At 29.4% G+C, this 72,089-nt stretch overlaps 6 protein-coding genes across 6 annotated transcripts; 2 read left to right on the forward strand and 4 right to left on the reverse strand.

Annotated features, from left to right (window-relative positions):
* Positions 1–23,132: 23,132 nt before the first annotated feature.
* LOC134827354 (phosphatidylethanolamine-binding protein 4-like) lies at positions 23,133–23,978 on the reverse strand. The gene is made up of 4 exons (XM_063839954.1): positions 23,756–23,978; positions 23,604–23,696; positions 23,491–23,542; positions 23,133–23,429 (listed from the first exon to the last, which is right to left on the reverse strand). The coding sequence occupies exons 1-4, from the start codon at positions 23,972–23,974 to the stop codon at positions 23,227–23,229; spliced, it is 567 nt and encodes a 188-aa protein (XP_063696024.1). The 5' UTR covers positions 23,975–23,978; the 3' UTR covers positions 23,133–23,226.
* Positions 23,979–25,257: 1,279 nt separating this feature from the next.
* Positions 25,258–26,262, reverse strand: LOC134827122 (enhancer of split M1 protein). Its single transcript, XM_063839673.1, has 3 exons — positions 26,113–26,262; positions 25,523–25,699; positions 25,258–25,460 (listed from the first exon to the last, which is right to left on the reverse strand). Exons 1-3 carry the CDS (start codon positions 26,138–26,140, stop codon positions 25,405–25,407), a joined length of 261 nt encoding a protein of 86 aa, XP_063695743.1. The 5' UTR covers positions 26,141–26,262; the 3' UTR covers positions 25,258–25,404.
* A 532-nt stretch (positions 26,263–26,794) lies between these two features.
* Positions 26,795–32,239, forward strand: LOC134837936 (calponin homology domain-containing protein DDB_G0272472). Its single transcript, XM_063853333.1, has 3 exons — positions 26,795–26,913; positions 26,987–29,538; positions 31,713–32,239. The coding sequence occupies exons 2-3, from the start codon at positions 27,023–27,025 to the stop codon at positions 32,053–32,055; spliced, it is 2,859 nt and encodes a 952-aa protein (XP_063709403.1). The 5' UTR covers positions 26,795–26,913; positions 26,987–27,022; the 3' UTR covers positions 32,056–32,239.
* LOC134838383 (large ribosomal subunit protein mL44) lies at positions 32,128–33,354 on the reverse strand. Its single transcript, XM_063853902.1, has 2 exons — positions 33,213–33,354; positions 32,128–33,152 (listed from the first exon to the last, which is right to left on the reverse strand). The coding sequence occupies exons 1-2, from the start codon at positions 33,280–33,282 to the stop codon at positions 32,233–32,235; spliced, it is 990 nt and encodes a 329-aa protein (XP_063709972.1). The 5' UTR covers positions 33,283–33,354; the 3' UTR covers positions 32,128–32,232.
* Positions 33,355–34,045: 691 nt separating this feature from the next.
* On the forward strand, positions 34,046–43,432 carry LOC134827441 (sortilin-related receptor-like). Its single transcript, XM_063840070.1, has 9 exons — positions 34,046–34,359; positions 35,698–35,967; positions 36,028–36,189; positions 36,253–36,376; positions 36,433–39,217; positions 39,276–39,402; positions 40,254–42,278; positions 42,338–42,769; positions 42,832–43,432. The coding sequence occupies exons 1-9, from the start codon at positions 34,102–34,104 to the stop codon at positions 43,141–43,143; spliced, it is 6,495 nt and encodes a 2,164-aa protein (XP_063696140.1). The 5' UTR covers positions 34,046–34,101; the 3' UTR covers positions 43,144–43,432.
* Positions 43,433–48,872: 5,440 nt separating this feature from the next.
* Positions 48,873–54,991, reverse strand: LOC134837937 (hormone receptor 4). Its single transcript, XM_063853334.1, has 5 exons — positions 54,915–54,991; positions 49,687–52,448; positions 49,410–49,602; positions 49,031–49,146; positions 48,873–48,967 (listed from the first exon to the last, which is right to left on the reverse strand). The coding sequence occupies exons 1-5, from the start codon at positions 54,925–54,927 to the stop codon at positions 48,884–48,886; spliced, it is 3,168 nt and encodes a 1,055-aa protein (XP_063709404.1). The 5' UTR covers positions 54,928–54,991; the 3' UTR covers positions 48,873–48,883.
* Positions 54,992–72,089: the final 17,098 nt, after the last annotated feature.

The following is a 72,089-nucleotide window of genomic DNA, read 5'->3' on the forward strand; positions in this document are numbered from 1 at the left end:
AATCTCCCAATAAATCTCTCGTTCATGCACGAACAAAAATATAGAACGTCGGCTTCATTTTAATGATAACAAATGGATTAAAAATTAGCTCCATGCTTATCACCCGATAATATTAAAATATTTTGCGGAAAAAATCTCCAATTTATTGTTAATTGTCGACACCGCCTCAAGAAACTACTGCTTTAACTACAGCGGCACATGCGATAAATCAATATTGTCTCATAAATATTTGCCTTTTCTCTTTATTTATTTATAATGATACTTTGTAGAGGTAAAAAAAGAAGTCGTCGTGTGACCGAAACTAATGAAATGATAAAAAAATAAAACGCGGTGCTTTTGCTTTAGTCTTTGGGAGGCCCGGCGCAGATAAAATCTATAATTTATCCAGATTTATTTTTTAAAATTATTAAAATATTAGAAGAAAAATGTTTATTTATTATGAAATAATTAATATTTATTAATTAATTTCACGAGACGCCGTTTTTTTAGTGATTTTCTAAATGTGAAGCCATTTGTCACGGTTTTTATCGTTTATCTTTCTCGCATGATTAAGAGCTCTTCTAAAATGTATTTTTTTCTCGTTGCAGCAAAAACAGACAGAATCTTGAACTTTGACACACCTTTTTTTACAATGTTTCGAACGTTCTTGCAGTAATTAAGACGATCGATCCGATTTTTTTCCGTCTCCTTTTGTATTTATTTAGTGCATTATTATATATTGTGTGCCTGCGTTCTGTATCATTATTGTCTCCTTTGTGAGTTTATTTATTTGCTTGTGTGTTACAGATAAAAGATTAAATCATTGAACACCGTGTCGTTTTTGTTTACCTTCCCAAAATGCATGTGAGTCACCATCATTGGAGAGACGACAACGAGAGCGAGAAATGATTGCTTGCGTGTGGCCTGATACTGAAACGAAAAAAAAAGTTTTAAACAATTAAATCGAATAACACCATTCAATAAACTCACTCTCTTTGGGAAAAAAAAGTTGAAGAAAAAAAATAAGACGCGGATATATTTCTTGTCGTAAGTCGGTTTTTAGTGTTTTGACTCGTGTGTTTATGAGAAAATTGAAATTTTGAGAAAATTAGAGCATTTTAACTTTTTCATTAAAAACTTTTAAAAAAATTAAATTAAAAAAAAAATTAAATTAAAAATTAAATTGAATTATAAATTAAATTATAAATCAAATTAAAATTAAATTATAAATCAAATTAAAATTAAATTAAGATTTTCAAGAATAAGAAAGTTTTCAGAAATATTAAAATTAAACATTTTCAGTTAAAAATATTAAAATCCATTTTCAACAAACTCTTATTCAAATTTTTCAACTCTTTCCTTTTTTCGTACGAATAAAAGAAAACAAATCTGAAATGCGAGAGTTTCTATAACAAAAGCTAAGATCTCATCCAATAATAATATTTAAGATGACTTTTTATGTGCCTTTATTCGTTTTATTGTTAACTCTATTGTTCGTGTTCAATCTCTTCTCCTGTCCTCGTACCTCGTCGTACACGTAATGTGACTTTTTGGTGTTATTCCAAATGTCGAAAATGTCATAAATTACATTATATTTCTTCGTCGCATACGACGCGTATCTACAACAAAAAGGTTTAATATTATCACTCTTTATTTTTATTTATTAACATTTTATTCGGAGATATTTGTCCCAATAAAATTTCGAGTCTGTCACTTGTCTAGCGTAACCTTTTGTCACCATTTAAAATGGAATAAAATGCATGAACTTACCACACCTCGTGTTTGATAGAGAAATTTTGAAAAGTTTTTTGACCACATATAAAGGCTTGTTTAGGCGATAAATTAATTATACCTCCCACAGACAGATCATCAAGAGCGAAGAGATTGGAGCGAATCGCGAATGAAATGTCAATGTTATCGGAAATATCGTCGAGAATTTTATGTTTGTACAACATGTTTAACAAAATTATGACTCGTGTCAGATTAACAGGCAGACAAAGGAATCATGCGATAATACATAGATTATTATTTTATAATCTAGATTTATGTAGCATTATCTCCCAAGATTTTCAACTCTTTTTTTTGTTATCACATTGCTTGCCAAAGCTCATGGAATTCTTGATTTTATTATTTTTATTGTTAGGCGGATACAATTCGTAAAAATATTTTATTTTTCTTCAAAAAAAAATTATTTTTTAAATTTTTAACGAAAATTTGTATAAAAGATAATTAATTTAGTAATTTTTAATTTTAAGTATGATTTTTTCAATTGTAAATTAAAATATGTTTAAACGTCAATTCAAAAAATTACCGTTGAAAATTTGAAAATCGCCTCCTTGTTAATAAACTGAAACTTTTTTCTTTATTTTTTCAGCCTATTATTACTATTATCATGATCAAGGCAGCTACAACAACGACAACAAGAAGAAGAGACACACCATTTGATGTCATATTATGTTCATTTATTCACGATCACAGAGATTGTCAAACCCTTTTCCTTATTTTTCGTTGTTGTTCTTGTCTCAACTCTCGCTGCTGTGTCTGAAAACGACGACAATAAGAATAATAATAACAACAACAGCAACAAGGCATATTTCAATTGCATTTTAATACAATATAATATGCCACACCTTTGATATGTGTATCCGTTTGTAGAGATAGCGCAAAAAACATTTTATTATTACATTGAAAAATGACAATTGACTCTAAGATTTTTTGTATTGTTGCACTTTATAACTTTTGCAATTGCTGCGAGAGATTTTTAAACGACAAGAATCATCTTTAATATTTTTTGTGCGTAAAATCTTGCATTGTTTGTTGTAATAAGTGCATTAATGGATATAAGGAAGGAAAAAAATGACTCGAAATGAAATCCTTAAGTAATTATTAACTTTAATGATGGGTAAATTAACTTTTTGAAATGTTTCAAAATTAAAATTGAAGCTAAAGGAATCAAAATATAGTGAAAAATTTCTACTTTTTATATATATTATAGTTTAATGTTATTTTAATGAATATATATTATATACTAATATAATTATATATTATATTATATTAATATATATAAATATATGATATATAAAATTTATATTTTAAGAAAAATTTTTTTATAAAAATAATTTTTTTTTTATAATTTTAAAATTTTTTTTAGAACTTTTATACAAGTTTTTAATATTTTTTGCAGAAAAAAGTCATTTTACATTATTACCTGATAGGCATCTCGAAATCGAATCTTACGAGGAAATGTTAATAATAATACGAGAAAGAGCAAGAAGGAAACCAAAAAGCAACAACAATGGGTGATAAGTTTTAAAATTTATGTACTTGTACAAAATACATGAAGAACACAACTTTTGTTCAACAAATCTATGTGCAAGCTGTGCATAAATTAAAGTTATTCACATTGCCGGAGACATAATAAATTTTACTTCAACATTTTTCAAAGCTTTTTGGGATCAAATTCGCCGTTCTGTCGTTCGCGTTAATAAAATAATCAATCAATATCTGGCGGAGCGTGTGAAATTAAATAAAAAAACGTCTATCAGTTCTATATAGTCACGTCTCGATCCCTCTGTGATATTCTCATGCAAATTGTTTACTTGTAAGTTACGTTACAAACAGGCGTCAAATTAACTCAATCGGACCATATTTGGTGATATAAGCTTGTTTTAATATTTTTATTATGAAAACGAAACTAATCACACGCCGGTTGCTCGATCGTCGTTGTCGGTGTCTGTCTCTAACTACAAAAAAATCTGTATAATGTAATTTGTTTCTGATATATAGTTTTAAAATTTTTATAGAAAAAAAAAATATTACATTATGAATATTAAAAAAATTCAATTTCCCAGTTTTTATACATTTTTAACGTTTTTATGCACTCGCTGTTAATATTAAATTCATAGCTTGCGGTAAAATTATTATGCATATCATTAACTTATAAATAATATGGCATTAAAGTGCAATATCCACGTTTATTATTATTATTACTTACGAAAAATTTGCTCTTTTGTGAGTGTGTGTAAGATGTTTATTTGGAAGGAGAAGGAGAATGAAAAGTATTTTATGCGCGATATTTAACAAAACGGCCTTTTTTCGTTGCTGTTTGATATAAAACCGCATCATTTATGCATTTATGAATGATTGTTGGATTATTGCACGCGAAAGATGTTCGCAAGTTTATAATTATTTTAAAAATTCGTTTTTATACTATTTGATGTCTTTAATTGTTTAATAAAAAAATATAAAAACTAACTTAACTTTGTCTTTAGTTTAAAAATTTTATATAAAAGTTTATAATGTATATAATATATAGAAAATTTTATTTTAATTTATTTATATATTTTTTATTATATACTATTAAAATTTTATTATATATGAAAACTATTATTAATTAAAAAATATTTTTTAAAAAATTAAATTATAATTTAAATTATTATTTTTTTAAATAAATTATTTTAAATTATTTTTTTTTTTCAATATTTTTTAAAAACAATTCAATAAAAAAAGGACTTTAGTTGTTGCTTTCTTGATACTTTTGAATTTAATTTTTGTTGGTTTGCCGGAATATTATTATTAATAACAATAATGCGAAAATGATAATGATGCCGTGATGTTGTAACAATTGCAACATGCACGTACAAACGCTAATTCAAGAAATGCGTGTTTTTTCAATTCAATTGATTAAGATTGTGTGATTTACTGGAATTTATCCTGAAGAGCCATTTGTACAGTTAAAATGTGCAAACTCATTTGCTGCCGCATTTGTATATTGCTGAGATTTATTTTTTCATAACAATAATGAAAAATATAATAAAAACAAGATAAGGATGAGGTGTCTAAAATAGGCGTGAGACGCACATATAAGAGAGAAAATTAATCTTCATGATGATGATGACCCCTTCAGCAGTTACTGTGTTGTTGTTCTTCCTTTATTTATCATGAAATAAATAACTAAAAAACGCATAAAACATAATTTTAACAGCAACAAAAATTTTTTGTAATAAATAATCACCATAAAATCATAGAAATTATCGTTATAATAAAGATACCAGCAGTCAACCTCGTGATTAATTAACATTGAGCGGGAGAGAGAAAAAAAGAGTTCGTTATTATTGTTGACCTGAATGAACAAAAAAAGACGATGTCTATATTCAGAAGTGTATCAATGATAAAAAAAATGAAAAAAAAATTGAGAAGAAGATGAACGAGTCAATAAATTGCTCCAAAATTTATTGATTATTTTTTTATTGCTTTATGTGTTGTTTTGCCTCTCTTTCGCTCGTGAGTTAATGTTAAAGTTAAAAAAGAGCGCAGTGTCACTCATAATCGTATAAAAAACTGAATTTATGGCCTTTTCAAAATTAATTATGTTCTAAAATTCAATAAATATGTAAACCTTTTTTAGATGATTTTATTATTATATATGTTATTATGATTGTTCCATGTCGTCGTCACTGTCAATATTTTGAGAAATTATTGCTTTTTTCGGAGCATATTAACGAATTGAGCGTTTTCGGTGCGATATAAAAAGAGCCAAAGAAAGGAATTGATGATGCAATAAAAATATTTGTTTTTCTGTTTATTATTATTTTATTATTTGTATGGTAGAAGACAAACAAAGTAAAAGGCAAGCAACCAAAAAATTTGAATAAGAGTATATAAAGATGAAATTTTAATTCTTGAAAACAAGAAAATTTATAAAAATTATCCAAAAATATAAAGAATTTTAAAATATAATATATTATAATAATTAACATTTAGTCAAAAAACATTAAATAATATTAATATCAAAATTTTAAAAAAATTAAGCTTAAAATTGAACAAAATTTCACTTCTTATGAACAAAAAAAGCGATAATGTTATTAAAAATATGCATATATGTGATTTGTTGGTGCTCTTCTTTAAATGTTTTCTTTTTTTTCGAATACAAAACTAACAACAACAACAACAAAAAAACTACAAACAAGGTATATCAAATGTAACGATTTATTTGAAAGAAATATAAAAAGATCACAGCATGCATCAAACCATAAAACACACAACATGTTTGATCAGCAATGCACACAAGTTTCTTCATGAGCCATCGACGAAACGAAACAAACGAAAAAAATTCAAGTCCTTCGGGGGAAAATAAATCGAAAGAAATACGAAGGCGCCAAAAATTAAATAACGTTTAACCTTTTGTTCTATTAACACATCGTCTCTTGTCTCATGCACACACACAGCACTCTATGCTATATTTATTGCATCGACACCAATCAATCCCACACACGTTTCGCGAAAAAGGTGCAAAAAATTGCACTTCACTTCGCTCTCTTTCGCTCCGTGTTTTCCTTTTAATCATGTTTCGAATAGAAAGAAGCAAAAGATCAATTTCGTGATTTTGTGAAATAAAAAACATCTTCTTATCGCCTTTATCGGTCTTAATTTTTTTTTATTACACTTTTTTTTCGTTTGCACGATTGTTTGTCTCGCTGATGGCATTGTATGACAGCTACTGGAATTTTATGCTCAAGAAGGAAAAGAGATCGAAGATAAGCGTGTGATTTAATGAGTTTGATGATCTAAATAGTAATTTTATAACGAATTCTGAGGAAAAAACTTGAAAAAAAATATTTACATAATTTTCTTTGATCATCGACGAATTCAATTTCGATCATTTCTTTGATGATGATAAGCCAATGGTCATGACTTAATAATATCGGGCGACGACAAAAAATGGTAATTATCGATTCAAAATTAATAATATTCCGTGTGCAGGTTCAAAAACGAGAGAAACAGATAAGTAGAGTAGTATAAGTTGACGTCGCGTGCTCCTCATCTGCATAAATTTAGAAGACAATTTAAAAATTTTATTATCATAATGCAAAGTAAGCATACTTTGCTCTCGAGATTGTTTTTTCTTCGGTTTCAAGATTTTTTTTATTAGTACAAGCCATAAAATATACATTAGAGTAACTATTCAAATTTGTCTCAGTCATCAACGAAGCAGCAACATTCGCTACTTATATCCAGCGACAAATAATGAAAAAAAACGGAACGAAGCGAAACGAAAGATGCTGGACAAAATGCATGAAATTCCATTCAAATACCACAAACGCTTTAAAAATATTTAACAAACACATTGACGACAAGTTAATTGTCTTGTTTCTCTCTTCGGCAGTTTTGGCAGCAAGATGAGGTTTTTGAAACGATGAACGTAAAGGATTGAATGACAAATTTTGGATGGGTAAGTTTCATTTTGAAAAAAAAAATTTTTTTTTGTTTGAATATAAAAATTTTACTGAAAAAAAAAAATAAAAAAATTATTATAAAAATTGTATAAAATTATAAAATTAAAAGAATAAATAACAAATTTTTGTATTATTTTTAAAAAATATAAAATTTTATAAATTTTTTTAAAAACTTGTTTAAAAAGCAAAAAACTATTTTAAATTGATTTAAAAAAAAATAATAATAAAATAAAAAATTTAAATAATAATATTAAAATATAAGTTACGTAATAATTAATATTTAATAATTAAATTTAAAAATTTTTCATTAATTTTAAAAAATAATATAAAATTTTGTTTTTTAATTTTTTAAAAATATTTATAATAAAAACATATTTAAACATTTGAAATTTAAGATATTTTAAATATTTATTTTTTAAAATTTATTTTATGATTTTTTTATAAAAAAATATTTCATTCTCTAATTTATCATTTTTAATCGTTTAATAACTTAAAACTCCTAAAAAATTGAAACTGAAAAAAAAAATTTCCTTTGACATAGTTTTGTTTTAAAAACTAAATCAAGAGAAAAACTATGTCAAAAACTGTGTCAAAGCAATTTTTGTCAAATCTTGCTCCAAATGGAAAAAAATTATCAGAGGGGCTCTAATTTATCATGATAAAACTTAAATTTTTGAAACATTTTAGAATAACACATCTCATCATATAAACAAGAACGTGCTCATTAGCTTTGCTTTGCTGATTTTTTTACACCAAATATATTTTAATCTATACCAAAACACGTCTCTATATGTCTCGTGCGAAGTAGAAGTAACAGCATAGCGGAGAAACGGAATTCATAAATCCGATCAAAATTGAAATTGATTTTTTATTGTGATAATCCAGTAAATTATTAAGCGCTTTAATATTATTTAGTCAAGTCAACAGCTTAAAAATATCCAGTTACTGATACGTTCATTTGAAATTTTTGTTAATTATGAGTTTATATCTATATTTTGTGTCAATTGATTTCCCGGCGTGCATTCGACTTTTCTCGATGACGCACGAATTTTTATCTTATCACTCGTTCATACATGGAGTTGCATAAGAAGAAACGCGCATTGCCCGATCTAATTGACTTCTGACGTAATGCGGTCTATTTCAGTGCAACGATAAACGCAACCATTAACAGGAACAGCTGAGCATTAAAAATAGACACACATACCTGTATGGCACCGAAAAATCGATAACTTTTCAAGTTCATGGCGGATGACTTTCCCCTTCGCCAAACTACAAAATTTTTTTTTTCGTACCCCTCGTTTCATTCATAAAACTGATGCCGGCTGTTTGCGTGAATGAATGAAAAATCAATAGCAATGACGTAAGATACAACTTTTCATTCATAAATTGCGAGTGCAACGAAAGCGCACGTAACTGCATGAAGAAACCGAAAATCAGGTCACAATTTACGTTCTTTTATAAAAAACTTTATATTGCTCCAATGTATGGAAAGCAACGACTTGCATGATAAATTGTTGTCGAAGCACGTGAATGCAATTTTAATGCGAAAAATGACATATTTAGAGGATTTTGGTTTCATTCACACTCCTACATGTCGATGCATAAGCTTCTCGATGGCAAGAAGAGGTAACATCCCTTGAAGTAGGTAAGTGTTATTAAACAACTTGACGCAAATAAAACAATATATTTGTTATTTATCTTCGAAGTCTATTGCCTTATATAACGACGAACGTAAAGCGGTGTCGATTTCAATGCATTGGCGATACGATGCCGAAGAAGGATAAAAATAGCTGAGCAATATGGGTAATTATTCCACGTACAAACAACACGAGTCAAAACATGATTAAAAGATTATTCAATCATTCTGTTCCAATTATGACGCACATTGGGAAAGTAACACACTCTGTGGAATAATTCTTCTTCTTTTTTTTCAAAACAGAACAAATTCAATGAATTTTTTTTTTTTCGACTTTACCCTGAGGTAAAGAAAGAAATGGAAAGCATGACCTTTAAATTGAAGAAAATGGGCACGAGACACGCAGAGTTTTGGCATTATATGACGACAGACAGGATTTTTATTGTATAACAAAAATAAAATTGTGCATTCAAGGAAGGAAAATGACAGGTAAGAAAATATTTTTTTTATAAAAAATAAGAAAAATAAAGAAAAAAATTGTTTCATAGAATTTTTTTATGAAAAAATATTGTTTTAGTAACTTTTTAAAATATTTCGTGTTAAAAAATCAATTTTCTATAGTTTCTGATAAAAACAAACAAACATAACTCCAATTAACCCATTATTTGTTGAAAATTTGCGATTTACAGTAGTGACAGGAAGTCATGAAAACCAATATAAATAATAATAATTGTGTCATGTCATGTCATTGATAGATCGTTTTGTAAATCAGCAATTTTCTATTCATACCTTGACTCACTTATCATCCAATTTGTTCATAAATTTGTCATTTTCATGCAGATTTTAAATTTATGTCTTTCTAGATTTTTTTTTTCGTTTCACATAACAAAACAGCAAACAAAAACAACAACGAAAAAAATTCTTGTTATTATTATTGTCTTTCCTCTCCTTTTTTTTCGAATTCCCATGCAAAATAATTCATGATGAATTTATTTATTATTTACATACAAGTACTTTCATCATTTATTTAACTTGCAGACTTGTTGCTCACTCGCTCGCTTGTTTGGAAGCAACTACAGGGTCGTGACCTGTCATTATTATTATTATTGCTGCTGCTACTGAAAGGTATACAATATTTCTTATTTTTTTTCCTTCTCTTGTTTTTTCACGCAGAAAGTTATGTTGCACACAGAGGAAAATTTGCATGAATGAAATTGAATTAAATGGACGTGCTCAACTTTTATATGTTTATTACTGCTTACTTGTTGTTGTCCATTTGTTTATGTGTGTCATGATTATTATTACAATGTGATGTAGTCGAGTGAAAGGAATGCATGTTAGTTAGCACATTGTAAAAATAAAAATAAAAACGAGCAGTTTTTTTTTTTTGAAGGAATCGGCAAAGATTAAAAGCGAACGAGTTACGTTAATGATGATTCATAAAACGAACGAAGGAAGTTATTTTTATGAATGAAACGAAATTACTCGCGTACTCGTAAATGTTTTACTTAAACATATTTACATGATTTATGATTGCTCTCTGCTTGTCTGATGCCTTCAATCAACAAGCCTTCAAACAAAAATTGAATTCATTCATGAAAAAAAATTATAAATTACTATTATTACGACGACGCTGGCACACTTATACAGCTTAAAAGTCGTAAGAACACGAAAAAAGCTTATAAGATAATGTTAAATTAACTTTCGTACACATCTGTCTACACGAAAGACGCAAAAAATAATAATAATAAAATAAAAGACAAATAAAATTACGAAATATATTTATTTATGTATAATTTGATTTGACAGCAATTTCCGGTCCGTACGTTCATTCAAAAAAGTTATGACACACAAAAAGTTTTTATGCAGCTACAACGTATTTTGTTTGCATAAACGTTCAATTTATATTGTTTATTCATGATATTATTACCATCTCGTGCGCACTGCGGAGATTTATTCAACATATTACAAGCAACATGATGTTGCGATCATGTAGGAAATGGGCTTGTAATAGCAATTTACGATAGAATCATAAAAAAATAGCTGAGCTATTTCGAGTTTCAAAGAAAGTTAAATGCTGATGGAAAGAAAAATATGAATGAATGAAATTGTCTCTCTAATGCGATGTATAATGGGTTTTTATAATGTGTTGCAAAAATGATTATAATCTTTATCTTTATATTTATTATCACTTTTTGTGTCTTTCTCTTCTCGTGATTCCAAGCACTGAATGCGACGAAGAAGTCGACGAAGGAGAATTGTTGAACAGTAGCTGTGGCTGTATCATCACTCAATTTATCACGAAATAAAATTACTATGTAAGCAACGGATTTATAAAGTAAGTATGTATAATAATAATTATATTGGAGGTAAAGACTTTTTAATGTACTCACTGTCTGTTAATTGATTTATTATAATTTAACTATTTTTTATAATAATTATATTAAATATGTTATTTAAAAAATATTTATAAACATTTTTATATAACATATAAAATTTTTTTTTTATTAAAATTTATTTTTTCAATTTAATTTATTTATATAAAATATAAAAATATTTCATTTAATTTATTTTTAAACTTAAAACAGATTTTTGATCATAATTTATTTATTTTTATAATTTAATTATATTTTTTAAATATAATTTAATAATTTTTAAAACATTATTTAATTATACATATTTTATAAAAAATATATACAAAAATTTATATTATTTTTTTTTTAAACTTAACACATATTTTAATTCAATTTTCTAAAAATTATTATTTATTTTTATTAAATCTCTTGAAAGAGTTATTAATCAGTGACTGACTACCTTATAATATTTATTATTATTAATAAAGAAGTGTCTAATCACAACATTCAACATTATAAAAAATCATTTGAATTAAACATACAGTAATTGTACAAAAAAACGCTTGAACAAGAAAAAAATCAGTTTAAGAAAAAAACTTGTTGAGTCATCATCATATACTTCCAACAGCAGCAGCTTAATAATAAAATAATATATATAATAATAATAACAGTGTTGAGTCAAAGTTATACAAAACAATAGATTGTTTCATTATTACAATAATATAATAATATAATATAATAAATTCAATTTTTTTCAGTGCTTCATGAATATTTTTTGAAAAAATATATTCAAATAACATTCAAGGCATTTAATGTTTTTTTCTTTTTTTTATTTGAAGGTACATTCAGAAAAAAGCGAAGAGATTGTCATGTCCAAATATGGAATAGCTGAACGATCATAAATGTTATTATTATTTTTTCTTCAACACGCGTATGTAAAAGAAGTGCATTGCACGCGTTATTATTGTTTATCGTCTCAAATTGAATGGTCAGTCATGCTCGTCATCAACACGTACCCACAAAACCTATATGAAAAGAAAGACTATCGCATTCATTTAAGAAAAAAAAGTTTATAAAAACGTTTATCATGAATAAAAATGGATCCATTAAAAATAAAAGCATCTCGATGCAAAAAGTGTCAAATTGGATTAAAATCTCGAGAGTACTAAAAATAACAATATAATTATATATATTTGGTTAAATGAGTAATAAAATGAAATATTTTGTCGCCAGTGAGTAAAATTATTTATCTTTAAAGCCTCATCTTGAACATTTAAATAGTTATTAAAAATGTATACAATGGTCATTTTATGCGATATTTACAAGAAATTGAGACAGAAAAGACAGACAGAAGTTTTCGCTTTTTTTTTCTTCAACAAAACGATGACCTTGATTCAACGTTAAAATTGAATGTATTTTATTATTGCTTTATACATTTTTTATTAATATTAAATATTATTATTATTATTAAAAGGTGCATGCAGGCAGGATGACGAAGAGCTCAAGAAGATCAAGATAAGCTTTAATGACGAGAAAGAAGACAAGTTTCAGGCAAAAGGTCAGAGGAACAATTTGTAATGAACTGTATCGAAAGCAATAATCAATATTAATAACAATCTCTTCTCTTCTGTTCTGCAGATTTTTCGGTGCAATTACGTGACTTATGGGCTTGATTGGAGCAATGACGCATCTTTTTCCTTCATTTGGGTAAGAAAATATCAATCTATCAGTTCCTCTTGTTCAGGACATGATACAAGAAGAAGGTCCAGATTACAAATCCTATTGTCTCGAACAAACTACTCATCACGAAACAGTGTTTTTCATGAAGGGATAAACTTCTTCAAAAGCCTCCTTTCAGGAAAAAAAAATCTTGTGCGGTTCGTCGTTTGATTCGTGTCATGCTGAAAAGGAGAAAAAAGAACAAATCGTTAGCAAAATAAATATCTATCGCTAATCTCCGTTTTGTACAAACAAACATCTGGAACAACATCTTATCTGGCAGTCTCTCACACACATGTGAATTGAATGCTATTTCCTGATGCAAAAAAACGAAACTAAATGCATAATAATTCATCACATCTAATCTAAACGAATCGTCTAGCAATTTATTTCATATACATATATGCAAAAAGACACGCAAAAAGATAAATAATAATCTGCATGAGAAAATCATAAACACAACGACGACGTTACATCAACGAGCAGCAAGAGAGAGAAAGATAAGGTCAAATGCTGATTTTTGAACCCTTAAGCTATAAAATGGTTCAACACATTTAGGCTAGGCTCCAACTTTGCTCGGACAATGCTGACATCAGAATATATATATAAAATAAACGGAATCATTATTACTTTTTAAATGAACGCGAGTGCAGTGTATTATTTATAATAAAGAATGAAAGAACGAGAATCGCGGTAATTGTAATAACAATAATAAAAATAATGTTTTGTGTGCTTGTCGTGACATATGATGGAAAAAAAAGAATCATGTGTAGAAGAAGGGAACAATGAGGCTCTTTTCTTCAGTTCCAATCGCGCGAGAATGATGCGTTGGGCTGCAAAGCAAGCAATGATAATAATAATAATATATATATAATGCTCTTTTGTGTATCCGTGTGGAATATATATTCAATTTTGTAAACGTGCAATGCGAACATCATCATAAATGATGAAGAAAAGAGGTTTTAAATTGATTCTTTTAGTTGTCTGCAAACAAAACATTGTTAAAATGACTTATAAATGAATAAATGTTATATTAAATTGAAATGGTAAAACGAGTAAAGTAAGCTCGCGGCACATTTTGGATGCAAAATTATGTTTTGCTTGTTTTTTTCGACTTTTATCTAATTTATCTAAGACAAATACGATTTATTTATTAAAAACGTGTGTGTGTGAGAAACTTTACATTTTTTTTTATAATTTTTTTTTTTTTAATTTTAAATATTTATTTACATTTTGTCTTATTGTTTGTTAATGACGGCACATAAAAACCAACAACAACAAATTATGTTAATTGCGGACAACACAACTAAACAATAGATGATGACACGCATCATTAACTTTCGGGTAATAAAATTCGAAAAATTCACATTAAAAATCAAAACAAAACCCCGAAACCAACAAGTCAGGGCAAGTGCACAAAAAATAAAGAGTCACATGTGTTTCCATTTAATCATCCAATTATCAGGTTGAACGATGAATCTTTCGCTTATTATGCGAGCTAATGTTATTTGTATGTCATATGAGAGAAGAAAAAAAAATACTCGGGAATTAATGCGTTGCGTGATCAATAAATCAAGTACAATTTATACGATTTTGTGTGTGTCGCTTTCGAGAGTTCTTATTAATAAAATAATAATATAAAGTTTATCAAAAATTTTATACATTTTAAAAGAAAATATTCAAAGGGGGAACATATATTCACAAAGTCAAATTTCAAACATCTTTTACCGAAATTATTTGAATTACTTTTCGGGCGAGATGCAACAAGGTTTGCATGTCAAAAGAGCGGAAAAAATGAGAAAAGGAATCGAATTAAGAAAAAAATTCATGTTAATTGTCTTATTTACGTTGCAACCGAATTTAATATTGCATGAAGAGGGAGTTGACTAATGCATTTCTTTTTTTTTTACAGGTAAAAATTTCTCAGGATTTTCGATGTCTATTAAAGTCTGTCTTAAATGAGGTAAGTTAATATATTTTAATAAATATAAAAAAAAATATTTTAAAATATTAATAAATAAAATTATTTAATAACATTAAAATTTTTTAGCAAAATTTTATAAAAATTAAATAAAACAAAATATGAAATAATTTAACTTGTTCAAAAAAAAAATAATTTCTTTACATTAATCTTTTTTAATTAATTTCTTAAATTAAATTTAAATTTTTTAAATAATATTTAAATTTTTTGAGCAAAATTATTTTAAAAATTTAATCAAATAAAATATAAAAAAAATTATCGGTTCAAAATAATTAATTTTTTTTTCTAAAATACATTTTGTAACTTTTTATAAAACGTAAAAAGCGCTTTCGATAAACTTTTTTAAGAAAATAGCAAGTTACAGTTTTTTTACATTTAAAGAAGTAATAATTATTATACTTGGGTGATAATAAAATGTAATATTGCGTGCGCGATTAATTCTTCCGATAAATACCTGTTAATATCCAATCCTCTAAAAGGCAAAGGAAAAAAGTGTACAAACCTATTGAAGTGCGAGACAATATAATAAACACATATTTATTGAATATTGCCTGACATTATTATCTTATCCTTATTACGACAATGTGTAGTCAGCTTAAACTTAATATTATAAAAATATCTCGAAGTAAAGAGGAGAGAAATCGAGAAAGAAAAACACACAGATTTAAAGTTATTTTTAATGGATCAGATCATCAATAATCAGGCACTTTACACACACAAAACGCACTCTCTCACACAATATCTTTGCTCGTATATCGAGTTATCTGGCAATAAGCAATTAAGATTCTTTCGGGTGATAACAACAATGGTGAAAAAAAAATAAAATGCTCAAGATTTTGTTCTCATTTATATTTATTACGTTATTGACATAGTAAATAAATACCAGAAAATACAACAGAAAAAAGTCAGGCGCTTGGAATGTACCAACAAACAGCTCTAAATTGATCGAAATAAGACGTTATTCCATATATTATTGTTCGACATACAAAAAATTCTTTTCCTCATTCCTCGTGTTTGTTTACACTCGACTTCTCCGTCATTCAAGAAAGAAAAAAATGTTTTATTCATAATCATCTCATCACTCTGCGATGCAAGCAAGCAGCAAAAACATTACTTACTACTATTTGTTTTATGCAATAAACGTACAAATTTTGTCTGTCATGCTCCGGGTAGCCTCTTCTTCAAGCTTTTGTTTACCCAGCACTTCATTTTGTTTGTGAAGATCAAGATTCGTATCAACGGAGAGACAAGAAATGAGGAATGTGCATTAGATGGACAACCGAAGAAATGTCAATCATGTCAAGGATGAGATTTTTCTCTCAGATTTTATCGTTCTGATAAATTTAATAATTAATTATTTTAACATTTTTGTCATCAACGAATCGGATTATTCGAATAAAATCGATAAATCATTTGAAATTTTAGCTACATCATCATTTAACACTTTTTAAAGATAAATTTTAAAGATTCGTCACAAATTACGTTACAAAGTAAATATTGCGATTCAAATAAATCCATAAGAAATAGAAACCTTTGCTCGATATTTATTATAACAATCAATTTTTATTTATTTTTTCAAGCATAAATTACACTGACATTGCCATTTAAACATTAATTCAAGCTTTTCTAGCCCAATAACAATAATAACTTTGAAACTGAGCGAGGAATAAAAAAATAAATGGAGGAGGGACAACAAAATATGTTAATTTCCATTTATTATTCGATCATTATTTTAATAACCACGGTACTTATTTTTCATGCCATGTGCTTGATTTGCCTTTTTCATCGCATCTGAGAGCAAATAATAAAAAAAATAACTACCATGACAAAATTATGTACCAAAGTAGTAAAGTCAATATTCAAGCCATTTTGCATTTTTTTTTTCATTCTCTTTTAATGAAAAAATACACAAACCTTTATTATTATTTTTATTGTTGTTAATTTAACAAGCAGATTTTTTTATGTGTGTATTTTTTTCTCGTTTCACGAACAGCGATTCATTCATTCATTGAAGTGAAACTTCTCAATTTACTTCGATCGTGATCAAACTCCTCCTTTATTTCCCCTCATGATAAAAAATTTGCTTTCAAAACTTTCAAATGTAAGCAGTAAGCAATATGTTTACTTTTTTTATTGTTCGCATTAAAAATGTTTATTTTTTTGGATGTTAGATGATCGTAAATGACAAATAATTTGTTGTGACTTCTATCATATTTAATTTCAGATTTTATGGGTTTTGAAGAAATTTTGAAATTGATTTTTTTTTTTTATTTTTTTTAAATTTTGGAATTTTTGTAAAAAATAAAATTTTTAATGTTTAAAACCTTAGGGTTTAGGGTTTAAAACATAAGAGAAAAAAAATCAATTAATATTTTTTTTAAATAATTTTTATCATTCTACTAAAAATTAAAAAAAAAAACGAGAAGCTCAGGTCTCATATTTCATGATTAGCATAAATTATAGCTGTGGTTACACTTTCTAATGGTCCATGACTCCCAGCTTAAATTTCATCATTTATGCGGGTGCTTCTTCACAAAACTGTAAAATTATGAATTTTATGTCGTTTCAGATGGAAGCAATTATCCACAGTTCGTGATAAAAATTAATTGATTTAAAGTCGATAAAAACAACCGAACTCAAAATGAAGTCATTTAACCGAGATTATATTATTTTTGGCAAAATTTGGTCAGAAATTATTATAAGTGGATTAAGATAGACACGTTATGATGATTATTTATGGATGGGGACTTAAACTTTTTAAATATTAATATTTTTCGTATAAAAATTTCATTTTTAATCGATTTTTTTTTATTTTTTAGTGAGTCAACATCAACAACGTCTCTTAACCCAGAAAGAAACATTAATCAAGGAGTGTCAATGTCAGATAATTACTCTCTAATTTTTGTTACGCAACTTTGTTGAACAATTATTCTTTCAAAAAAATTATTAATTTAACACCTCTTCACTATTTTTTTGGGCACGAATCGCGATAGAATGGTTTCTTGCCAATTACTAACCTTGGCCAATTTTCTTTGTTCAATTGAAGGCTGAAAAATCTTTGAACAAATGAAAAACTACACTAAATTACTTCCGTGCGATGACGAAAGTTCAAGGTATCGAAAAAATGAACAGAACAGGATTGAATCAGAAATCGAGTAATCAACGCATTTTTTTCAACCAGTTTCAAAGCATTAATTAAAGACCATATGGTTGGAGGCTCTTTTTGTGTGTAAAACTCATATTTTATGCATATAACGACGTACGAGAGTAACTGAGAAGTCATTTATCAAACGAGAATAAATGAAATTAATAGAAAAAGGGAATAAAGTAACGCAGTAGAGTCCATCAAGTCCTGTGACACGTTTGAAGAAATTGCGCGAACGAATGGAGAAACATAGCAGATAACTATCGCTCGAAATTAATTTAAATTTATAAGTAATGCACTAAACTAAACTACTGCACTACAAATGCAAAGCAAGACGTAGTAGTAAAAATGTTCAAGAGGAGAGAGACATAAACTAACGCATGTTAAAACTCGTTACTGTTTTGTTTTTAACAACTTTTAAAATGCAAATTAACTGTTTCGCTGTGTACACTTTTCAAAAGTAAACGCTGTTCCTGTTTCACTCATTTATGAATGAATTTTTCGGTTTATCGATAAATCGTATCTCGTATCGCAACTTACTCGGCAAGAGCTTTAGACGAGTTTTCGTACTTATTATTTACAATGAGAAGAAAATTTTCTTATATTTAATAATTTTTTTTAATTAAAACTTTTTTTTTTGAAAATTTTAAAATATATTTTTTAATGAATTTTCATTTTTTTTATAGATTTCAATGTAAAAAATTAGATAAAGCAATTTTCAGGAGTAAAATGGATAAAAGATCTCTTAGTTATGTATGTAAGTTAAAGACTTTTTTATTTTTTTAAAATTTCATGTTTAAAATAATTAATAAATTTTTTTAAAATATCTTCTTAACAATTTTTTATTTTTTTTTAAATTTAATTTTTAAAAAAATTATTTTTTTTTATATTTTTTAAACAATTTTTTTAAAGATTTTATATAAATATTTGTTAAAAAAAATTAAATATTTCATATGAATGTTTTTTAAATATTTATAATTTTTTTTTTGTTGCGGATAAAAATATTTGTGTGAAAAAAAATTAAATTTTTATTTTTTATATAATTTTTTTTAAATTTTTTTAAAACAAAATATTTAATTTAATTTTTTTAGTTTCATTTTTGTATTTTTTAAATAATTTTTTTTTAAATTTAATATATGTATTTTTAACATTTTTTTTATAGAAATCATCAAGAAATCTAAAATTATTTTTGCATCGCAGTGTATACAGCTCGAAATAAAACGCAGCGCAACAACAATAATAATTTATCATACATCACGTAATCTAGGTAGGTATGAATATTAAAATAACGATCTTTGGTTGTTGTTGTTGCTGTTATAGCTCTCGCCAGTTGCCTTACATTTTTTATGAATGAAATGAAAATTTACAACAAGCCAGTCGTATACTTCATGTTCGAAAACTTATGAATGAATTAACCATATTTCAATATTATTTGTGACTTGCGTTGCGTTTCGCTGCATTTCATTCATTCATAAAAAAATGTGTCGTACGTCGATTTTCTATTCCAAAAGGTATGATTACGAAATTACATTTTATTATTTATAAAGCATCAATCTTGTTTTTGTTGCTATTATTGCATGGGATGTGCCTCGTACGTGTGAAGAATTGACTTTGTATGCAATTCTCATCAATTTTTTGTGCAAAACATGCCCTCTAACTAAGCATTCTCTGAAAATTGAACACGCGTGGTAGCGTATTGTGTCGAAAATTGCATAATAAAAGAGCAATATTAATAATAATTATTTGCGGATGACGGATTCGTAAATCATTTGCATCGTTTAGCTGTTAGAGAGACTTGGGTGCGAATACGCGACAAACCCAGAAATCGAATGGCAATAATTAATAGTAATTGTTTCTTGTCAGTGCTCATTATTGCCGGCGAATGGCAACAAACAACACGCGTACAAATGGTGTTAATTTGGGAATATATGCACTTGTAATTAAGACTGCAGCAATTGTGGGAGGAGGAAATGACGGGGATAATTCTCGCGGCGTGTGCGTTGGAATACGAAGATTTATGCTTCTTTAAAGTAATTATTCGCTAATGCTTTTCAACAAGACGATCCCAAAATTCGATTTCTGATCGGATCGCCATAAAAGGAGATTCTTTGATGTTCTTTCAACGAAATGACCTTCAAACAGAGAAAATGAGAGAAATAAACGGAAGTTTAATCTGACATCCTTTTCGAAAAGAATCAACAAAACTCGACAAACAAAAATCATTCGATTTTGAATAAACAACTGTCATTAGTAAGTTCATTATTTATTCAAACATATTGCCATTAACGAAAAAAAAGTGAAAAAAAAACAAAATTTTATGAATGAAACTCGACAAACTCTACAACTTGTGTAACTCGCTGTCGACTAAACGTGTATATAGATCATATTACTAAGTCAGTTTTGTATAGGATTGTACGCGTGATTTAACACTCGTACAATAAAAAGTGTGTTATGCGTGGGAGACGATCAAGTGTTGATTTGGAAGGGATGTGAAATAATTTTTTTTTCGATTAACGAACATTTTTCGAAAGGGACCTTTTTGATTTTTATTTTGAATTTTATCAAATTTTTTTTAGGTATAAAAAAAGTTTTTTTAATTCGAAAATTTATTTTTTTTTATTAATTAATTTTTAAAAAAAAGTAATTATTAAAATTTAATTTTTTAAAAATCATTTTAAAATAATTTATTTAAAAAAAAAATATTTTTAAATCAAAATTCTTTTAATTTTTTAAAATTTAAATTTTTAAAATTAATTTTTTATCATAACGTATATTTTGTCATTGGAGAAAAATACATGATCGAAAAGTAAAAAATTTGAAAAAAAAGAAATTTCAAAAATTTTTGCCCCTCACATTTCACATCCTTTCTTCTCAATTAACGTAAACCGAAAAGACTGGAGGCCAAAAAAATCAATCTTTTCATTCATATTCAATATTATGTTGTTATGCAAACATACATAAAAAAAAATTCATTCATAAAAATCTGATAGTCATTGATAGATAAATAAATAAATTGACTAAAAACACGGAGAAAAAAACAAACCAATATAAAAACCAAAAAAAAAACTTCATAGACAAATTGATGCTGGAGCACCTTGAACGGCGCTACGCAGCTCCATTAATGCGACTAATAAATAATAATGACTTGACTTGAGACTCGAGAGAGCGATAACTTGATCCTGTGCGCTGATTGGCTCAAAATGACGTTAGTTTTACACACAAAAACGATTAATGAAATCACATCTCAGCTCTAAACATGAATTAAGTTTTATTTTATGAATGAGACAAGTTTTTTTTTTGTGGTTTAGCGTGTCGCGTGGGCGTTTAGCAAGCAATCTAACAAACAACTGATGTATAGGATCAATATTCTAATACAGATCACAACAAGCAATTCACACATGAGAACGAACGACGAAACTTACTTGCTGCTTTATTATTAATAAAGTTTAGTAATGGTGCAATTGAAAATGGTAATTTGTGTTTGCAGCGCAATATTTGCTGTGAATGCTCGTTAATTAATTGCGAAGAAAAAAAAGTGTAATAAAGTGCTATTTTGTGTAATTTATCGGCAATATTTTACTAATTAAATGACTATTCTATGAAATTAATGAGGCAGAATTCGAATATTTTATTGCCTTATGCTTCAACGGGATTTCTCATAATGTATGATTCTCATGTGACATTTATGAATTGTCAAAATTTGAAACTTGTTTTTACTTTTTCTTGAAATTTTGTAAAAAAAATCGAAATTTAAAAAAAATTATTATTTTATTTTTTTTTTAATGTTGCGAAATTGAAGTTAATTATAAAAAAAGTTTAAAAAGCTTTCAAGTCAATGTTTTTAGTTACTCATGAATTTTATGAGAATTAAATAATTAAATAATTTTTTTACAAAAAAAAAATTTATTTAATTTTATTATTTTTTTTTAATTTTAAACTAAAGTTAATATTTTTAAATTTCTTATAAATTTTATGAGAATAAAAAAAATTTCTTTTATTTTTAATTATTTTTTTTTACTTTTAATGAAATTCAAGTCAATTTTTAAGAAGCTTAAAAAATTTTTCCAAGTCAATATTTTTTTTTAAATTTTTTTTTTTTGAATTCTATAAATTTTTTCTTCAATAAAAATTACTTCAACTTCTGAATTCGAATTAAATTTTAAAACGACGAATCGTAAGTTAGAACAAAAAATGTAAAGTGTCGTTCAGTTAATCCAGCATCTGTGTGTAAAGCATGTAGCTTTCAGAAAGAAAACAGCAGTGCTGAAACCACTCCATTGATTAAACCTGAATGACAGCTTCCGTTTTAACAAATTTAAAATAAATGTTGAAATTATTTATTTGCATAAAGTGTCTTTTTTATTATATTTTGTTTATGTACCTGTGTGTGTCTCTCTAAGAAGCGTCGTATTTGTTTTTATTTTTCGTCGTCTCTCTCCGGCTACTTGTAAATTATTAACCACACATACGACGACGACGTAACACGAAGACATATGATAATGAAGCAAACATTTATTTTTCTTTCTCTGCATTAAATACGTACCTCGTTCCTCAAGCATCATCTCGAGAGCTCCAATAATACGATGATAAATCCGTACAATTAATTCATAGATAAATTATATTTTTTCTTCTTCATTCGTTTTTTTTAATTCTCTCCGTGGCTTGATGATCAACGAGAAACAGAAAGAAAAAATGTAACGGTGACAAATTTACGCGCGTGCTGTTATTAAGTGTCAATTGCATGCCTTTTAAAATGATATTCGGACACAGAATAGAAAATGTAAAACTGAGAAAAGAGAAAAAAAATTATTAAGTGCTTTTTTGTGGGCGATATACGAGTTGCGTTAATGGAAATTTCTTGAATTTGTAGCTGATTATTACACGTAAATGACGAAAAAAATATAACAATGGCACTCGCCTAACAATGGCGACTCAACGATAAATTTGTCGCGAGTTAGTTACAAATTGCCAAGTTCCCATTTTGGTTTTAGTATTTTTTAGAAAATAGTAATCTTTCGGTAGCTAACTTCCCACGAGTGTCACAAAAAATGTCATTATCTGCTAATAATGTTGCAATTTATTTCAAAAAAAAATTTTTTTCTCCTTCAACAGCAAAAAAACGAAACAACGGTGCTTTCTATTCAAAGTAGATTAGATGCCGACTTTTGTTCAAATTTTTAATAGGCAGAAACGAATTGTGTGGAAGCAACAGGTCCATACATTGAACCGTAAGGCTCGATTGCACGCAACCACGTATTCAGCGAGAAGTTGAGACGATCAGCAGGAATTGGGATACGAAGAGGCACACGATGTTGTTCGTACACGAGGAAGATGTAACGATGACTTCCCGAGCATTCAGCTGGAGATGGAGGAGTCCATTCTATTTAAAATTTAAACATTGTGAGTTTTTTTTTTATTTTGGGAAAATTTAAGAAATTTACCTTTAATTGTTGTTCCAACGTTATATCCCAATCCAGTTTTTAGGATGTATCCCTGTAAAAAAGACATCAAAAATATCTCTGAAAATCCTAAAATTCACTCATAAGACACTTACAGGAATATTTGCTAAAATCCAATGTACATAATACGTTCCTCCAAGCGTACTCGGATGATCGGGATCAACCATCAAAACGGTATATTCAATATTCTACAATCCAAAATTAATAATTTTTTCTTTTTTTTTTTAGAAATTCACTTTTTACTTACATCTTTCGCATCAATATAATACACAAACGGTTGTTCCTTGAAAGTATCCTTCGGAATCAGTAATCCGCATGTTTGTTCGGATATCGTAAATCCCGTTGAAGGCACTGTAACCATCAAAGGATGGTAAAAGTTGTAATTGCATCCATCTGAGACATAAGCTTGCGTTTGAGTCTCATAGCAATTGAATGCCAAAACAAAAATTAACGCGAAAATCAACATTTTTTTGCACGAAGCACAACTAATCCTGACGACTTATCAAAATAATCTGAACTTTTGATCTCAAATTCATCATGACATGACATGAAATCGTTAAAATAATATTACAAATCGTTCAATTACGGATCAATTTAAATGACATTCAATAGAAAAAATAATAAGAAGAATACATTTTGATCAGTATTGTCTGTGATTTGAAAAAAAAATGAATAAAAATGATGGGAACAAGTCAATAGTATTGAACACCATTGACATTCAATTGAAATTTTGTAGTTCTATTATGTGTCTGTGTGTGGATGCACGCGAATTTCCGAGTAATAGGTCAAATCAACTGTGTAACGTCGCACGCATGATCGAGACAAGCAAAATTCAATTTTGTGGTTTATTTATGGAGCTATTAAAATGTTGGTTAGTGTGTAATGAGAAGAGAATGAGATAATTGTTTGGTTGGGGGACACCGTTGGATGACGAAGTGACTTATAGAGAGGTAAGAGACAATAAATTTTTTCACGGTCAATCACTTTTTATGGTTGATATTTTTTGGCATTTTTCAAACAAATATTTGCACGTGCGAAAAATTTTTGAATGATAAAATTTAAAATTTAAGAAATTAAAAATAAAAAATATTTTATTTCTTCAAAATTTAATTTTTTTTTTATTTTATTTTATTTTTAATTTAATTTCATTTAATTTTTGTTTTATTTTTTTTTTTATTTTATTTATTTATTTTTTTTTTTTTTTGAAAGAATATTTTCCAAAAAAAATTAAATATAAAAAAAAATTTATTTTTGACAAAAATAAATTTTCTTTGAGTTATCTCATATGTATAAGTTTAATAAGGTAAAAATAATTTTTTTTAAAAAAAATGCACTCCAACGGTTATCGAATTGTAAAATTTTTCAAAAACCTTTAAATGCACTTCAATTTAACAGTTGATATTGAATAAAATTTAAATTGTAAAATTTTTCAAAAACTTTTATTTTCAATAAAATTTCAACAGATGGCATTAAAAAATTCAATTTAGCAGTTGATATTGAATAAAATTTAAGAGAAAAAAAATACAAAAAAAAAAATTGTTAAATTTTAAAAAGTTTTTTTTTTAAGAATTAAATAATAATTCTTAAAAAAGTTTGAGGAATAAGAAATTTTTGAAAAAAAAAATTTTTACATTATTTAACATCTTGCCTTGGAAATCAAAAAGAATCGAAACAAAAATTGTCGAGACAAAAATTGTCTTAATATTACATTGTAATCTAAATTCATAAATCAAAAACTTCAAAAAATAATTAACTTTAATTTAAAAATTCTTTATTTGCTCGAGCTTTCGCCAATATTTTTTTAAACACATATTATGAGAACATTTTACTCAAATCGTAATAATCAAAAATAAAAGATTTATAAAAATACATCATGAATGTCTCGAAAAATCGTTTTTATAGTCTGACAGGAGCATTTCCATCACACTCATCTTGTTTAATGACTTCCAAAACTAAAAAACACAAAATTTCAATAAATTCTAAATAAAATTAAAAAAAAAAATAAATTTTTTACCTTTTCCAGATTCACATTTATAATTCTCTAAAACGCAAGAGTTTCCAAAGGTTGTTGGTTGCTTAGCTGATGCTTCCTTCGCACACAATGGCTTATAATCGCTTGGGCATTTCTTCATGCAAGCCTTTACTTCGGGCTTATCCAAAGGTGTCGCATAGATACAAGCAACAGCAAAAACTGCAAAAAAATTTTTTTTGGCATAAATTGAGTTCAACAAGGTAATTTCGAGCAATTTATTCCGAATTTTTATTCTCATGTACAATGACTCATAAATTGATCAATTTCATTCTCGACAGAAGTTGAGTAGAAAAAAAAGTGAAATCATTCAAAAGCTAATAATTAACTTTAGCGTCATATCAACTAAAGCTACTTATCAAATCCACACAACCATGTAAATAATTTATTTGACAATTTAATGCGAATTTATTTAAATATTTTTTGCTTCTTCTTCGTTTGTTTATTATGTTAATTGACGATCATTATCGTCGATGAATCGTTCTCACATAAATATTTACTATTTATTTATCACAAAGTAACGAACGCACAACGATGACAATTGAAGGCTCCCGAATTGATTAATTCGTACTTACCTGCCAAGGTCAATAAAATGAGTTTCATCTTTCTTTCTTTCTGTTTATTTGTTTTTAAATGTTGAACAGGTAATTTAACGAGTTTTCGTTTTCAAGTTCAGGTGTTGATAGTTTAAAGTTAATCGAGATACTGAAGAATTTTGCGATATTTGGCTCGTTTTTATAGTTAATCGCATGTGAGATTTTTATCAAACTATGAGGCTGTTTAAAATTTTGAGATGGAATTTAGTAAAGTTAACATTTTTTTTTTGAATTTACCCAAGAAATTAATTTTCATAAAAAATGTTAGGGCAAAAATGAAATTATGAGTAAAAATATAGGGTTCGTAAAAAAATATTTATATTAAAAAGCAAATTTTAGTTTAATAAATAAAATCAATGGAAGAAAAATTTAAAAAAAAACGAATAAAAAATTAAATAAAAAAATAAAATAAAAAAATTAAGCAAAAAAAAAATTAGAAAATTAAATTTTGGTAAATTTTAAATAAATTTGATATTTTTTGACAAAAATTTTGAAAATTTTTCAAAAAATTCTTGAAATTCAACGGTATTGAAGACAAGAACGCCTCTTCGGATATTAGCGACAAAATATTGAACTTCCAACATATCAACATCCGGTTGGAATAACGCCAAAAAGGAAATGCGGCAAAATTTTGAACTAATTTAACCCAAACAAAAAATACCCGCAATTCTTAAAGAATTTCCTTCTTATCAGGATTTTCACAATTTTTCGCTTCAATTTCTCAAGAATTTAAGCGAAAATAAGAAAAACTTTTGTTTCTCAACTCTTGACGAAGATTTTGTAAGTGAATTTTCGAAAGTAAACAAAAACAATGCTATATCTATAGAATAACTATTTTTATTGGAATTTCCAGGACAACAGGATAAATAAATGGTGAAGAAAATTCAAAATGGAAAACGAAAGTCTTATCGAAAAACTTCAAATGCTGCGGCAATGGCAATTGAATCAAATGAACAACGGTGACGACTCCGAACTCGGGCAGTTCACGGAGGAGCAATTAGCTCTCATGCAAGCACTGATCAATGACCCAAATTGGATTGACATGGTTGGAGATGAAGATGACGAGGACGACGACGATGCGGAGGAAGATGAAAAGGATGCCACAGCTGTTCAAGAAATCTCATCCGAAAGTGAAGACGATGAATTTCTGAACAACATTGAAAAACAAATCAACGCCATTCGTTCGTCGAATGTCTCAATGGAGGCAGAAGGGCGTCGCGATGGAGACGATAACCCCTTGGAAACGCAGAAACTAACAAAAATGCTTGCGAAACATAACTTGGATGAGACGCCGATTCACGGGGCAATGAAAAATAATTATCTCACAGATACGCCCTTGAAAAATCTGGATGACTTCAAGATGGGAAACGATGACGTAGGTCAAGAAGAACCCGACACGAATAACGAACCAAAGCGCCCTGTCGCAAAAAGACCATTTTTGAGGAAAGGCGAAGGCTTGACAACGCGTTTCAAAGTACCTCCGGATGCCTTCAACCTGAAAAATCTCCCAAAGTACAAATATGCGAGTCGAAATGCAATGTCACTCGAACAAAAAATGCCTCATAAGGAAAAAACAAAAGATCGTCGAAGTAGTACAGGACCTCGACTTGAAACGGCAAATCGTAGCATGAGATGCTCGAAACGGGAACAAAACAACAAAGAAAATGAGAAGAAGAAACCACAACTCGCACGTTCAAAAACTGCGCCATCATCGCTTGCTCAAATTGGTACAAAGAAAGAATTGCAACAGCGCGAAACCCTGAAACGCGGACCAACAATAAATACTTCTTCTGATCATCCAAAAGGCGCTTGGGCTACAGAATTCGAGAAAAATACGCATGAATCGCCTCCTCGCTCTCCGAGTCAATACAAAGTCCTCGATTTGTCGTATCAAGAGAACAATCGACGATCCGAAATTGACGAACTCAAATCTTTCGAATGTCATGAACGACGTTTGAGCGAAAAACCGAATCCTGGATCGACAATGAAACAATTTACAATTGACGAAGACGACGAAACAAGCTATCATGTGCCTCCAGTTGCGTATAATCATGTCAAATTCGCAAGTCGTATTGAGGGAGTTATCCCGTTGGATTCTGACACGGAAACTGTGATGTCTGAAAAAGTTGATATGGATGCCTTTACTTCGACTCCCAATGAAAAAATGGATTTTGCGAAATTTCGAGCTAAATTATTGGATGGAGAATCGGCAAATACTGAATTAAGTTTGAATCCGACACAAATGAATTCAGCAGATACAGCAGATGATACCGAAGATACGCTTCAGCTTCATAAGAGAACACTTGTTACACGCAATGAGCTTCTGCAAGTCCATCTGAAGGAGCTTGAACATGAAGTTGCAACGTATCAGCGTGAAAATGCAAAACTCATAAAGATGAAACAAGAATTTGAAATCCAAAGAAATGCCTTTGAACGCGAACGTGAAGACTGGGAGGCACGAAAACAAGACGAACGGGTACAAATGGAGGTCTATTTTCACGACGAACGCATGAAAATCAAGGAAAAAATGGATCAACTCGAGAAAAAGTTAAAGGAAAGTCACAAACCCACGCGAAAAGATCGAGACGAAGTCATAAAACTTAATGACAAAATTTCGCAACTCGAAGTTGAATTGAAAGCGAAGGAAGTAAAGCATGGAGCAGCTCAAGCACGTCTTCGAACACAAGTTAGAGCATTGGAAAAACAAGTGCACGAACAAAAATTGGAGTATGACGTGATGAAACGAGAAAATAAACGTTTAGAAGCAGAAAATGTGAGACTTCGACGTGAAAATAACAGCAAAATGTTACTTGAGATCAACAAAAACATTGCCAAACTTGCACATACAGCACCTTCAGCACCAACGGATCACATTTCAAAGAAAGAAATCACGAACAAAGCATCACGAAGTCTTGTTTCAGCGAAAGTTGTGTCACATCACGCTCCAAAATCATCAAAAACCATGTCAAAATCGTTACAAGACAAAAACCTGAGAGGATCTTGCACGGAATCTGAGATCGAAAATGGCTTCGATGACGACGAAGAAGATCAATTCAACAATAACAATGGAAATTCGGCTTATTTCAAACCTCGTTCGACAACTCCTGTACAAGAAAATTACTTAAGACAATCAGCAGGAAATGTTCAGAACAATAACGACGCTACCATTCCAACAACAGATCATCGAAAGGAAATTGTGAATGCAGATGGAAGTAAAGAAATCTACTATCCAAACGGAAATTTGAAAAAAATCTCTGCAGATGGAATGATTATAAGGATGATGTACTTCAATAAGGATATCAAAGAAACGAACATTCATGATGGGACGATCAAATATTATTACGCTGCGAATAATTCGTGGGAGACAACGTATGTCGATGGCAAAACTGTTTTGGAGTTTGCAGAGTAAGTTTAATTTTTTTAAGATCATTTTTAAAAAAATTATAAGAAAACGAAATTTAAAATTTTCTCATAAAAAAAAATTAATTTAAAAAACATTTTAAATTTACTAAAAAAAAAATTTAAATATTTTCTCAAAAAAAAAAATAATTTTCTCAAAAAAAAATTAGAAAAAAAAAAAAATTTCAAATTTTAGGGTGTTCCAAAACCGTTTTCTGTTTCGCGTTACATGCTTGATAAAAAATCCAATTAGAGCCCCTCTGATAAATTTTTATTCATTTGGAGCAAGTTTTGACAAAAATTGCTTTGACACAGTTTTTGACATAGTTTTTCTCTTGATTTAGTTTTCAAAACAAAACTATGTCAAAAGAAAATTTTTTTTTCAGTTTCAATTTTTTGGCAGTTTTGAGTTATAAAATGATTAAAAATGATAAATTAGAGCCCCTCTGATAATTTTTTTTTCCATTTGGAGCAAGATTTGACAAAAATTGCTTTGACACAGTTTTTGACACAGTTTTTGACATAGTTTTTCTCTTGATTTAGTTTTCAAAACAAAACTATGTCAAAGAAAAAAATTTTTTTCAGTTTCAATTTTTTGGCAGTTATGGGTTATAAAATGATTAAAAATGATAAATTAGAGCCCTCTGATAAATTTTTATCCATTTGAAGCAAGATTTGACAAAAAATGCTTTGACACAGTTTTTGACACAGTTTTTGACATAGTTTTTCTCTTGATTTAGTTTTTAAAACAAAACTATGTCAAAGGAAAATTTTTTTTTCAGTTTCAATTTTTTTGCAGTTTTGAGTTATAAAATGATTAAAAATGATAAATTAGAGCCCCTTTGATAAATTTTTTCCATTTGGAGCAAGATTTGACAAAAATTGCTTTGACACAGTTTTTGACATAGTTTTTCTCTTGATTTAGTTTTCAAAACAAAACTATGTCAAAAGAAATTTTTTTTTTCAGTTTCAATTTTTTGGCAGTTTTGAGTTATAAAATGATTAAAAATAATAAATTAGAGCCCCTCTGATAAATTTTTTTCCATTTGGAGCAAGATTTGACAAAAATTGCTTTGACACAGTTTTTGACATAGTTTTTCTCTTGATTTAGTTTTCAAAACAAAACTATGTCAAAAGAAAATTTTTTTTTCAGTTTCAATTTTTTGGCAGTTTTGAGTTATAAAATGATTAAAAATGATAAATTAGAGCCCCTCTGATAATTTTTTTTCCATTTGGAGCAAGATTTGACAAAAATTGCTTTGACACAGTTTTTGACACAGTTTTTGACATAGTTTTTCTCTTGATTTAGTTTTCAAAACAAAACTATGTCAAAGAAAAAAATTTTTTTCAGTTTCAATTTTTTGGCAGTTTTGGGTTATAAAATGATTAAAAATGATAAATTAGAGCCCTCTGATAAATTTTTATCCATTTGAAGCAAGATTTGACAAAAAATGCTTTGACACAGTTTTTGACACAGTTTTTGACATAGTTTTTCTCTTGATTTAGTTTTCAAAACAAAACTATGTCAAAAGAAAATTTTTTTTTCAGTTTCAATTTTTTGGCAGTTTTGAGTTATAAAATGATTAAAAATGATAAATTAGAGCCCCTCTGATAAATTTTTTTCCATTTGGAGCAAGATTTGACAAAAATTGCTTTGACACAGTTTTTGACACAGTTTTTGACATAGTTTTTCTCTTGATTTAGTTTTCAAAACAAAACTATGTCAAAAGAAATTTTTTTTTTCAGTTTCAATTTTTTGGCAGTTTTGAGTTATAAAATGATTAAAAATGATAAATTAGAGCCCCTCTGATAAATTTTTTTCCATTTGGAGCAAGATTTGACAAAAATTGCTTTGACACAGTTTTTGACATAGTTTTTCTCTTGATTTAGTTTTCAAAACAAAACTATGTCAAAAGAAAATTTTTTTTTCAGTTTCAATTTTTTGGCAGTTTTGAGTTATAAAATGATTAAAAATGATAAATTAGAGCCCCTCTGATAAATTTTTTTCCATTTGGAGCAAGATTTGACAAAAATTGCTTTGACACAGTTTTTGACACAGTTTTTGACATAGTTTTTCTCTTGATTTAGTTTTCAAAATAAAACTATGTCAAAGGAAATTTTTTTTCGATATGTAAAAAAAATATCAAAAATTAATTTTTTTATATATTTTCTCATTTTAGTGGTCAAACAGAGCATCGTTATCGTGACGGGCGTTTAGAAGTCAACTTTTCGAATGGAGCGAAACGCGTTGTTGATCCTTCCAAACCTGATATTTCCGAAAGTTGGACTTACCCTGATGGTACAAAAGTCGACGTACTCAAAAATGACGACAAAATTCTGTATTTACCAAATGGACAACGTGAAATTCATACAAAAGATCACAAGAGACGAGAATTTCCTGACGGATCTGTGAAAATTTTGTACAATGATGGAAGTCAAGAAACGCGTTACTTCAATGGAAGAATACGAAAACGAGATAAAGAGGGAAATTTAACATTAGATACGGGAGCTCCTGCGGAGTAAATTTCACAAAATGTAGATTTAAGTAGTGATAGGAAAGTTTAAGCACAATTTTTTTCGTCCTTTTTTGGTTTAACCAGAAATTAGTTTGATTTTCACGTTTTTATCGTTCTATTTTTCAAGTTTTTTTTTTTAATGTTTGCTAAGTTACATGTACAATTTATATTAAAAGACTACTTGCTAAAGATTTTTTGCCTTTTTTTGTGATTTTAAATGTAGTTTGTTGACGACTTCGTCGAGTGTTACGCCGAAATTTAAAGGTTTTGCCGTATCTTCTGTGTTACAAAGCTTATTGATGCCATTTAACGCAGCAACATCAATTGCCATGTGAACATTTTCTCCAAATCCTTTGCTCAGCAATTGTTTATTGCAATAAATTCCGACATACGAACATGCTAAAATCGTATTTTTCGCTGAATCTCCGATCAAACGAGGTTCAGGAGTTCCTAATTGTAAATTTTCACACATTTCTCCAAGTAATTTCATGGGCTCTTCGATGTTCCATACTTCTAAAAGGTCTTTTTGGTTCAATTGTGTCAGCAAGAAATCACGCACGAACAAAAATGCTCTTCCATCATCGGTACTTTGTTGCAATGCACAAACCAAAGCCTTAAAAGTTTGTGCAAGAGCTTCATTTGTCACGGGAAATTCTGCAGAAAGAATCAAATCTTTTGTACCAATATGCGACGAAACGTGCGCCAATACATCGTCACTCAACAAATACTTTTCAATCGCTTTCAAACCAATTTCCGGCATTTTTGGATAAGAAAATTGCAAAAAGGCCGCGACGTAATTTGAGAGCAATTGTTCTCCGAGTTCAATCATTTCATGATTTTCCTTCAAATTGATTTCAGGATTTTCAATTCCGACTTCCTTCTGTTTTTGCATCTCTTGACTGATGTACGAGCGATGTGTGAAGGCTTGCAACAAAAGTGCCCGATCGAAATCCTCATTCAAACGTTTGGCAAAGGAAAATAACTCGGCATTGTGATTCCATTCGAGAAATGACGAACGAGGTCTTGGAGGCTCTTCTCCCATCTTTTTACGACGTCTTGCGAGTTCACGAAGTGTCGGCGCAACCCATCGAGCAATGTTTCGTGCTGTAATGAAAAAATTCTTTAAAATTTGTGATTTTAAGAAAGAATTGATGAAAATTTTACTTTGGCTGTTTGCTATGGGAATGCATCTCACAGTATTTAGCAATTTGAGTGAATTTCGTAAGTGAAACATTGTCGAAATTTAATGAAATTTGTATTTTTCTTTGATTCCAGGTGCTTTTGTTTTGAGCTAATTCAACCTCGCATTTAGGGTTGCCCGAATTATGATATCAAAATTTTAAAAATTACTTTTATTTCGAGTTTAAAAAAAAAATTTAAAAAATATAAAGAGTATGATAGTTAACAGAAATATAATTTTCATAGTATTTTTTCAAAATTTTTGAATTAAAAAAAATAAAAAAAAAGTTTCATATATTTAGAATATCTAATACAAAACTATATCATTAAAAAAATTTGGAAAAAAAATTCTTCTAACCTTTTCTTTAAAATTTTTGATGAAAATTGAAATTTTCATACAAAATATGATCGTCAACAAAAATTTAACTTTCAAAGTATTTCAATGAAAATCGAAATTTTTAGATTTTGGATAATTTTCACAAAATCGTTAACAAAAATCTAACTTTCATAAAATTTCTTCAAAATTTATAAGTTTATAAATTTTCTTTAAATAAATAATTAATTTTAAAATTTTTATGCTTTTGTAAAATAAAGTTAAAATTTTAAATTTTGAAATAAAAAATAATAAAATTTGAAAAAATTAAAAATTTTAAATTTAAATTCTATAATTTAAATAAATTGTATAAATTTTTATTTATGATTTATCAGAATTATTATTTTGACATAATTAAAAAAAATCAAAATAATGGAAAGTTGGCAACCCTATGTGTTTAGAATAAAGAGATTGGATTGTGATATGGGACAAGTTTCGTCAAAAAATCAGTCTTGAAGGAACTTTCGATGAGAAATATCGTAAATCAGTGTATTTTTTAATATGAGGCGCTCTTGTATATTTTTATTAGTGTTTTACCAAATAATATTCCTAACATATCACAATGTGTGCGGGCAAAAAGACAGTGCGAAACAGTTTTTATTCGTCACAAAGGATCCCGACATCTTTACGCGTAAACCTAGCAGAATCAATATAGAGGAAAATACGTCGTCGTCCTCCGTGTTAGAACGCAGTAAACGCGACACAAAAAGTAGCCTTCCATTCAGCTTGGATAATCGGGGCAAAAATATATCAACAATAGTGAGTATTGCGATGCAAAATGCGAGAGTCCTAATGACTCGCAGTTTTCCAATTAAAAATGTCTGCTTCCTGTACGTTGTTTGTGTCGTCGTGTGCATTACCTATGTACCCTATGTAGCGAGCAAAGAGAGAGACTGTGCTGCTGCAATAAAATAATAATTTGTACCCACACTCATGAAGCACGGCGCGGAGGTTATTAACACCTTCTCTATCTGTTCTCGTGTATCAGCTTCTTTTTTTTCGGGGTGCAAAACTCCGCCAAACGCAGTGACGACGCAATTTTTTCATGCTGGTTTGATTTACTCCCATGATTTGTTCCGATACCCACATACGAATCGTCTTACGAGCGAGTGTGTGTGATAAAAACAAGATTATTACTTCCAATTACTTACTTGATGGATGGATAGAGTGCGGGCTTATCCGAACAACCGTTGTTCATACAAATCAGACCATTTTATATTATATTAAGAGTGTTGTTGGTACCATCATGATAATAGTGTGACATAATTGACCGTATTTTTTATCATGGAGTTTGATAATAATCGTGTCTATTGCTCTAGATAACAGTTAATTCTGTAAACCGCATTGAATTTCATCGCAGTATTAGTTCCTTTGTTTCAAAATGACTCAGATTTTTTTGTGTGAATAATTGCACTTTGTCACTTTGAATTAAAAAATAACTTTAATACGATATTTTTTTGCCTTGAAATGAATATTTATAACAACTTTTAACACATAATTTTGCAACATGATAATTTATTTATAAAAAGAGGCGAGAAATATTACTCTTTCTTCGTTTTTATTCGCGATATGAATCATAACAACCTCTTATCTGAGACAACGACTTTTGACTCTCGCGTTAATTTGTTTATTTATTTATAATTTTTTTTTTAATTGGTTAGATGACTTCTAACGTCACAGATCTGCGTCGATTGTTTTCTACATTTTTCTATAAAATTGAACTCTCGTTTATACAGAAGAAAAAACATTCGGCGCACAAATTTTTCAATGTCAATGTTGGGTAAATACAGAAATTCGTCGAAAAATGTTTTAGGACATAAAATTAATTTCAGAGCATTGAACTGGATATTGGATGGAAGCCAAGAATGACCTTGGAAGGTCTTTTGTTATTTGTTTTTACGACTTTTCTCGTTACTTTTCTTATCAGAAGATACGTGTTTGATATAATTTATTTGTTGTTGTTGTTTTTTGCTTCGTGTAAACACATCGCCGGTCTTTTCCGAATGCCGGTTCAAGATTTACACACACACAAAAACCAGTTTTATGCATAATAATTAAATAATATTTCAACTTTTCTTTTCTTTCTCTCCATCGTAGGTAAATAGATTGAATGATTCTCATGCTCAATTGATGGTGCATTGGCTGGGCGAAGGCACAGATGTGATAATTTGCTTGGCGCGTGAACCTCCATTGGGTATTTTAGATGATCCAAAGAAATCTCCGCCGCCGTCGCCATCAAGCGTTTTCCTGTCATTCGATTATGGAGACACATTTGCCGATAAGAGTGATCTGTTCAATCTCACAATTAATGGAACGAGCATTCGATCGACCGTAGATGAATTTATCACACACTTGAAGTTCAATACCGTAAGTTTAATTGATTTTTTTTTGTCTAAAGTTTATTGACTTTATTCCTTGTTTTCGTAGATTGTCTTCACCGATGCACGAAACAAAGCAATATTTTCGTCGAGTGACTATGGTAGAACTTTCCAAAGTAGTCTTTTGGATTTTAAACCGTCTGATGTTACGTTTTACGAACAGGATTCAAAGACATTTTTAGCATTGGATAAAGAAGATCCCGAAAGAAAGGTTTGTAAAAATATTTTTTTGATGAAAATTCGAAAAAATAATGTTTTTTTTAATTTATCATAGCTTTATTATACAACAGACCTTGGAAAGTCTTTCAACCTTTTACAAAGTCGCGTCAAATCCTTTGTTTGGTCTTCGATTGAAGGTTATCCAGTTCATTTGTACGTTGAACGAACAGAACTCACAAGTAAGTTTTCTTTATATTTCATAAAATTCATTTTTTTAATGAAATTTTCGTTTTAGATACATCTTCAATCATCTTTTTGGATGCTGCTGACTTGATTGGATTTAAAATTGGCACGAAAAACAAGTTTAATTTGCTCATTGAGAATGTTCAGGAATTCTTCATCAAGAAGGACTTTATGTTCGCAACCCAAAAGATACTCGACGAAACAAAAGTTTTGATCTCATATCGTCGAGGTCGTTTCGTAAAAGCAACTTTTCAAACGGAATTAGATATCAAAGGAATTCACGTAGCAGATGTCGAAGGCAAACGAATTCTCTTGTCTGTCATGCATACGGAGAAAATTTCGCATTTGTACGTGTCTGAATCGAATGCCGACATGAGCGAAATTAAGTTTGTCCCAAGTTTGGAGAACATTTTCAGTTATTTGCCGAATCAAAATTGGCGTACAAGTTGGTTGGTTCAAACATCGGATGAGGCATTCACGGATTTGTACAAAGTTGAAGGGCTACAAGGCATTTATATCGCATCAAAAATCAACAAAATGCCTGCGGGAGAATTAATTTCGCCGGATCATCTCGTTTCTGTTATTACATTCGATCATGGAAGTACATGGAGACCAATAAGTGCTCCGACAGTTGACGATGAAGGCGTGAAGATTCAAAATTGTAAAGAATGTTCGTTGCATTTGTCACAAAAATTCAGTCAACTTTATCCCGTAACACGTTCCGTGTCGATCATGAGCAGCAAATCGGCGCCCGGAGTGATAATTGCTTCCGGAGTTATCGGAAAATCGTTAAAAGGTCATCCGGGAGTATTCATTTCGCGTGATGCTGGTTTAACGTGGAAACAAATCCTGAAGAATTATTACTTTTTCAATATGGGCGATCATGGGGGAGTTTTAGTTGCTGTCAAGTATTTCAAGAGCAAAGGAGAAACGAATGAAATTTTGTATTCAACTGATGAAGGAGAAACATGGAAATCGCATCCATTCCATGCGAACGATTTAAAAGTTTATGGATTAATGACAGAACCGAACACGAATACGACAATTTTCACACTTTTCGGATCTGAAGTTAATGAACACAAATGGCTTATTATCAAAATCGACTTGAAAAATGCCTTCACAGCAAATTGCACGGAAGATGATTACAAGTTTTGGGCTCCCGGATTGTATTCCGATGGATCGTTGATGCCTTGTTTGCTCGGGCAACGTCTCACGTATCAACGAAGAAAGCCTCATGCTCAATGTCATAACGGTTTAAACTATGAGAGACCTTTCAAAACGGAGGTTTGCGGTTGTAACAAATGGGATTTCGAATGTGACTTTGGTTTTACGAGACCAAGTCGCAGCAGTCATTGCGTAAGAAACAAAACAATTCCGAACTTCGATCCATTTGAACCGCCAAAAAGTTGTAAACCGGGCAAATATTACAACCGTACGAAAGGATATCGAAAAATTGATGGAGATGTTTGTATCGAAGGTTTTGCAAATCCCTTCTTACCGCAAGAAATTCCATGTCCCGTGAAATTTGATAAGGAATTCTTGATTGTTGCGCAACGTGATAAGATTTCATCGATTGATTTGTCAACAAATTCAGCAGAAATTTTACCCATCAAAGGAGTGAAGAATGTCATTGCAATTGACTTTGATCGCAAACATAATTGCGTCTTTTGGGCAGATATTCTCTCCGATACAATAGGAAGACAATGTCTCAATGGCAATGAATCTGCGGAAATTTTAGTTGAAACAGGCTTGGGATCTGTCGAAGGAATGTCTTACGATTGGACTTCGGAGCTTTTGTACTTTGTCGATGGATTGCGGTTGAGAATTGAAGCTGTTTACGTCGGAAATACAACAAATCACGGGCGTTTCCGAAAGACAATTATCGCAAATTTGGCAAAACCTCGAGGAATTGTCGTTCATCCATTGCAAGGTTACATCTTTTGGACTGATTGGAGTTCAACGAGACCTACAGTATCTCGCGCCAACATGGATGGCAGTGATATGCGTGAACTTTTCAAGAAACCCGATGTTATTTGGCCCAATGGAATAACTGTCGATTACTTTTCCGATCGTATCTATTGGGTAGATGCGAGTAAAGATTATATTGCAAGCTCTGATTTGCACGGCAACAATTTCCATATCGTCATGCAACAAGATCCGCGTGTCGGGCATCCTTTCGCAATTGCAATTTTCAAAGATCTCATGTATTGGGACGATTGGAAGATGAATTCTGTCTTCCAAGCTGACAAAGATCAAGGCATTATGATTCAGACAATAACGCACAACATGCAACATCTCATGGATTTGAAACTTTTTGGTCATTCGATTCAAGAAGGCAACAATTCTTGCTCAAATAACAAACATAACTGTGCTCATGCGTGTGTTGCTGCTCCCGGAGGCAAATTCAGTTGCTTGTGTCCCGAAGGAATGGTTCAAAACAAAAATGGAGATTGTTTGTGTCCCGGAGGTTTGAAACCTTTTGGCAATAATACGTGCCCGCAAGCAGCTAATACATGCGCTCCCGGATATTTCACGTGCAAAAACAAGATTTGTGTTCCGAATACGTACAAATGTGACGGCGAAGACGATTGCGGCGATAGATCCGATGAGGAAGGATGCACATCGAATAAGCCTCCGTGTCCTCCGCATATGTTTACATGCAAAACTGTCGATAAATGTATTCCTGATTACTTTGTGTGCGATTACGACTCAGATTGTCCCGATGGAAGCGATGAACAAAACTGCAAAGTTCCTGAATGCAAAAGTTACGAGTTCAAGTGCGGCAATGGAAGATGCATTAGTAGTAAATGGGTTTGCGATGGAGAAGATGATTGTCGGTAAGTAAATTTTTGAAAATTTTTCTGTTAATTTTTTCTTATGAAAAATTTCTTTTAGGGATGGAAGTGACGAAGTTTGTGATCAAAAATCTTCTGTAACATGTAAAGCAGATGAATTTAAATGTAATTCGACAGGCAGCTGCATTCCCGATCAATGGAGATGTGATTTGGATAACGATTGTCAAGTAAGTTCTTCTATTTATTTTTCATTTTAATAAGGAAAATTTATCTGCATATCTTTTGGATTGTCCTTCAGCTTTAAAATTGAAAGATATGAAAAAACGTAAAAAATACGTAATTTTCATTTAGAAAGCATATTTGATAATATTTAAGCTTGAAATTGAACAAAAGTTATGAAAAATGCCTTTGGATGTCTTTTGGATGGTTCTTAAGCTTGAATATTGACAAATAAAAAATACGTAAAAAATACGTAATTTTCATTTAGAAAGCATATCTGATGATTCTTAAGCTTGAAATTGAACAAAAGTTATGAAAAATGCCTTTGGATGTCTTTTGGATGGTTCTTAAGCTTGAATATTGACAATTTAAAAATATGTAAAAAATACGTAATTTTCATTTTGAAAGCATATTTGATAATATTTACGCTTGAAATTGAACAAAAGTTATGAAAAATGTCTTTAGATGTCTTTTGGATGGTTCTTAAGCTTGAATATTGACAATTTAAAAATACGTAAAAAATACGTAATTTTTATTTTGAAAGTATATTTGATAATATTTAAGCTTGAAATTGAACAAAAGTTAAGAAAAATGCCTTTGGATGTCTTTTGGATGGTTCTTAAGCTTGAATATTGACAATTTAAAAATACGTAAAAAATACGTAATTTTCATTTTGAAAGCATATTTGATAATATTTAAGCTTGAAATTGAACAAAAGTTATGAAAAATGCTTTTGGATGTCTTTTGGAAGGTTCTTAAGCTTGAAATTGAACAAAAGATATGGAAAATTTCTTTTTTTTATTAAATTTTTTAATACGAATTCCTGATTGTTATCAAACTTTTTTTTTGGTCTTTTTAGGATGGCTCTGATGAATTGTATTGTCGTAACAAGACATGCGATGCTTGGATGTTCCGTTGCGGCGACGGTTTGTGCATTTACAAGACATGGCAATGTGATGGCGAAAACGATTGCGCAGATCATTCTGACGAGAAAAACTGTTCAAATCTTGTTCCGCCAAAAGGTTCGAGCAAAACGCCTCCCGGATATCTTCCCGACGATACTTGCCACGATTGGATGTTTAAATGTTCGAATCAAAAGTGCATCCCGTATTGGTGGAAATGCGATACTGTCAACGATTGCGGAGACAATAGCGACGAAATTGGATGCGAAAATAATGCTACAACGAATTCCGTGACAACAACAACGGAAAAATCAACGATAAATCGCCCTCGTTGTCGTCCCAATGAATTTGCATGTGATTCGGGAAATTGCATCTCGATGCGTTACGTGTGCGATAATTACACAGATTGTGCGCATGGAGAAGATGAAAAAGCATGTCCTCAAAATCAACAATGTAGCCCGGGAGAATTCAGATGCTTGAGTGACGGACTGTGTTTGCCATTGTCGAAATATTGCGACAAAATTATCCATTGTGCAGATGGAAGCGATGAGAATTGTCAATTCCCCGTGTATCCGGCGAAAAATAATAATTGCGAAAATAATCCGGGAATGTTTATTTGTGATGACTCGTGTTTGCCTCTTATGAAGAAATGTGATGGCAAAGTTGATTGTATCATCACGGGCGAAGATGAGGACAAGAAAATGTGTTCAAATTTCCAACGTGTATATCAAGTAATTCAAATTGGAGTTGATGAACGAACATTGAATGCAACAAGTTTCCTCATCTATTGGTGGATTCCTGTGCCTGCAAACATCACGTTCGAATATTTGCCGTCAATTTACATCAACGGAAGATGGCAAAATAACACAGATTGGATCGAAACAGCAACGGATTACAGATTTACGAAACTTTTGCCATACACAGTCTATAATGTGACAGTTTATGTTCGTATCAAGGGCAGTAAGAACGTTTTCCCGCCTCATTTGTTCTATGAAGTTGCAACGAGCGAAGGCATTCCAACTGTTCCCTTGAATGTTTCCGTAACTCAAATCAATGGATCACGCGTTCAAGTTTCATGGGTTCCTCCAAAAGCCATTAACGGGCATCTCGAAGACTATTTCATCTTCTACAGAGCTCAAGTAGCAAAAACTGGCATGGTTTCATCTGTTCGAGTTGGCGCATTGGAAAATTCAACAATTATCGAATCCGAGTTCAAAGACAATGTTGTTTACGAATTTTGGGTTAAAGTGAAAAATCGTCGTTTCTCATCGGCGCCTTCTGAACACGTAACTCTAAAATTCGATGGAACAGCAAACATTGACGCCATTACAGGATTAAAGATCGAAAGTCAAGAAAACGATTCAATTACCGTGTCATGGGATAAAGTCAAAAAAGCTGATGGATACATTTTGCAACCGATTTTGCCGCAACCATATCCGCGTCTTGATTCGTTCAAAACCAAAGATGCTCGTGTCAAAATGGAGAAACTCGTGCCAGGCGTACAATATGTTCTGAAGGTATCTGCTTACGTGAAACGATATGTTGGGCGCCCACAAACTCTGATATTCACAATTCCGAAAATTGATCCGTTGCCCGTCGTGAAGAACGTAAATGTCGTCAAAGCGGGAGATGTTATTAAAGTAACGTGGGATAAAGCAACACATCCAACATACTCAAATCTCCATTATGGCATCTATTATGGCACGACGTTGGATGAGTTGGCAGAAAAACCTCGATTGAAGACAATTAACACGAACATCGAAATAAAAAATATGAAGCCATGCGAATCGTATTTAGTGAGTGTGAATGTTATCGAACCCATTGGACCTGGACCTTTGTCAGATCCGAAAATAATTGCAACAGGATTCAAATTGACTGAACCTCCGAGAAATTTGCAAGTTGACATCAAGGGATCAGATATGTATGTTACATGGGAACCAAGTTGTCCGTTGTTGACGAATGCAAATCTTGTCGAATATATGGTAAGTTTTTAATTTTTTTTTTAATCGAAATTTTCAAACGTAAAAAATATTTTTTTAAGATTACTGTTCGTGAACATATTCTCAACAAAACGAATCACGTAACGATTCAACCGACGCCAAATCGCACTTTAGTTCATCATTTCGGAGGAATTCCAAAAGGATCACATTATACAGTTACTGTCGCTATAAATACGGAAAAAGCTCAACCTGCAGTCGCTGAAGTTTCAGCAGATCCTCTTCCTTCGCCAACTCAATTGCGTGTTTGGCCTGAAAAGAATGGCTCGTATTCCGTGCATTGGAAAGAGATCGACTTCCATGATGAAAAACACAAATATGAGACTGTCGTATTCGAGGGTATGGGCATCAATGGCACACAAGTTGCAATAATTGAAGCCAAAGAAGCGCCCGTTCAAATCCATCAGAGTCATTTGGGAGGCGTATCGGCAGCTGGAAAAGTTTTTACTGTTGGTGTTCGTATGAAGACTGAAAGGGTAAGAAATTTTAACAAAAATTTTAAAATTACAATTTTTTACAATTTTTTGTTTGTTTTTAGGGATTCATCTCCAACATCGATAACATTGAATACATTGAAGTACAACCGGATGGTTTGCAAACGAATTCCTACAAAGCCGGCGGATCATCATGGTTGTGGTTTATTGTATCGGGACTTGTGATTGCCGCACTCGCAGGCACAATTTTCTTCCTCGTGCAACGACAGCGAAGATTGCAAAGCAGTTTCAGTCGCTTCGTTAATGGTCATTATGATACAAAGACTGGTGCAACGCGTTTCTTCGAAGACGAACACGAACATCATCACGAAACAGCTACCACATTTGCGGATGATGAACCTCTTGTGGAAGCATAAAATGATTAATAAGCTATAAAGTTTTAAGTACATACTATTAGGAAATATTTGTAAAATATTTAAAAAAAAAAGTTTTTATTACCTCTTGAATGTCGTCGTATCGTCATCGTCATCGTCGTGAAAATATTATTATTATTATAAATTTATATAAAAATTGATTTTACCCTTTAATTAATGAAAAAAGAATAGAAAGTGTATAAAATTTAGAAAGAAATATTTATTTAGCGAAGAAAATATAATAAGAAGAAAATGCTAAAATTTAGGAGCAATAAATTTGTTTATACTGAGAGTTATATTTTAAACGTAAATCATTTTCGGAAGTGTTTTACGGAAAATATCCATAAAAAAATTTACAAAAAAAGAAACGAGAGAAAGACTAATATTGCTATATACTATATACTACATGTAAAATTTGATTTTTTTTATTTTAAATTGAATTCAATGAAAAAATATATTCCTTTTTAAAAATTTTGTGTTATTTTTTCCAAATTATATAGAATATGTAAGCCAATATCCAATAAATGTAATTCTGCTAATAATTAAAGGATAAAAAAAGAAAGTAAAAAGAAAAGTAGACCAGTTTAAAATATAATAATTATAAACCGACACTGTGATTTTAAACTATAAATTAATAAATAAATAAAGTAAACGAATAAGTCGCTACTAAATAATAATAAAGAAACAAAAAAAAAATAGAGATAAACTCAAAGCTATATTATTATATCAATAAACACTAAAAAAACTAAGTAACTAACAAATGGCAACATTAACAAAGATTTTAATCCATAGATTTGATTCTTTAGTTTTTTTATACATATACGCTTTAAGTTATTTTTTCAGTTGTTAGAATGAATTTTTACAATGAATACATACAATGAAAGGTGCACTTGTTTATTAATAATATAAATTAATATTATCATCATAATGTTTTTTTTTAATAGCAGCTCATGTTTTTCCTGATTATTAATTTATAAAAAAGGAACCTAAGATATTATTTAAATAAAGCAAATAATAGTAGATTTTATAAACTTTCGTCTTAAGTAGTTGATTTTGTATAAATATTCGTAGAAAAGACAATTGTAGTGTGTATAAAGTTATATTATTAAAAAAAATCTTTTTTATATTTTTTGATGATAAGATTGAATAACGGTTGTATTATTTTTCCCTTATTGTATTTTCTATATATTGATTTTTTTTAAAAATGAAGATTATATTATTAAGTTCAGAGAAGAAAGGCATAGATATATTTAACTTTAGTCTAATTAAGATATGTTTAAAAATGAAAAAAATCAAGCAAAAAAACAATAAAATCCAACACTAAATGTTGATAAAAAGATAAAAATATTGATGTTTTCTTTTAAATTTTTCCATTTCAGCAAATACTTACATTTCTCCAATTTGCAAAAAGATAAAAAATAAACAATTATTTTAAAATTTTTATTTTTATACGATTTTTTTTTATTATGCTTTTCCTTTAAGATTTGCGTTTCCTTGTATTTTTCATCATTATTTTATGTTTTGTTCTTATTTGTATATATATTGTTATGTTATGTATATATAATATATGATCAGTTTAATTCTTACCATTATAATCCTTATACAATATTTCTTCTTAAACTAAATTATTTCATTTAATTTTATCATTAAAGGTACTTATACGCAACAAAAAATAAAACATTTCGAAAGAACTTTAAAATTTTGGTTGTGTTTGCAAAATCATAGAAAGACGTGTAATATTGAGAAAAAAGTTTTAACAGAAATACTGTGAATCATATTGTTTATATAATGTTATAAATATTTTCACTGGGTCTGTTTGAATAAGTTAAAAGTCTTCTATCACTAACCAGTCAGTTCAGTCATTTATGAATTGAATAAAATGTTAAATAATATAATTTATTTGAAATCAAATAAAAATAGTCAGTCTAAGAATGAATTCTATGTGAATATGAAAGGGATTTTGCATTTTTTTGATTGTAAGATTATTTATTAAGTGAAATTAAAATCACAATGCGTCATTATGTACGTCTCATGTTATTTGTTGTCTTACCAATAACAAAAATTATTATTTTTAAAAAATTAAACATAATAATTAATAATAAACAAAGATAAAATTTCATGACTAATTGTTTAAATTATCAAATTTTTATTTCAATTTTTTTTTCATAGTTTTCTGTACATTTTCTCGTTTTATTTTCTTTTTTAATGTATAACATAATTTTATTTTTTTTTTATTATTACACGATTATTATTATTACAATATACATAACGCTAATAATAATCATATCATAATATATTTATTTCTTAAACATTATTTTGACATTAAAATCGGCAGTGATTTGTAGTTGGTTGTGTCATTTTTATCATATTAATAATTATTAATACAATTTCTTATCGACTATTTAAATATATATATAATTTTTATTTTTCTATCAATTTTATATTATTTTATGTTCTTATATAACATTTTAAACCAATTAATTACGTAAATAGTGTTTCTAATCATATGTTTTATCGTTTATTTATAATATATAGGATACACAGGATATAATTTTTGTTTTTTTTTTTTAATAATTATAAATTTGGTGCAAGATTATGTTTACTTTTTTCTTCTATAAGAATTCATTCAAATCATAAAATTTTCAAAATCAAATTTTGAACGTTAGATAGGCCAGCGATAATACGACGCTTCAATTAACTCATACATTTTAAATATATCATAAATTTTGAATCTTTGGTTTAAAAAGTAATAAAAAGGATTATTTAAAAACAAAAACAACAAGAAAAAATTATATTAATGGCAAAAGATATTTTGTTGGTTTGTAAGATAGAAAGCACAGTGTTTGTTTCGAGATAAATAACATTAGTTAGTAAAAAAGTAATTCCCGGAGAAGTTTGATTGCTGTTTCATATTTGTTCAGAACTTTGTTTAAATATATGTATATGTTAAAAATGAGGTGAATCTTATGGCAGTGATCTGTTTCATTTTTTTTTGTTTGTAGTTCTTGTAAAAGCGGGCATTATGTTATTAAAATTATCATTATTTTTTTTTTTCATTACGTTTATATTATGTCATAATCATCACATTTATATAAGATTTTACATGAATATGAACATAATTTTCGTTTTATGGGTAACTATCGTCGCCGTGCTTTCTTCCATTATTATCATGCATCATAATAATAATTTCTATATGTATGTATTGTATACTTAAAAGTTAAAATAAACAAAAAATGCGTAAATATTTTTTGTTTGCAATTTTAAAAAGGACAAAACATTAAGGATTTTTTCATTTACCATTCTGTTGGGCAGTTAAAAATTGGTATATTTCGAAAGAAAATGCGATTAACATATATAACATATACAAATGGCGTCACTGGTAACATTGATTTATAATATTTTTCACACAATTTTAACAGAATGGTTTCTTTTTTGGTTTATCTAAGTATTTAGAGACAAAATTTCAAATAAAAGCCAAGTAAGTCGAAAAAAAATTAAAAAAAAATACACTTATATTATTTTACGTCTAATATAATTATTAAATTTCTCTCCAATTTTGTTATAAACACTGGAGGAGAGGAACCTTCTATATTTTTTGCATTAGTACGTGCATTACTCTTACGACGTTTTTTTTTTTGTTATTTTACAATTTTTTTGCCAATAGTTTTTTGATTTTTTTATACAGGTAGGTTAAAGGTAAAAGTTTTTAAAGACGTGATCAAAAATGGCATTTAAAGAGTGCATTTTTGTTTAAATATTATTATTATTATTATTACAGTTAATTGTTGTTATAAAATAGTGAATTTTTTAATATACGTGTGTTTAATGTTTTATCATTATTATGTATGTTTAAAGGTAACTGTTTAATGTTTTTTTTCTCGCATATTTATAATAATATGGATGATGATTAATATTTATCGTATAATATATAGCTTTATGTATGTTATAACAATTATATGTATATTGATTAGAGCAACAAAAAAATTGGCAATAATAAAAGGACATTGAAGAACAAAAGTTTTCACAATAATGTAATAAAAATTTTACTGAAGGTACAATTTTTCGTTTCTAATTATTATTAATTATTATTATTACTTTAGTAATCAAGGAGTATATTTACGCTAATTGTATTTTGATATCTTATTTTGTGTGTTTATTGCCAATTCATATTATCATAATAATCATATAGAAAAAAATTCAACTATTTTTTGTATTTCAAATCTTCTTTTTTTTATTAAAAAGCACTAATTTTTCGCTATATTTAGTATTTATCGTTAATATTACAAGTAAAAATAAAATTTTATTAGCTAATTAATTTAATTATTTTATTTTATTATAATAATTAATAAAAAACACAATACTTATATTTGCTTTGTTTTTTCTTCAATTTAGTACGAAATGCGGGACTAAAATGAGTCTTAATTAAATTCTTTTAAAAATTTATCTAAAATCAAAAAGTTTTTTTTTTTGTTTTTTGATCAAGACCGATTGTACCATTAGTTCAGGAGGTTTCAGCAAAAGAAATTCATGTTCGTCCAATTCATGAGTGAAAGATAAATAGATAGATTTTAAAATGAAACAACAACAAAGATTTTAACAATTTTTTTTTTCACTCGCTTTTTGATCGCAATACAAAAATATGTTCCGTGTGTGTTTTTTGAGATGAGTGAAGAGAAAATTCTAACTTATATACAAAGTGTTGTAAAGTTAGTAAGTGAGAGTTCTATTGAAATTTACTATTTAATATTTTTTTTTAAGTTTTTCATCTTTTTAATTAATTCATGTTTGAAGGCAATTATTTTCAGACTTCCAAGTATATATAATATATATATATTTATAATGTTAATTAATATTTTTGCTGTTTTTTATAATATATATATAATAATGAATATTTCAGGTGAATCAGTCCAGCAAATGTGTTTCTGTACCTTCTCTTCATTTTAAAAATGTTTTCTGTGTTAAATAAGAAAAATAGCTATTTCCATTTTTCAAAAAATATATCACTTTTTTCCACTCGAAAGTTATTTGTTTGTTATTTTGGTACAGCTGTCGGGCAAGATTATTTAATTTGTTGTAAAGAGAATATTAGCGCGGATGTTCGTAAGTTTTACAAGAGTAAGTAAAAGATGTATTATTTGTTATTTGTTGATGAAAACCGTTGATGTCACTTTTAAATGCAGTTCTTTTCTTTAAATGTTACGTTTTATGTATGTTACATACCCAAAAATATGTTTCGCTACGATTTCTTCGCTCATTTTATAACGAAATTTTGTCATTGATCAGGTAACATTGTTTTTATTACAACTAAGGTGACGGAATTCGACGCGCGAATTTGGTCAGCGGATACATTGTTAATGTTGTGTGTGACGAGTTGTTGTAATTGTTGCTGATTTGTTGCTTGAATGATCTGCGAATGATGATGCTGCTGTTGATGACTTGATGTTGATTGTTGCGCATGATGATATGACGTTGACGACTGTAACGCAGGCAATTGGATCCGAAGTTGGTGCAATTGCTTCGTGTCTTGCGATTTCGCGGGATTTGCGGTTGTAATGACAGATGATGACGCGGATGATGTGACGGGAATTTCATTTGCTGTTGGAACAATTTCCATCTTGATGATGTTTGTCGGTAAGGTGCGTTGCTCAACGATGACGTTGTTACGCGTCGACGTCGATTCAGTCTCGTTACTTTTCTTGTTGCTGCTTTGAGCTTCAGCAATATAGCCTCGATCAATCATCTGCTACCTTATAGTACTCGCAGAATTTAGTACAAACGGCACGTAAAACATTTTACTTTCTAATAAAAGGCTGGCAGCGGTTTGAATCTAAAAGAAAAAACAAAACTTAACAAAAAAAAATCAAAAATTGATGAAAAATGAAAAACTTACTTCAGGTATGTGTCCCAATAAATCGTTTAATCGACTTGGGTTGTGCGGATTTGTATGTTGAAGGTAACTTCTCAGAACCTGAACATATCTCTCTTGAATGTACTCTAATTCATTTTCTGAAAAAAAAATAATAATTAAATTAATTTTTTTTTAATTTTAATTTTTTTTTTAAATTATTTTTTTTAATTTTTTTTTTATTAATTTTATTTTTTTTTGTTAAATTTTAATTTATTTTATTTTCTTAATTTTTTTATTTTTATTTTTTTTAAATTTATTTTATTTTTTTTTTAATTTTAATTTTTTTTCTTAATTTTTTTTTTTTTGATTTTCCTTTTTTAATTTTATTTATTTTTTTTTTTATTTAAAAAAATTTTTTTACCTTGATTCAGAAGAATGTAAACTTTTAAGCAAACATATTCTTCCATCCTCAGTTTGATCCGTCTAAACATAATTGTGATTTGTGTCATTTTCTCAACCATCAAACCAACATCGATCTTCAACTGTTCCATAGACAACGGATGTCCCATCAACGTTGTGAGACACGTTTGTAAAGTTCCCAAATGTGATGTTACCTGAACAAAAAAAAAAAAAAAAAAATAAAGTTAATAAATAAAAATTCGTTCTTTGAAAAAAGATTTCGAATAAATGAAACTGACCTCTTGCATAAATTCATGATCATTCTTGTCAGGCACATGAACGCCCGACGGAACACTTTGATTCCCTTGAACATTCGAGGCTTTTCTTCCGTGCAACGCTTGATACGCCGCTGTCGTTAACACAAGAATCTCATGCCATTTGTCTGTAAGAAGTTTTGTGTGAATTTCCACGGGAATATCCTGATAAAAGGGCAATTTCTTTGTCCACGAAACGAGTTTGTGCACAATTGAGTCTCCAATGTTACACAGTTTATCGCCAATTTCGGACTTGTCTGCGAGAAATTCTCCAAAGTGCGGTAAGGTAGCTATATCTTCCATAGCATCACAGTCAATTAGCATCTTGATCATGTTGACGGCATTGTCGAAGGAGATCGCACGATCTTTCGACGAGCTCACAGCATTGTCGAGACGATGTCGCAAATGCACAATTTCCGCGGGATTCGTTAATGCAGTCTTCAAAATTGTTCCATTCACTAAATGCGATGGCAAGTTAATACTCTCTGTCTTGATGGGCGTTGTATTGCCTTGCGGCGATGGTTGCGTTTGATGATGCGATAACGGCGACGACGATGACGATGTAAGGAACATATTTTTCGGACTATTTGAACTCTGATTCAGCTTCGCGTTATTCGGGCTCATGCCAACCATGTTATTTTGTTGTTGTTGCTGCTGCTGTTGTTTTTGCGTTTTCTTGTGTTTTTTATATTTGACTTTGTACAAATTATAAACTGCTCCGCTGTTTCTTCCGCCGGGCATTCGATCTTCACGAACAGCTTGCAAAACCATTCCCTGTTCGATGCACTTTTTGAAACGACAATATTGACATCGATTACGCTGTGCCTTTGTAATTTCGCAAGTTCCATCGGCGACGCAAGTATAAACTCGACGATTTTGTACAGTACGTTTGAAAAATCCTTTGCATCCCTCACAAGTTATAATACCGTAATGTAAGCCCGTTGCCTTATCTTCGCAAATCATACAAACAAGAGGTTGTTCATCCTCATCGGGAGGTCCATTATGTTCATCGGGATTTTTCATGCCAGATTGAGCTCCTGCCCATTGTTGCTGCGAACTTAAATTCAAAGCGTGAGTTTGTTGTCCCGCCGGAAGTTGACTGTAATCGCCTGCCCATAAACGTTCCATATTCAACGGGTGTCCTTGCCAAGCAGTTGACGGTTGTCTCGGCGGCGGAGGATTTATCGGGCCTGTTGCTTGTCCCAAACTCAGAAGTAAATGCGCTGCTTCGACATTCGTATTTGACGTTCCGGGAGTTTGACTTCCGCTCGAATTTGACGGAGATTGAATTTGCGAAGATGGCACAGGCGACTCATAACCCCAAACCATCGTACGAACGCCGCAAGATTCTCCCATAATTACTGTTGGCGTGGCTCGAGGAGGCGTCGTACTCGATTGGGGGCTTTGACTCGAAGTCGATTGTTGCGGCGATGGATTCGTGCGAATTGGAGGTAATGGTCCTCCAATAACTTCGGGTTTTACGCCGTTAATACGTGCTTGATTTGCCCACATTCGATTCTGTAAACCGATAAGACCTTCGTTTTTCACGCGTTGTAACATCACTTGATGATCGATGGATTGCGGAAGGATTCGCAACGTTTGTTGTCCCTGTGTACTGCTCGGTAAGGGACTTTGTCGTAAATTATTGTTACTCGTGGGAGATGCGCTCGAGACATTTGGCAGACAATGACTTGAGGGAGATCTTTCGCGTTTTATCTTGTTTTGTTGATTTTGCATCGACGCATGAAATTGAATTTGTTGCTGAATTGACTGCTGATACGGACTTTGCCGTTGAATTTGTTGCTGTTGCATTTGCTGCATATTTAACGTGTTATTGGGAGATCTTTCGCGTTTGATGGTACGATGATTTTGCTGCAACGTATGAAATGGAAGTTGATGCTGTTGCGACGTTGGTGGGTTATTGTAATTGTTATTCGCATTTTGCGAGCCCTGCGTGAGAGTTTTATGCAAAATTTGCTGCGACGGATGCGGAAATATCTGAATGTGTTGTCCTCCAGCTTGAACTCCTTGCATCATCATGGGTAAAAAATTCGACGAAGATGTCGGTGTCAGTCTATTATTGCGTTCAATTCCTGTGTTATTTGCCATTTGCTGCGTTTGCTGCTGATGCGTATTTGCATTGCCGTTGTTCATAGACGAGACATGATGCTCGTTACTGTTGCCATTCGTACGTTTCGTATTTTCACTTTTGATCCGTGTCGGGCTAACCAATACGGTAACATGCTGTTGGTTTTGTTGCTGCGTGATCGTTTGCGGAGGCGAAGGCGATCGTCGATGATGATGATGATGATTGTGTTCGTCGTTCACGGCACGAATGACACTCGAACTGTGGATAAACTCATCTTCATGCTTGATCGTCGTTGTCGAGGGCATTTCCTCATTGTTGTGATTATTGTGTTGTTGCTGAATTGCCGGCGAATCGGGCGAAATTTGATCGCGCCCATTGTTGCCGCTGTGCTTATTGGGCGCTTTCGAAGCAGACTTCGTGTCAAAGATCTGTTGATTCGATTCGGGCGGCGAAGGTGTTCGAGGCGGGTGCGTTGCTTGATCACACATTTTCGGCGATAAGGGCGTTAAAAGATCCGGAGACGATGTACTCGTATCAGCAACAGATTCACCATCACTACTGCATCTGGAATCAACTTTTCTTCGTTTTAGTTTGAGATCCTGAAACAGGCTCATCTTATCGAGCTCGGTGTATGGACCACGGCTCAATGTCATAATTCCTGAAACGAGACGAAAGAAAAAAAAAACGAACATTAGAATTTACATCTTTCAACGCGACACGGAGAAACCTTGACAAACATCGCGCATTAGAATGTCAATAAAATGCAATAATTAATAAAACACTACAGTAACTTCGTAGCACACAAAAACAAGGAAATGATTTCTTACATTTGACTCTAACGATACACACAACTACTGTGGTTTGACACAAAAAGAGAGAGATATGAATAGAGTCTTTCGCGCATGTTAATGTGCATTGCAAAATAAAAAAAAACTTAAGAGACACAATTACCACATATTTAACATTGAACTTGATTAATTGTCTGTCGTTTTGTTTACTCACACACACACACACTCATTGAGACATTCACAAAAGAAAACGCAGGAATCTATCACCCTCGTGAATTAACTGAGCTGTAAACAAAAACAATAAATATTTAACATTCAGAACAAAGAAGACGACTTTCACACAGCGAGGCGGAGCAAATGCAACCCTGACGACGATCAACTTGAACTTCGAGCTTGACCGCCCATGAAAACGCACGGAAATTCACTTTGTTAGGAGCTCTTGTTCGTTAAAATTTATACAACTCACACACATGTCAAGTTCTTCGGCGCACACACTGGAAGTAGCTCGCTATAAATAATATTTCCGTCTTACAAAGTTAATGTCAGGGACGTTCACCATTTATATTTATTTTGTTGTTTGTTAATTTCATTCATTTAGAATTTGAACCGATTCCGAACGAACTGGTTTTATTTTTTGACTTTCGTGTTTGTGTTGCGTTTTGTCGCTAATGCTTTACTAAAATTTCAATTTGTAAGGAACATGAGGAGACGTCTGGTTTAACTTGTTCTATCAGTCTAATGCTCTTGTCTTGTACAAATTTTTGTATGAACAGAAAATCGCGAGTCGCGAATACAAAAGGCGGAAATAAACATTTTTTTTTTCAAAGAGAGTCTGCTCTCCTCATGTGTGTTGTTTGTGTGATATTTAAATTTTTACTTCCTACACTCATATTCTCTTCCATTTATTTATTTATTTTTATATTTAGGTCAGTTCAAATCGAATTGTAAAATTTTGTCGAAAATTTTGAAAAAAAAAATATTTCTAAATTTTTTAAAATTTTAAACGAATTACTTTTATATTTATTTAATTTTAAATTAAAATGTAAAATTTTGTCAAAAGTTTAAATTTTTTTTTTACTTTCAAAATTTTTTTGTATCAATAATTTTAAAAATTTTCAATTTATTTATATCAAAAAATTTAAATTTTTTTTGTATCAAAAACATTTGTTTTTTCTTTTTGTAAAAAAAAAATTAAAATTAAAAAAATTTAAAATAAAAAAATTTTTTTTTGTATAAGAAATTTAAAACTTTGTATCAAAAAACTTTCAGTTCAAATCGAATTGTAAAGTTTTGCCAAAAATTTAAAAAAAATAATTTTAAAAAATTTTTGATTGAAATTATTTGTATCAAAAATTTTCATTCTTTTGTATAAAAAATTAAAAAAAGAAAATATTTTTTTTTTATATTGAAATTTTTAATTTTGCTTTTTAAATTTTTGAATTCAATGAAAATTTTTTTTTTCTCATTTAAAAATAAATTTTTAAAAATTTTGATTTTTTTTTTATTTTCTCAAGTCGATGAAAAAAATTTTGAAGAATTTTAATTTTTCAAATTTTTGAAATTTTCTCATTTCGACGAAAAAAATTTTAAATGTTGAAAAAAAAAATTAAATAAAAATTTGATGTTATTTGAAACGGCTTTAAAAATAATAATTTAAAAAAATAAATATAAACATTCTTCATAAAGACAACATTAAGACAGATTATTATACTTTTTTTTTTGTTACAACAAACAATCACAAAGTCTCCGTTAAAATGTCAAGTAAAACAACTTTGTTTCCTTATTATTCGTGTCTAATGCATCGATGACGTTTCTTTCTACCCGACACACACTTGCTTAGAATATGACCTCATTTTAAACGAATCCGTGCATTTACTACTGAATCATCATCGCGCGTTAATGCATGCAAAGTGCAATACAGACAATAGTTACTGTTACACACTTTTTTATCTGCCTTTTATATTCTTTCCTTGCAAACGACGACGAGCATGCAAACGGAAACTACCGAAACGAAAGAACAACCACATCGAAATTCTTACAAAGTCGACAACGAACAAGTGTACACGACACGACGAATAAAAGTTAAAAAGTTTGCTTTGTTTGCAAATTCTCGTATAAATATTCTATGTAGAGAGAACCGACTCGGAATAAATAAATATACAGTGCGGAGATTGAATGAAGCTGAACACTGACCTACGCCAACTATACCTATTTTTCGCTCTCTCCATAAAAATATAATTTTTTTTTCAGAAGGAGTCAATGAAATGCGCTTTTGAAGGTGTGTGAAGGGTTACCGTATTCTTAATTAAACTTAATGTAATTTTATGAATAATTACCTAAAGATGTCATTTTAGGAATATTGTCGTGGTACGTAGAATTGATATTATCTGAATCAATATTAGCCAGTTTGTTTGTTGTTAAATTTTACACTCTAAGACACATAAATTTAATATAATTTTCTTATGAATTATTTTTTTTTAATTTTTAATTATTTTATACAGGACGTGTTTAACTGTTTTTTATTAATTTTTTGCTCCAAATATCGTCTTGGAGTGTTTTTGAAATATTTTTCGATCCATTATTTCACTTGAGCAAAATAATTATCATTCAGTCTTTGCACTTTTTCCGCATTATTACAATAATTTTCTACACTTTTGCTTTTAAAGCAACTCTATTGCACTCGATGCAAGTTGATTGTAGGTAGGCTATTAGGCAGTGATCGGTTGTTTATCGATGAATGGCTAGAATCAGAATGAAATTGATTTTGTTAATCATTTCTTTTGTATATAATTATTTTTTTTTTGCTTTGCTTATCTTAACAACCATGATATTTGTACGTTAGAAATTTGACGTGAATTTTCTTCTTTTACGTTTTTAATGGGTGTCGTAATTTTTGTCGTCAATTGTTATGAGTAATGTTTGACGTGCAGTTTTTTAACGACTATTTCCTCTTGAAATTGGCAACTTTCAAAATTTATACACTTTCGAATAACATGTCAAAAAACTCTTATCTCTTTTGTTCCATTTTTTTTTTAAATTTATTTGTTTTAAGATTTGTTAGAATTTCTTTTTTTTACAATTCTTTTTTTTCTGTCTGGCAAAAATTGTTTTAACACACTTTTATGTATAAACAATATTAATCATTATCAGTCTTAATCTTTCCAAGTTATTATTATTTTATGTTGCTTGTTAATAAACACGAATATTCATAAATTACAATATTTCATAATATTTTAAACACTTATGGATATTTTCCAAGTCTTTCGAGAAGTAATGAAGGTCTCTCTTTATTAAAAACTATTACACAAATTTTCACACAGTTATATTGTTTTACAAATGTTTATGTTTAGCGCATTAATGTTATGTTTTTTTTAACCAATTTCATTTTTTTTTTAATTTTTTATTTTCGAACTTGACACTCAACTTTTAATTTTTTCGTCTGTTTTTCGTTTTTTTTTATTATTATATAAAAATAATTACAATAAAAAAATTAAAAAGTACAAAATGTTACATGAATTTTATAACAGTCCATATGCCGTGTAATAATAAAAAAATAATAATATGAGTAAGAGGGAAACGACGAAAAAACTTTCACTTGGGAAACACTATCTATATGTTGTGTATTGTATAGAGAGAGACATGTCTTATATCATATACATGTTTTTTTTTCGTTATATTCATATTCTTCTTTCTTTTTTGTGAATCTTATATTGTCTCTTTTTTTGTTGAATATTTTTGCCATATTTTTTTTTTCATTTTACTTTCATTCCAGACTGCATTTATCCTTTTTTCTTTGTCTTCTAACGTACTTTATATTTTTTTTTGCTTTCATGATGAACGTTAAAATAAGCAAAGCACTTCTTGTTTAACACATCGGCTTTTTATTTATTTTTATTATTTTAGATCAAGGTTGGATTTTTATAATTTATTTCATTTACCGGAATCATTTGCATGCATTTTTTGAACTTTTTACATTTTCACTTTTTTCCGTTGAATATTTATATTTTTTTTTTTTTGTCTAAATTTTTATCATTATAATAATATATATTTTTTAAAAATATATTTTTTATATTTTTATTTTTTTTTATTTTTATAATAATATTAATAATAATAAGTTATAATATTAATTTTATTTTATTTTATTTTTGTAGCAGACCGCGCTTTGTCGAAAAATCATGTACGTAACGGAACAAAGTAGGTTAACAACTGAACCCGCAATATGTTGTGAACATTCATCGTCGTCGATGTCGAGCTTCGAACGAAATGAAAATGTGTATATAATCGAGTGTATACTACTATATACGAGTCTGTTGGGTTTGCAAATGTTTGTAACTCTTGTATTAAATATATATATCTATATAATATGTTGAATAAAAAAAACTATTCGTCAACATAAATTTTACATGGGGAAATATTTTATGTCGGTACACGGTGTGCAGTGCACTGTATGCGCTTTTGTTTTCTTTCATCATGTAAATGAATTGCGTGTGTGTTTAAATTTTTTAAAGTGTGTAAGTAGTGAAAAAGTGTAAGTTTCAAGTTATACAAATATATATATAAAAAAATAAGTATTAAGTAATCATTTCTTCTTCTGTTTTATCTTAATATTAAAAAAAAACTTTATACGAGGAAATATTTCTTGATAGACATGATAAGAAATTTCTTATCATTTATTTAATTTTTTTGAAGCGTGACACAATTTAGAGTGTCTTCCCAAATCTTTCTCATTCAACAAGCAAGAACCAAAAAAAAAAGTATATAATGGACTTTTTACACGCATTTCATTCATTCACTCATATATAGTCAAGTAGTACTATAATATACCATTATACGAAAAAAGTTCTGTTCTGAGCTGTGTGTTGTACATATATAAATGTTCCGACAAGTTACTCGGTGTGTGTATCGATAATAATACATAATAAAATTATTTTCTGGGTCAAAACGAATGAAAACGAAAATATACTCATCATGACGGCGGCGGCAGCGACGACGACGGCGGTGCGATCAGAATTCGTGTGTTCTTTCTATGTTTCGGCTCTGCAACTTGCAAGTTTTTATTTCGACACACGGAAAAAACCTTTTATAGCCGTAGTTTTGTGCATGATCGTCGTACTCGTTTCTTACTCTCTCGTACAAGATCACTGCCAAGTCGATGTTGTTGCAGCAAGAATGTTCGCGATGGAGAATTCTGGTAGTTTCTGACATTTTTCTCTAACAAACAACGTTGAAACATGTTGTAATTGAACATGTCATGCATGGCGTAAACAACGAATCAAGGTTTTTCTTACGATAACATAATTTTCGAAACGAAAGAAAATAATATCCTGAAGCCCAGTCTGACATGACATACATTTTGTGTTTATAATATTTATTATTTCATTATATTCTGCATCAATGTCGTCACAAAGCGAGTGTTGGAAAAGAGCCTGCACATTTTCCGATGATTTTTCTACATGTCGTATAAATAGATAGACTCAAGTATGCTCTACAACTCGACAACAGGTTCAACAAACTTTACAAGGCTTTTAATAGTACAAAAAATACATTCATTCACACACACACACAGCAAAGCAACATCAAATGCATTTTGATATAACTGCGCATATGTTCCGCGTCTCTGTCCCAATTACACACTGCCTCTCTACAGAGATACAAAAAAAATATATAAAACTAATATATTAACTATTATTATAATGGTATGGTATATAACACACACGAAACATAAAGTATACGTATTTCTATTTCTAATGCCGCCGAGTGCGTTTAATTACGAGGAAAATCGTTGGCTGTTTAGCCCACGATCATTATTATTACCTTTACTTGCAATTTTTTGTTTTTGCACACACATTTTACATAAGAGTCGTGAAAAATATACAAAACCTTATGGATAGTCTTTACTTTACAAAATATACTTTTTGCATGCGAAAGGTTAGTAGGAGGGGAACACAATTGAAATTGAACGTGTCTATGAATTTGTTAAAAAAAACTATTTTATTATAATATTAAAAAAAATTGTCTATTTTTTTGCAAATAAATTTCTCTTATTGCATAATTGTTGTTACTTTGTACTTTTTTCAACGCACCGCGAACTGAATCACAAACAAAAAAAAAATATAAAATAAAAAAAGGGGAATGACTTTTTATGTAACCTGTTTCAAAATTGTAATCCATGGAAGTTGAAGGCTTTATTTCGAAATAAAATGTTTAACGCGAAGACAAAATTTTCCGATTTTAGGTCGAACAATTAAAAGTGAAAATATGTATAAATATATGTTTGCTCATTGGCGACGTCTAATAGATTATCTATTTTTATGCCACACATGCAAAACACAAAAATATTACATTATTACATAAAATATAGGCGCTTTTTTCGCTCTTACATTGCATTATTGCATTAAAATTGAAAGTAGTTGCACTTTTTTTTCTTCTCTGCCTTCAGCACAGACACACACAAAACTTTTGCGCTTGCATTACAATGCAGCTCGTTGCACATAAATTAGACGTGGTTACATATTAGAAATAACTTTGAACATACACATGTGTTCGCGAAATGATATTTATTGCAAATGTGGAATAAAACGTGATACTTCTTTTTGTACTTTGTATGTCGTGTGATTGATATTTTCTTTGTGAATGTATGCTTTGACATAAAAAAAAAATTTTTTTAAGGAAAAAGTACTTTTTAGGTCTTATTTCGTACTTTTTAGTACCTTTTTTGTATTAAAATGTATTTTCAGTCATAAACAACTGCAGATTTGATTGATTGCAAGATAGTAACAAACATGCCAAGTGTTCGTTAGAAAATTATATAGGAAGCAAATAGAATCGGAGTAGGTCAAAAACTTTATTCTACATCAATATTCATGTAATTAGGATGTTCCAAAAATTTATATTGTTTCGCGTTTCCTCTCTCATCATTTTTATCAAATATTACCATGAGGGATATAAAAATTATATATAGATTTTTATATATTATTATAATTGTATATAGAAATCATATATAATTTGACAAATTTTTTAAGTTTTTTATAAATTTTTTACATTGTTGAAATAATTTTATTTTAAAATCTATTTATGACATTTTTCTACATAAAAAATTTAAAAAAAAAATATTAAATTAGGTAATGTCAAATCCAAAAATTTTTAAAAAAGTATGATTAAATTATTTTTTTTAAAGATTCAAAAAATTTAAAAATTTGAATTTTTAACGAAATTTCGAATTTTTTCAATATTTTCAAAAAAAAATTTGAGAATTTTAAAGAATTTTTATTAATTTATTTTTTTTTATTTTATGAAAAATAATTTATTTTTTTTCTAATTTTTTTTTAATGTAACGCGAAACAGAAATTGTTTTTGGAATACCCTTATGTAACGCATACACGAAAAATATCTGAACTTTAACAAAAAATCACGTCGAAAATATTTTGATACAATTCGGCGTGCGCGCTTAAGTAAGCTATAAAGTTGCTCTTGGCATTGCGGTAAAAATTTCGTATTTTTTGGTAGTAGCCCATTCATTTAGTATGACCAAAAAAGAGGTTTTGACATGATTCGAGGTGAATGACACTTTACACTTTCATATTTTTTTTTGTATTCGAATTTTTTTATACGAAACACGTTATTGCCGAAAAATAACGCCTCGCCATCCACTTTTACTTTTAATTTTTTGTGTGTACAAAAATTTAGTGAGCGAGGTTACGAAACATGCTAACAGTAAATAAACAAGCGAGATACACAGAGAGAAAAAGAGAAGAATTAAACAATAATAATAGATGATGATGGAAAGAAAAAATAACGGACAATGGATTGAATAATGTTGATAAACACTTTTCATTTTCATGCTTTTACGTAACAAGAAATCAAGAAATTTTGTCGTTTCTTGTTCGAATTTAATGAAACGCGAAACAATGGGAAAAGCTAAGTTAATAGTTAATAAAGGTTAGGGTGAAGAGCGGTATGTGATATAATTTTTCGAGCAGTTTCTATGTTGTACAGTTGCGTAATCTAGTTCATGTCTTATGGTTAAGCAAAGTAAAAGTTGCCTTGCATGCAATTTATTGCAATTGCAACCAAACCACGTTGTTACATATTTTATCTATTCAATGTTATTATTATTTTTTGTTGTATGTAACAGTTTTCACGAAGCAAAATAAATAGAAAAAAAGCGAAAGAGAGAAAAGTTCATTTCTTGTCTTGTCTCGTTTATTCGTTGCAGTTATTACACAATATCTCTTTTTTTGCAACATGATTTTATTTAAAAACAACCAGGAAATTGTGCATATAATTGCAAAAAGTTATCTAATACTCGTTGCAATGCAAAGCCCAATAGATGCAATGGCGAAAAAATGAAAGTAAAAAAACTGCGGCGGAGGCGCAAAAGTGTGTGAAAAGCAAAATCGTGATATTTGTTGCAATTGTAAAAAAAAACGAATATCGTCCAAGTTTGCCATTAATATTCATTTCGCACACTCATTTCATTTCACTTTATCGACGAGCGCGTTGACATATGTCATTACCAAGCATTGCGACATTACCTAACCATCTACGATCGAGCCATCCAACGATTTCATTACTACTACGGCATTATATAAGTCAGCAGCAGCGACGACGCGACGTAAGCGTACATCGACCGCATTTTAAGAAAGTTGCTTTAATTTCATTTTTTTTCGTCGGAGTTCACCAAAAACGCCTTACATCACAAACAATCATCAACATCATAAGTTACCGTATACACTAAAAAAAAACGCGTTAAGAGGAAGTTCAATGTTAAACAAGTTTTAAAAATTTATAATAAAATAATGATAATGATACACGAAATTCAGAAAGTTTTTTTGTTTGTGTAAAAGGCACGTCGTTGCCGTTTTTAATTCGTTTCAGATCTTTGTTTGAATTTTAATTATTATTTTATTTAGTTACTCTACAGGTAACAACCAACATCATCAAATAAAGTTGAAATAAATTTCGTAATAGGTTATTGACTTTCTTAAACTTAAAAAATAAAAAAATCGTTGCGCAATTCGATTCAAGCTTTAAAACTTTAAAAGGCTCGTTTTTTGCCAAGTGAATGCAAAACTTGAACTTAAATAATTTTTTTAAATTTCAGTTGCACAGGAAATTTGAATGAAAGAATAAGGAACGAACTTACGTTACTTTCGAATTATAATTTAGCATCGTACTGACCTGAAAAGAGAAAAAAAGAAGAAAAAAAAGTTAGAAATGTGTTGCACAAGAAGTTTTGCGGAAATTATAACTGTTTTGCTCTAAAAAACTTCAAACTCGAAAGAAAATTACCATAAAATTTTTAATATAAAATTTTTCATATTTTTCTTCCGGTTTTGAATAATGCATTGTGTTTACTTGACTTCACACTTCACTTTTTATTGTTTTTTATAACTTTTGCATTTTTTTTTGTTCCTGTTTTTGCTTCCATTCCATCGAAACACAAATAAAATAAAATATATTCTTGCACTTGACTTCTTTTGAAAAAATACAAAAAAAAAAATAAATAAATGAATAATCGCCTCAAACATCGTTGACCATGATATTAACCTATAACATTAATTTCTCAATAAATAACTGTTCTGTTCGTTCATTTGTCGGCAGACATACTAAGTGAAGCGATCTGTCAAGTTATTTGTCCTTATAGTAGAAAAACGTGTCTTTCTAACTGACTTAAAACGCTTCCTGCTTGCAGTTTAGTTGCAATCCGATTATTTAGATTGATAAATTCTAAACATTTTGAAAACCGGTTGAAAAAATTAAACAAATTTGACAATAAACTTGAAAAATATACAAAAATTGACCATTTTTCAATAATGTTAAAGAAAAAAAAAATATTTTAATTTTAACACCTTTTTCATGTGTTTGTGAATTTTTCGGTTTCAGGAAAACATTCAGGTTTTGAACTCTTCGAAATTTTTAATACTCGTTAAATGTGGGAGTCTGTTGCTATCAAGAAATATATTCGAATCAGGAAGTAAAACCGAGTAACGATATATTTTTATTTCAGAACGAAAACTATAGTATAAAGATGACTTCAGAGTCGTAAATATGTTGTATATATTGATATGGATTGGATTTATTTCTCTATCTGCGCTGTCGTCGTGTGAGTCAATAATAAAATAATATTTAAAAATGGTGATCTTGATCTCTTCTGTATTGCGATCTATAATGTACATACGAGAATCGTCCTTGGACTTGAAGTTGTTTTTTCTCTTCATCTCGTGTAAAATAAGTATTTATTTTTATTCTGGCTGTAATGAAGACGAAATGACACTGACTTTGAGACAATATTTACAGTCGTTGTGAAAAAAAATGATTAATAACAAAAAATGATTCGAATTATTTTTTGTGCGTAAACTTCTTGATAATGAACGACAACACACACAGGTTAAGAGGTTTGTCGATTCTAAATAGGACAAAATGATAAGAGCTCTAAACACGTGATAAGACAAGCAAATGTTCATTTTTATGGGACAAACGTGTAGTTTTGTACTTTTAACTTAACTTAAAGAGTTTTTATATAAAAAGTATTTAAAATATATATCATTATAATTTATAATATAATATTTTATGTAATTTAAAATATATTTTAATATATATATTTTTATGAAATACATATTTTTCATCAACGGTATCGTCATTTTTCATATTATGAAATGTATATTTTTAATATTTTTTATGAATTAAAAAAAAACTTAATTTTCAAGAATATTTTATAATTTAAAATAACTTTAAAAGCAAACTCTTAAATCAAAAGTAAAATTTTTTTACATTTTATGGTTAAACTTATAACTTTTTTTTATTAATTAAAGAATCCCAAATAAAGTATCTTTGAAATTAAAAAAAAAATAGAAAAAATTTTGTAAAAATAGAAAAAATAAATATTTTGAATGTTATATTTTTGTTATCAATCGTATTCTTCATGTAAAATAATTTTTAAAAAATTTTTATTTTTTTTTTGTCGAAAGTTTCTTGGATATGAAAAAAAGGGTAAGTATCTTAGATAAAGTATCTTTAAAATTATAAAAAAAATTACAAAAATTTTATAATGAAATAAAAGAAGAAAAATGATAAATGAGAAGAAAAACTTTATAATAATTTTATAATAAAATGAAAAATTTTCGAGATTTAAAAAAATTTTTAAAAATTAAGATTTTTGCATTTTAAAACAAATTTTAATGCCATATTTGATGAACATGAAAAAAAAATTAAGAATCTTTTCGTTTGTTCAAAAGATTTTTATGCATTTGAATTTTATTTATTATTAAAGCTCCTCAACAAACGTAATGGCATTTTTTTGCTGTAAAATAAAATAAAAAAAAATCATTTACGTAACGAAAAGCATAACTCCATCCACTCGAATTCATTTCGAATCCATTCGAAACGCGATATATACACACAAAATTTATTGTTATTGTTAACCTTTAGCTAATCAGGACATTGACCGTTGACTTACTTTCTTTTATGTACGGAGCATGCGTGGTAATCCTTTTGAAACTCAAAAAAAAGTTGTACATAGGGACCTCGATGCATGCGAATGGATATGCATGCCTTGTCAAAGTGAATCAATGCAGTTTTTTTAGGTTACGAAGAATTCTACGGGAAATGAGCATTTTTGTTCGTTTTATCTTATCGTGACACATTGTTGTAATGCGAGAACGAGAAGATTTTATCTTTTAAGTTGATTGTCATGTGGCTCGAATCAACCTCTTTTTAAGCGTCGTCGACAATAGTTTACACACAAAACAAGAAGAAATGTATAGAATAGCAATAAAACGTATGAACAAATAATGCGTAAAGAATAAGCATTTGTACACATTACAATATGAAATTATTTGTTTAGTTGTTTGAGTTTGTTTAGACATTGACGCCGCGCACACACTCCGTTCGAGCTATTAATATAAATAAATACAAAAAGCCAAAATGTGGGTCACGTGATAATACGTTCATTGCACTTCTCCTCGGCGAAAGAGCGGCGTGTAAGGTTTTTTATTCCATTTTTTTCCGTTCTTTGCCTTCTTTTACAAGAGTCATTACGAGCTTTTATGTCGTCAAGTGCCTGCTTGATAAGTGTCGACCGATTATGATTATGAATGTGAAGGGAAAGGTTTTTGCCGGCATGCGAAAGAAAGAACCAATATTGATCCAATGAACAATTTCCGCAAATGAAAATATGGTACAAGATTTCCGTGAAACTTGAATTACATGAAATTACATTACAACGATTACGCAATCGCGGAGGTGAATGTAATTTCATGCGATAGAAGAGAAAAACAAACCAAAGTTTGTATCTGTTTATGTTACATTGCATTCGCGCTCGTTGTTGCCGTTGTTACGTAACCCAGATAACTTTCTAATGCTAAAAATCATGCTTTTCATTAATAAAATGTTGTGTTCCGTGTATATAATATTTACTACGTGAACTATAACTAACATTTTAATGGCATGGTCTGTTGAATGTCTGTCTGCCGCTTCGTCGTCTAAAAAACTGGTTTCTTTCAATTCACTCGTTTTACATTAATAGTTTTGAAAATAAAAATAAAAAAATAATTACTTGAAATTTCTTTTTCCTCCTTCGCCAAAAACTTGTTATTTAACGCTTGATCTTTGACAGTGCATCGCGCGAGGTTAACGACGAGATGAGGTGCGATATGTACAATCAGCACTTAATATTTTATTAACACGGCGATACGATGAGAGAAAGTGAAAAATGTAAAAAAATGAAGAGGTTTCGTGTCAAATGCTCGCTCAACCAATTTTTTAGTAGGTACAACAACCGAATTTCCTTTGTTCAGAGCTCAAATCTGCAATTCACTGAATGAAAGTGAAAGTTGATATTTTGTAAAAAAAAAAATTTTTTTAAACGTATCAATTGTTTTTTACCTTCTATGCGGTAAATCGTGGATCGGGTTAGTAGATTAACTTCCTGTATTATTATTTATTATAACAATCCCATATTTTCGCTCTCTTTTCATCTTTTTTTGTTGAATAAAATGTCACGTTACGGAAAATTATGACGGTCGAATTGGATATGCATGACGACTTAATACAAATAATGTCGTTTAAATTTAAATGTTGTACATGAAAAAACGTTTTCTAAAAAATTTTCTATTTTTTGTCCCTCGGTAGACAGAAAATCTATGATTTTTCGTGTGTAATCACACCTTCAGCGGCGACAATCGTGTGTAAAGTACATGTCGCGTTGTGTTATATGTGATGATGATGAGTGCGTTTCGTATTTAGTTTTCAATCGTTTACTCGTGTATTGTCGTCGTCGTCGGTTGACGTCGTGCATGTACATTTAATGAAAACTACTGTAGGAAAGTTTTCATGCTGACCTACTTTTCATACGATGTCAAAGACCTCTAAGAGGTCGGCACCGTGACAACGAAAATGATTGAATTTTAGTGCAATGCACAACGAGCAAACTCACACGCCTCTTTCGAAACTCTTTCAACTATTATTTAGCTTTTAATAGCTTTTTATAATGCCATGGAGTGGATCAATGATGAATTTTTTGGGGTATGGCATTTTATTTACATCGGTTTCTGTTTCAACAATGAGCTTTCTTTCGATTTTTTTTTGCTTTAAGGCCGCTAAAAATAAAAATAAAAAAAAATTAAATTAAAAAATTTTTTTGAATTTTTTTTTAAAATGACAAATTTTTGAGCGTTATTTTTTACAATACTTGAAGTTAAAAAATTTAAGAAAAAAATTTATGTTAAAATATGATTTTCGAAACAAAATTACTCAAAATTTAAAATTTTTTAAAAAAATTTTTTGAAAATTTCTTGAAAAATTATGAAAATATTTTTGACTTTCAAAATGGAACATCAGACAAAACTATTGAGTTTCATTTGGAGCGGCCTTAATTTAATTAAAAAAATATTTTTTCGAAATTTTCCTTTAATTGATGCGATGTACGAAGCATTAAATCATGTTTTTTCTCCTTCAATGTTTTAAAACCTACAAAAAAAATTACGAAAGTTGTTATTCAACCCGAAAAAAAACTTGTTACCTTTCCAGGATATCAACCAGCTGCTCTCTTATATACTTGAAAATTTCTTGCATACGATCGCCTTACATAAGACATGCAACTGTATGTTTTATGCATATTTTCCGTGCACAGTAGTAGTGTATGCAACGTCAATGCATAACTTTTTATTGTATATGTACATAAATATAAATGACTTTGCGTTCAGAATTGTACTACTGCAGCGTAGATAGAACCTTTCCCGTTTCATTTATAAAATTAGGTCAGCCGTTGAACTCGAAGTTATATGAATAAGTGTCGTTGTGCACATATGCAAGAGATACACAGAACAACACACGGGAAATAGTTAAATGCAGTTAGTTTACGAGCGTTGCGTATTTAAGTGTAGCAGAGGAGAGTAGATGAAAAAAGTGCCATGATGGATTTTTTTACACACACTTCAATGTGATTTTTTTTTTCAATAGAAAGGGTTAATGGTCAAGATTTTTTTTTAAATATTTCACAAAGAAATTTTTTTCGTTAGAAAATCGACCCTCCTTTCTAAACTATGTTGCACTATTTATATCAATACACTCAATGTGAACATATATTGATCGTGTTCTATGCTTGTGTTTCAAAGAAGAAAATTTCTCGTTGCACATATTCTATCGGCTCTTTTTTCAAAATGGCGACACAGAAATTAGATCAAAATATGTCTACTTCCTGTCGAATGTCTTGCTGCTGAATTGAAGCTAAAGGTACATAAAGGCGTCTAATCAAATTATTTAACTTACAAAAAGAGGCAATAAACTCTCGACACACAGCAGCAAAAAAGAGGAAAAAGTGTGCGGTCATTCTTTATGACATTGCCAAAGTATTTAACCCACATTAGAGTAAATTTATTCTAAAGTAGAGTAAAAAATATTTATTCTGTTTCCGGTTAGTATTAGATTCAGAGTGTTCTATTTTTACGCTCTAATGAATTTGAATTTCAGAATGTTGTGTTTTTTTGTTGTTGTCTTATGCGCGAAACACTTTCACAATTGACGGTTAGGCCGATTCAATTTTTTTTTTTAATTTTTGTCTCATGCCCCATTTTAAAATTCGAAAATCCAAAAATAATAAAAAAGTTAAAAATTTTATAAAAAATTACCGTTTTTTGATCTATTTTCAACTTTTCAATGAATTTAAAAAAAAATATATTTTTTAAACTTTTGTGTTGAAAATAATAAATAATTTTAAATAATAATAATACCTAATAATCGTTGAAAATTATTTTAAATTTTTTTTATGATTTTTTTTTTAATTTTTTAGTTGAATTGCTCTAAAATCATTATTTTTGCCCTCGAAAAAAAAAATTTTGGAACAAAAAGTTCGAAAAAAAATTTGGAGGGGCCTTATTGTAACAAATATTCGAAATATTTGAGAATGGACAATCCTCCATGACATTTTTTGTTAATTTTTGTAATTTATCTCGTTTAGTGTGACGCACACACTGCGTTTTGGATTGTGTGCAGCATGCAGCATACTTTCCATTAATGTAATAATAATGGATTGGATTGAATGTAAAACCAGTTTTACCACTTTTACTCTCAACTTTGGAACGAGAGGAGATAAATATAGTTGACTCGGCATCTGCAATGGTCTTGTAAAAATTAAATTTTATGCACTCTCTGTACGTTGCAGGAAAAACAGCGGTTACGTAAAAAAATAATGTTTCAATAAACTTCTTTTTATGTAATCATCATCTTTTCTTTCTTCGTGCGCCGTCGAGAGAAAATGTGTGTTGCTTGCCTGATTTATCTCGTCGATGCATGTTTGTTTTATGCTTTCCTGCTGCAGTTGCTGTTTTCGTTTTCATCTTGATTTATGCACCATTTTCTGTTCTATGGCATTTTTTATTGCTATTATCTCTTTGAGTGAATCTAGTTTAACGACTTTTGGTTTCGTTTGACTTTCTTGTTTCTTGTCGATTATTGCAACTGACACGGGACTTTTTGAATAAGAAACGTTGTTAATGTAAAAAAATGTTTTTGAAAAGCACCCACACATCAAACAACTTCTTTTCTATTGAAAACTCGACTTTCTCATTACAAAACTCGAAAAGTACATAAACAAGTTGCACATCTTACGTAAGAAAAAACAGCGTCAGTTGTTGCATTTTCATGCTGTTGTTGTTTATGGATTGCATTTCATTATGTTGTGTATCTATTTGTTGTTTTGTAACATTAACTAAAAAAAAAAGTACAAAGAGATAATAAAAAAAACATCCGTGAAACGGATAGGTTAACCGCATTTTAATATCATGAAAATATAGTTCATGAGAATTTTTATGATTTTAACAAATTTTCGAATTATTTCTCGAATTTCATTGAATTTTCTCGAAAATTGTTGTTAACATAATTTTTTTTATGATCAATATTTAAAATATTTATTTTAATTAAATTAATATTTTTTTTTAATAATGATTATTTTTAATAAAAATCAATAATTAATAAAAATTAAATTTAAATTAAAAAAAAAAATTAAAATTAATTATTTAATTAAAATTAAAAATAAATTAATTAATATTTTTATTTTTAAAATGGGAAATTTAATTATTTTAATTGTAGAAAAAATTATTATTAATGTTTATATTTATACATATATATTATTATAAAATATATGTTTATATTTATTATAAAATATAGAAATTTAGAAAATGCCTTAAAATGTAATTTTTTTCATTCATTTTCTTTTTTTGTAAATTTAAAAGGTTTGACAAATTTAAGGCAGGATCATGGTCAAATTACTTACTTTCACTTTTTTTTTGTTTCATTTCAGGGATGATGTCGGAGTAAAAAATATCGAAGCATTGTCGTTCAAAAATTAATCAGATGAACTTCCTTTCGTCCTACTTTTCAGAGTACACATAATTTTATCAACATTTGTTGCACATTTGCCTATTTTCGTGTTATGACAAACTCTTTTATGATTCATTTGCTTACAAAGTCACAAACAAACAATTTTTATGCGTTGTCAGATATTTTTTTGTGTTTGTTCGGTGTTTAGTGTCATATTTTGACCAAGACATTCGTCGTTTAAATTTTTGTTTCTTTATTACAATTTTTTTTCTTGCATATACACAACGTAGGTATCGTTTGTTTGTTTCAAGAAATATTTCAAAATATTTTTCTGCGAATGTGAGACAAAATTTAGGTCAGTTTAATTGCAGTTTTGCACTTGTAATTAATTTAATTTGTTAAAAACGTTGTCTGTCTTTGTCACTTTTCACATATTGTCTCCATCAATAAATTTAATCGTTTAATAATAAAAAGTTAATTTTTCACACATACCGAAAAATACGCGAATTTGTGTCACAGTCGCGCGAGAAAATCTTTTTTTGCAGTCTACTTATTATTTCAAGATAACTAACTAACTAAATGCGCGCTACACACAAATAATAAAATAATATTTTTTTGAGACAGTTCTGAGGATTTTACTCACAGCCTTGTAATTGCGTCGTCACATTGTGCGAGCAGCGAGAGCAAAATTTCGCGTGTATTCGTATGCACAAAAAATTGCGATTTGAATTTCGGGGAGGGATTGAATCATTTTCGCAAATTTATCTAATTCGCAAAAAAAAGCAAATGCACAAGCTAAGCATCAACATTCCGGTAAACCAGTTATCTGCTCTCCGCGCGTTGATTTTCAAGGAAGTGAATTTCTTATGAGCCTGTTTTTTTTTTCTCCGAGTCTCGTGTGTGTGAATGTGTGAGACCGTATAAAATAATTTTCAATGTCAATCTCATGATTGTTATTAAATACAACAGAAAAAAACAACATGTATGTTAGAGACGCGAGTCCATTTCGTATGCAACAAACAAACAAAATTCGTGTGAGTGTGCGTTTGTGTACACAAGATGAGAGATTAATAAATAATAAAATTTTAATTTGAACGCAAAGTACGAATGCTCAGTAAGTTTGCACGGCATTTGTCACGCCTGCCTCGTTTCTTTCAAGAGAGTTGATATGCGAGGGGAAAGGAGATTTTATCAACTCGAACGAGTGTCGTAACTTTTGTAATGTAACTTCTGATAAAGAATTATGAGCAACGTGGCAAAGGGAAATATTCTTCCTGATTCTTGAGAAAACCCCGATAACGAGTTTTTTTCCATGGAACATTTGTTTCCTCTTCCTCCGTGTCGTCATAATTCAATCGTTTCGTTCTAATTTGAATTAATTTGACGAAAATTAAAAGAACTTTCACCCAAAAAGTTCACAATCGCACATTGCTCTGATTTAGTTAATCGCCATGCTTCTGTCCATCAATCGTTCTGACTCGATGCACGAGCATTATATCTAATTACATTTGTTTGTGACAGGAATTCGCGGGAAATGCAAAATAAAACGAAAGAAATTAAAATTCTTCAATTTTTTAAATTATTTTAATTTTTTGATTAATTAAAAAATTAAAACATTTTATAAAAATAAAAAAAAATAATAAAAAATTTTGAGAAAAAAAAATATGTAAAAAATTTTGAACATAACATCTTAATATTTTAAAATGTTGTAAAATTTAATTTTTTTGAACGCAAAAACATGTTTTACAAAAAATTTTTGACAAAAAATATTTGAAATAGGTATATTAAGAATTTTTTAAAATTTGGCAAAATTTATTATTATTATTTTTTTTTTAAACAAAAACATTAAAAAAAAATTTTAAAAAATTGAAAAAAATTTTGAAATTTTATGAAACTTGCCAAAAAAGAAATTTCGAAGAAAAATTCATTTTACAATTTTTTTTATTATTTTTTTATTTATTTTTTTATAACTCTATTCATATTTTTGATTTCAAAAAAAAAAATTTTTTTTTAAATTATTTTATTTTCAATTTTTTAATTTTATTAATCAAAATAATTTGATAAATTGAAGCATTTTATTTCTTTCGCTTTATTTTACATTTCCCGCATTCAAACGGGTACTTTTTGAAATTGAGGAAAATACGAAAAAAAAAATAACAATGTCGAAGCTATTTCAGGTTTTTAACCTTTCACCTACTTATTTCTTTTTCCTCGTTCAATGTACGACACACTTTTCACGTAGACGAGCATAATAATTGCCAAAAGTACCATGGAAACAACAGTTTTCAAACAATTTTCCATTTGTGTGCAATGTGTTTTTGTTGTTATTTTAAAGAAATTTTTTCTTCCTCAAATTCTTGACTTGACTAATGTTAAAAAAATAACACATTTAAGAACACATGTGCGTTATTTTTACCTCGTTTAACTTCTAAAGCCAAATCATCGAAAATAACCAGACAGCTCCATTCGTCGTGTCGCGTATGTACAAACATTCTCGCAATTACGAGTTCGGAGAATGTATTTCAAAAGGACAAGACACGCGATCAATACGATCGTTGTGAATTTCGAGACAGAACGTATTTATAACGCAACGTATTCACATGTGATCTCTTTTGAAATTGTATATAAATAAATTATACAGAATTGTAGCTAACATAGCGTCGAAAAGATAAACGACGGAAAAATTTTTCAAC

This window comes from Culicoides brevitarsis, chromosome 1 (assembly GCF_036172545.1).
Source record: "Culicoides brevitarsis isolate CSIRO-B50_1 chromosome 1, AGI_CSIRO_Cbre_v1, whole genome shotgun sequence".
Taxonomy (NCBI): domain Eukaryota; kingdom Metazoa; phylum Arthropoda; class Insecta; order Diptera; family Ceratopogonidae; genus Culicoides; species Culicoides brevitarsis.

What these genes read in the sequence shown, in the direction of transcription:
- LOC134837936 (XM_063853333.1), top strand. Translation starts at nt 27,023, where the DNA reads ATGGAAAACGAAAGTCTTATCGAAAAACTTCAAATGCTGCGGCAATGG. An exon ending in ACTGTTTTGGAGTTTGCAGA is followed by an intron (nt 29,539 to 31,712) that starts GTAAGTTTAATT and finishes TTCTCATTTTAG; the next exon opens with TGGTCAAACAGAGCATCGTT.
- LOC134827354 (XM_063839954.1), bottom strand. Translation starts at nt 23,974, where the DNA reads ATGTTGATTTTCGCGTTAATTTTTGTTTTGGCATTCAATTGCTATGAG. An exon ending in GGATTTTAGCAAATATTCCT is followed by an intron (nt 23,543 to 23,603) that starts GTAAGTGTCTTA and finishes TCTTTTTTACAG; the next exon opens with GGATACATCCTAAAAACTGG. An exon ending in CGTTGGAACAACAATTAAAG is followed by an intron (nt 23,430 to 23,490) that starts GTAAATTTCTTA and finishes AATTTTAAATAG; the next exon opens with AATGGACTCCTCCATCTCCA.
- LOC134827441 (XM_063840070.1), top strand. Translation starts at nt 34,102, where the DNA reads ATGAGGCGCTCTTGTATATTTTTATTAGTGTTTTACCAAATAATATTC. An exon ending in ATTTGGATAACGATTGTCAA is followed by an intron (nt 39,403 to 40,253) that starts GTAAGTTCTTCT and finishes TGGTCTTTTTAG; the next exon opens with GATGGCTCTGATGAATTGTA. An exon ending in CAAATCTTGTCGAATATATG is followed by an intron (nt 42,279 to 42,337) that starts GTAAGTTTTTAA and finishes TATTTTTTTAAG; the next exon opens with ATTACTGTTCGTGAACATAT.
- LOC134827122 (XM_063839673.1), bottom strand. Translation starts at nt 26,140, where the DNA reads ATGAAACTCATTTTATTGACCTTGGCAG. An exon ending in CATTTTATTGACCTTGGCAG is followed by an intron (nt 25,700 to 26,112) that starts GTAAGTACGAAT and finishes ATTTTTTTGCAG; the next exon opens with TTTTTGCTGTTGCTTGTATC. An exon ending in TAAATGTGAATCTGGAAAAG is followed by an intron (nt 25,461 to 25,522) that starts GTAAAAAATTTA and finishes TGTGTTTTTTAG; the next exon opens with TTTTGGAAGTCATTAAACAA.
- LOC134838383 (XM_063853902.1), bottom strand. Translation starts at nt 33,282, where the DNA reads ATGTTTCACTTACGAAATTCACTCAAATTGCTAAATACTGTGAGATGC. An exon ending in TCCCATAGCAAACAGCCAAA is followed by an intron (nt 33,153 to 33,212) that starts GTAAAATTTTCA and finishes TTTTCATTACAG; the next exon opens with CACGAAACATTGCTCGATGG.
- LOC134837937 (XM_063853334.1), bottom strand. An exon ending in ATCATGAATTTATGCAAGAG is followed by an intron (nt 49,603 to 49,686) that starts GTCAGTTTCATT and finishes TTTTTTGTTCAG; the next exon opens with GTAACATCACATTTGGGAAC. An exon ending in TATTGGGACACATACCTGAA is followed by an intron (nt 48,968 to 49,030) that starts GTAAGTTTTTCA and finishes TTTTTCTTTTAG; the next exon opens with ATTCAAACCGCTGCCAGCCT.